The sequence below is a fragment of the Melopsittacus undulatus genome, chromosome 1 (genome assembly GCF_012275295.1).
Source record: "Melopsittacus undulatus isolate bMelUnd1 chromosome 1, bMelUnd1.mat.Z, whole genome shotgun sequence".
Lineage (NCBI taxonomy): Eukaryota > Metazoa > Chordata > Aves > Psittaciformes > Psittaculidae > Melopsittacus > Melopsittacus undulatus.
In genome coordinates, this window is record NC_047527.1 from 90,981,222 (window position 1) to 91,053,310 (window position 72,089).

Here is a 72,089-nt window from a genome sequence, read left to right on the forward strand (position 1 = left end):
TTGCTATTCCTCTTCCTGCAGATCACTCTTTTGCTTTTCAAAGGAAGCCTGCCTCTTCCCACAGATGTCATAGGAGGGGAAAGTAAGATTCTGCAGTACTGAAGTAACATTAGCTCTATTATGATCTCAGCAACACTTTAAAGTAAGTGGCCAAGCATTATTAATTCATTGGTGCTCACTTTCACATCATTTATCATAACGAGCTTCTACAGTACTCATGTGGATGCAATGTGTATTTCCAAAGAAATTTCATTGTGATTTATCTATTAATTAGTGGGCCATTACACTTTATTAAAGTGTTACCCAGAGCCTTAAGCATTCATTACTGCCTTCAGAGCAAATGCTTTAACTTCAGCTCAGCCTATCAGTGTCAGGCTATTCTGCCAAAAGCTCTTTTGCTTTTCATGGTGTCAAGCACTGCAAAGAACTGGTACCAAATAACCAAAGTGAATCTGATCCCTCTGGCCTCATTCACCTGCCCACACACAATGCACAGCACAGCGTTTACATATCTTTGCTAAATGGATATGAATAGGCAATGGAACAGAGAGGGCTACAGAGCAAACCCCCCCTTGGTGGGGTTGATGTTGCTGAGTTTCAACGTCTTAAAAATCTGTTCACAGAGAGCAGATAAAAGCAAGAACCCAGGTAATTCAATAGCTGCATGCACAAAAAAAGCAGGCAGGCTCTGAGAGGTTTTCTCCTGAACCATCTCCACAGATGGGGACAGAAAAGACAGCACAGGTTTGCTGCATTCACTGCCAGCTTCTCTGGAGAGGCAAGTCCATTGAATAGGGAGATTTAGGTAAAAGTGACAGTACCAGCCCTGTGAACTGGCAGTGACAGATCTGGCATGTTTATCATCACAGTAAGAAGTCACCAGCAGTCAGGCCTGATCCACCTCTGACATTCTGCAGGTTAGCAGCCATGCCACAAACAGCCCTTCTTTCACCAGAACAAAGATTAAGAAAACTGGATTTTTGGTTTCTCCACTCAATTCCTTGTGTCTTTTTCTCTCACAGCCTGTAATTTCTGGAGGGTGCACTGCCACAAGTGGTGGTAGGAGACAGGTCAGTCTTAAAAAAGGGAATGTATGTATGGATGCAGGTCTACTAGCCATGTCTGTACAAGCCAGTTCCTTGTTAGCTAAGGTTTCAGCAGCCATTTTATCAAAGGGGGGGGGGGGGAACAGGTGAAGAAATGCTGACTAAAAAATAAAATAGGCACAACAACAAAAGATGAGGCTACTGCATTTAGAACCAATGGCACTGTCTTAACAGCATAACTTTCCCCTTCTAAATCCCAGCCATAGCCCCTCCAATGGCTATGACACTGCCATTCTGAGAGAGAGTTTGCCACTAACACAACAAGGAAGAGAAAGCAAACCAAATCAACAGCCCTTCCTGCTCCTCCCCACCACCACTCTCTCTTCAGCTCCCCAGTCCTGGGCTAAGAGAAGACCTGGCTGTGCTGCTGGGTGACTCGGATAAACGTCGTTCTCCTGCTCAGTTCCTTCAGTTTGGCAGCTCCCACGTAGGTGCAGGTGGAGCGCAGGCCCCCAAGGATGTCCAGGATGGTGAGTTCCACATCCCCTCTGTACGGTACTTCCACAGTTCTGCCCTCAGAAGCTCTGGAGAAGAAACAGGTTACTGCATTTATGTCTAGATGTGAAATGTAACAGTGTGTTTACTGCAGCAATGTGGAGCTTAATATTGCAGTTTACAGGTGTTCCCCCAGCTTTATTGCTTGCTTGCCTGTTGCTGTCTGGTGCTCTCAAGCACTGAAATGCCTCAACTCGTTACCACCAATACTGTGAACTAGAAGCAGACAAATCTTATAGATGCTCTGATACCCGATATGTATATTGACAAATCTGCCCCTTCGTCCCCTCCACAAACTGCCTACAAGCAAGTGAAGCTTCCAAGTTTACTGAAAGGTAAACCTGACCTTGAGAGCTGCAAGCTTTAAAGTATAAGGAACAGTCAAGCTCAGGCAACTTACAGAAATGTTGGAGCTTGCCTCAATCAGCAGAGCTCTACAAAGACTTCAAAATCCCTGGGCTCTCTTATGTCACTGACCTGACACAGATGGAACTGTTCTGGCTGACTCTTACCAGCCCACAGAGCCCACACAGATGAAGTGGGAAACCTGCTACCAAAACCTGCTGCAGAACTGTCCCCTAAAGCTAAAAGGTGAGCTAGCAGAGTTCAGAGTCAGGCAAAAAGCCATTAAAAATAGCACTGCTGTGAATACTGTCAGGTATGGGCACATGCCAGCACAGACTGCACTGTTCCCAAAAACACATCTGAAGAGCACATGATGGAAGAATCCAGGCAAGTAACTCCTTCCCCTTCAGCTTCTTCCAGCCTCATGCTCAGCAATCCCTCCTGCAGTAGAGTTCACTTGTCACCAGCTGATCTCACTAGGCTTTAGAGCAAGCTCGTTCTGCATGGCACACCTTGGAGAGGTAGGCCTTGGAAAGGGGCTGTCAAACAGAAATGCAGAGAAGATGGGATTGCTCCCCTGCTTTCCTATAAAATGGAGGCAGAAAGTGCAGCAGGGTTCTGTCATTGTTGGAAATGTGGCTTTATTTAATTCTCCCTCAAACAAGTTGTCTAGGACAATGCAAGAAAGAAAAGGCATCCTTGTTTGGAGGCTCCATTTGCAAATCATTAACAATAGCAACAGCAGCTATGTGCAGGTACTTCAGTGTGAGCCTGGCTATATTTCATTCTGTTAGTTTAAATGTAAGGTCAAAGCCTTAGGGAGACAATAAAGAAGTGTTAATATGCCATGGGAATAAGGAACCATGATTAATCTCCCTACCTCTGATGAGTAATGGCTCTTTCTTAAATAAACACTGTAATAAGTGGCCAATAGAAAATGTATGTACCACTGCCATGTACCAGACTGCAAAGGGCACAGTGGTGCGTTGTATAGCCTGTGCTTCAGGGAGTTCACAGGCTTTTATTTGCAGCTCCAGTGCCAGCAGGAAGAGAAGACCTGGCCCATAGAATAACACAAACATAGTCATGTTACCATTCTGCAGCCTGGGTTTTGGCCACATCCACCTGGTCCAGTCAAAGTCAGGAGGTTCAGCTTGGGTTCCTGGGTGCTTGCTGAAAGACCACAATGCAAGAGACAGTGCATGTCTGGGATCTGGGGAAACCAGTGTGAATTTAACTACCAGATCCTGACATCTGAGGAGCTTTGCATGCTGCATTAGGCAAGAAATGCTGGGTTTAATGCATTCACTCATGACTGTCCATTCAATTCATGCATGAAACTCCAATTAATTTATGCATGAATGTCTCAGCAGTTCAAACATGCATGCCCTGTTAATTCATGCTTGAACACCAGGTGGGGCATAAATTGCAGGGTTTTGAGCAGAGAGCTGACTGCAAACAAAGGCAGCCCCAGTTAGAGTGGTCCAACAGACCTGCAGGGATGAGAATACTGCTCTCAAGAGTCTGACCACCTGGTGGTCCTTTTATCTGAGCAGAATTACAGCAATGTGGGGTGCTTCCAGCCACTGCCCCTGGGAGATGTCCCTGCAATGATTACGGTGCTGTTAGAAAGCTGGAGCTTGTGGGATGCCACTTTTGGCCTTGGATACTAAAATCTACAGAAGTGGTGAACATCTAACATCACAGCCACAAATCTCTAATAGCTAGACAGGTGCTGCTGCTCCTCCAGTATCAGCTGGTGGGATGTCCTGCTGAACAAGGAGTGACCTGCAGATACTGTACTGGGAGAAGCATGCTGGAAGAGAGAGGTGAGATTAGCTGCACAGAAGTTGTCAAGTGTCCAGTTTTACATTCATCCTTGAAAGTAAGTGTAAAGAAGTGTTGAAAATTCTCCATGCTCCTACCCTACATGCTAGGAGTAATGGATGTTCCAAAAGGAAAAGGAAGTGTATAGGATGTAAGTGGGACAGAAATCTAGAGCTGTGAGTTAAGCAACTGCAAGCACAGCATAAAAGGTCAGAGCTTAGTTAATGCTGTTTGACTGTGGAGCAAGCCCCAAGAGACCAAAGCTTTTTGGTGTGTCATCTCACTCCCAAGATGGGGAAATGCCCTACTGCTGCATATGGATACTCTTCACCCTAACCCATCCCCCATTTTGGATATAAATGAAGCTCTGCAGATACTGAACTCATGACTCTGTGGTACCTTGTGGTGGTTTAACCCCAGCCAGCGCATATAACACTCAGCTGCTTGCTCACTCCCCTGGTGGGATGGGAGAGAGAACTGGAAAGGTAAAAGTGAGAAAACTTGTGGGTTGAGATAAAGACAGTTTAATAGGTAAAGCAGAAACTGCTTGCAGAAGGACTTAGGATGAGAATCATGTTGATAACACATTGATGTTTTAGTTGTTACTAAGTAGTACTTATATTAAGTCAAGGCCTTTTCTGCTCCTCACACCACCCTACCAGTGAGGAGGCTGGGGGTGCACAAGAAGCTGGGAGGAGACACAGCAGCACAGCTGAACCCAACTAACCCAAGGGGTATTGCACAGCATATGGTGTCACGCTCAACATATAAAGCTGGGGCAAAACTGGCTGGGGACCACTGCTCAGGAACTGGCTGGGCATTGCTCAGCAGGTAATAAGCAATTGTACAGTTGTTTTGTATCCCTTACAACAACAACAATTAAATACTACTAATAATAACAATATTATTAATAGTGATTATTAACAATATTGGTTTATGTTAACAATATTAATTAAAATGTTAGTATTATTTAAAAAAATTTTTTCCCTGTCACATTGAACTGTCTTTATCTCAACCCACAAATTTTACTTCTTTTTTCCCAACTCTTTCCTCCATCCCACTGTGCTGGGGAGGGATGAGTGACTGGCTGTGTGATGTTTAGCTCCCTGCCAGGTTAAACCACAACAGAGGATTACAAGGGATGTCACAAAAGCTGGTACACTTGGCAGAGAGCTGCATAAGCAAGTCAACAGGAGCAGCTGAGGGATTTGCATCTCTGACATCTCTTCCAGAGTTATGACCCCAAGCTAACCTTTTCTCAGAAAAGAAATGTGAAGATGGAGCAACCGGGACTCCAAACAGCTGGAAAAGTGTGTTCTGATGTTCTCAGCAGAGCCTCTGTGTCCCTCACTAGCCCCTGAATGGTGAGTAGAAAGGGAGAACTATTTGCTTGAGATTTTTTACACAGGGTCCAGTGGTGCGTCTGTAACTCCTGCCCAGCTCAAGCCTGCTGCTGGCACAGTGGCTGGGAATCCTGGCAGGGTGAACGAGAGGAAGCACATGTGATGGTGCTCTGTCAGCCTAGCTAAATGCTGCCCTGGCATGAGGCAACATTATGAGTGGACGATTTGAGAAATGGCAGAAACTGGGGGCAGGTCTTCCAGGCTATCATTTGGGACACAGCAAAAGACAGCCAGCTGCTGGTGCTATTCTGTCTCTGTGGCCCAAATTCCACTCTACAGTTAGTATAAAATGCCAAAACCCAGCTTAATAGCAGCTGTGAATTGCTGAGTGACCACAGTAGAACTGCAGCATTCACACAAAACCTGTAAAATCTCAAAAGAGTTAACAAAAGTAAATTGGCTCTAAGTGAACAATACTGCATGTGGTCTCTGTTCCTGCTTGCCTTATTTCTTTTCTCCCATAAAAAAACCTTAATCATTGCCTTTCAGAAATTCACAGCTCTGATCCATGTTCCTCATGGAAGGACATAAAAATGTACAAATAAACCAATATCTAAATAACATACAAGTAATGAAACTGGGTACACAGATTTCATACAAAATCAAATGGATCAACCTGACGTATTCATTACAAAAACAATTACTCTTACAACTTTATTCCCTGCTAATGCCATCTCACACTACCTGTCAATTTTAATTTAACTATTTGCTGGAGGCTCAGGTTCTCCAGCCAAAACATGTAATTTTGAGAAGATGAAGTTTGTGACAAGTAGTCTTATTCAGCAGGGGGCTGAGCACACTGAGTGCCCCACTGCTTGAATAAAACATGGTGAGCACACAGGCTCTTTTAAAGACAAAACAGCTTATTGGGGTCACTGATACAGACTTACCACTAGGCTTTTGAAATGCATATGAAAAAGCCTCACTGACCTGACCTGTTTGGGGTATCCAGCATTCAAAATGCTGACTTAGAACCCTTTTGGTTCAAGTTTGCTGTAAGCTAAACTAGTAAGTGACTAAATTCCCTGTAACTTTTCCTATAAGAGTAATTCAAAGCAGAGCCTTGCTCTGTTTCTTGTCATCCCTTCAATGCCCAGTACATTTACACTGCTGGATAACTAACGGTTGCTATTTTTAAACCAAAGTGACACTCATGTTGGGATAGGTCAAGCAAGACCAAAACCAAGGCTGGTATGGGTAGCCAGCTCTGTGTTGTGACTGCCATGTGAAGGAGAATCATCTCCTTCACAGCTGACAACCAAAACTTACAGATTTAATGTCCATACCCGTTCTAGTTAGCAGTAATGTCATGGTTTAAACCCAGCTGGTAACTCAGGACCACACAGCCACTTGCTCATCCCCTCTTCCCCTTCCTTAGGTGGAGTGGGGAAGAGAATCAAAAGAATATAAAACCCGTGGGTTGAGATAAGAATGGTTTAATACCTAAAGTACAATATACTACTAATAATAATAATGATTAGAGAAATAATAAGGGGACAAAATATAAAACTAAAACAGGAAAGGAAAAAGAAAATAAACACAAGTGATGCACAATACAATATGCTCACCACCCGCTGACTGATACCCAGCCTGACCCGAGCAGCAACTGGTCCCTTCTGGGTGACTTCCCCCAGTTTATATACTGGACATAATGTGCTGTGGTATTGAATACCCCTTTGGCTAGTTTGGGTCAGGTGTCCTGTCTCTGCTTCCTCCCAGCTTCTTGTGCCCCTCCTCACCGGCAGAGCATGAGAGACTGAAAAATCCTTGATCAGGGTTAAGTCCTACTTAGCAACAACTAAAACATCGATGTGTTACCAGCATTGTGCTCAGACTAAAGCCAGAATACAGCACCAAACCAGCTACTAGGAACAAGATTAACTCTATCCGAGCCAAAGCAGGACAAGCAGACCAGGGGACTCCTTCTACATTACCTATTACTGGCACAAAAAGCCAGTATCTCAACAAGGACTAAAAATTTCAGATTATGCTTTTGCTCCCTTGTTGCCAAGAAGATTTTAGAACTTGATCCCCAGGGTCTCTAAAATCAAGATGCAAGTCAAAATAGAGCTATGGATCAAGCAGAATTTGTGTAATATTGTCCATAAGGAATGAAAGGGTCTATCTAGACTGAGCCTAATACAGGGCCATTCTGTACATCTTTTACTCCTACAAGACATACTACTTGCACTTTATCCAATTTTTAAGGGAGTCCAATGTCAATTAATTCTCATGCTGGCAACAAAAATATCAAATGCACACTTAAGGAGGTGGAACAGGATTTAACAGATGCCTTAGTCCTTTGGCCCATTGGTAAAGTAAGCTCTCTCAAAATCTTCCTGCAACTTTCACCAGCTCTGTGTTGGCCAGGCCCTAAATTACTAAGGTGCACTGAGATCCATGGTGTGCTTGGGCTGCTCTGTGATGTCTCAGGGAGCCGCCATTAACTACATGCCTGACTAGCATCAAGCCTTTCCTACACTCCAGCTGACACAAGCACATGGTAGCAAAGGACAGTAAGTTATCATAGTTCAGATAAAATGTTGCCAGCACTGCTGTGTACCTGGCAGTTGCCACTTTTAAATTATGAGATAATTACTAGTGCTGTCCACTCAGACCATTTGTTCAGTGGCTTTGATGACAAGCAGACTTGCTGGGGGACAAAAAAAAAGCCCCCAGACTGTACACTGCTTCTGGAAACTGCATATGCACCCAGAGTGAATTAAAGCTCAAAGATATGGAGCGCATCTTTCTGGTAAATCATTTCAGCTTATCTTGGATGCAGATGGGTAATTGTGCAGCTCTTTCTTCTGCAAATAAATAGTTGTGCTTTAAAGCAAAATCACACAGTGCCAAAAAAGCCCTGCAGGTCAACGATGTGGAAAACCAGTCACATGGTTTGCTCCCCTAAGCAATTCGCTGGTTGTCCTCAGTATAGCCAGATATCCTGCATACAGCAGTGCTTTTAACTGGTACAGCTTCATATGAGATTTAATAAAATAAAAAATAAAATCCCTTGCACATTACACACTAGCTTCTGATCTGAGCCCCAGAAAGAGGTACATGGGCTGAGGTAAAGTAGGAAGCATACACTCCACTCAACAAAGACATGTACATCCTCCTCAGGCAGAAAGTGAAGGCATCCCTGTCCCCTTCTTATCCTATTAGATGCAGAAAAATCTGTCTTTAAAAATCTGCCAACCGTATCCTGGGCTGCACCAAAAGGAGTGTGACCAGCAGGACAAGGGAGGCAATTCTGCCCCTCTACTCTGCTCTCGTGAGACCCCACCTGGAGTACTGTGTTCAGCTCTGAGGCTCTTGCACAGGAAAGACATGGACCTATTAGAGCAAGTCTAGATGAGGACACAAAGATGATTAGAGGGCTGGAGCACGTCTCCTGTGAAGAAAGGCTGAGAAAGTTGGGGTTGTTCAGCCTGGAAATGAGAAGTCTCTGAGAGACCTTATTATGGCCTTTCAATATTCAATATTTAAATATTTAAGTATTATCTTATTATAAGAAAGATGGGGACAAACTTTTTAGCAGGGCCTGTTGCAAAAGGACAAGCAGCTATGGTTTTACCCTAAAAGAGAGTAGATGCAGACTAGATATAAGGAGTAAAGTTTTTACAGTGCATTGCTTTTACAACTGGAACAGGTTGCCTAGGGAGGTGGTAGATGTCTCATCCCTGGAAACGTTCAAGGTCAGGTGGATGGGGCTCTGAGCAACCTGATCTAGTTGAAGACGTCCCCGGTCACTGCAAGAAGACTGGACTAGATAACCTTTAAATATTGCTTCCAACCCAAACTATTGTATGATTCTACTATTTCAGTAGCCCAAAGGAGACAGGTGTAAATGCTCTAAAATAGGCTGAGTCTTACCACTTTGTGAAGTGTTAAGTGAACTACTGCACATTTTTTATGGTGCATTTTAGCTTTTCAGAAGTGGCAGACCAAAAAAACAATGTCAGGGATGAGGACAGGAGGTTTGATCAAAGATAATTTCTATCTAGCATGATGTCTGAGATTGTCATGGTCCTATAAGCACGTCTCTGTGCCAAAGTGTGAATTCCATTTTAGTTTGTGGATCGCATTCTGCTTCACATTCTACACTGTCACCTTCACAGTGCTGCAACTCTTGCCTGTAGTAGCAGCTGGACACACTGGGGAAAGCCCACATGCTGGAGCAGTTGTAGTAGACAAGGCCAACAAAACCCATCAATCCTGAATGTCTGGAACACTAGATAAGGTCACTGCCTCTGAGACTCTTACAAATAGCAGTTTACCAGATGGGACCAGAGGCTGAATCTATCCCAAAAGAGAAGAATCAAAAGGAATCCTTCAGTAAATCAGTAAGACATGAAACATTCTCTAATGAAGTACGCAAGAACCGTGTTGTCTGAGGGCAGTAACTATACCTGCCACTCATAAGAGGTTTTCTAGAGTATCTTTGTCACTGACATGGACAATGGAATTGAGTGTGCCCTCAGCAAGTTTGCCGATGACACTAAGCTGTGTGGTTCTGTTGATATGCTAGAGGGAAGGAATGCCATTCAGAGGGACCTTGACACGCTTGTGAGGTGAGCTGATGCCAACCTCATGAAGTTTAACCATGCCAAGTGCAAGGTCCTGCACCTGGGTTGGAGCAATCCCAGGAACAGCTACAGGTTGGGCAAAAAGGAAATTCATGGTAGTCCTGTGGAGAAGGACTTGGGGGTGTTAGTCAATGAGAAAATGAACATGAGCCAGCAGTGTGCACTCACAGCCCAGAAAGCCAACTGTATCCTGGGCTGCATCAAGAGGATCGTGACCAGCAGGTCGAAGGAGGTGATCCTGCCCCTCTACTCTGCTCTCATGAGACCTCACTTGCAGTATTGTGTGCAGTTCTGGTGTCCTCAACATAAAAAGGACATGGAACTGTTGGAACAAGTCCAGAGGAGGGCCATGAGGATGATCAGGGGACTGGAGCACCTCCTGTATGAAGACAGGCTGAGAAAGTTGGGGCTGTTCAGCCTGGAGAAGAGAAGGCTGTGTGGAGACCTCATAGCAGCCTTCTAGTATCTGAAGGGAGCCTACAGGGATGCTGGGGAGGGACTATTCATTAGGGACTGTAGTGATAGGACAAGGGGTAACGGGTTGAAACTTAAACAGCAGGGGTTTAGACTGGATATAAGGAAGAAATTGTTTACTGTGAGGGTGGTGAGGTACTGGAATGGGTTGCCCAGGGAGGTAGTGAATGCTCCATCCCTGGCAGTGTTCAAGACCAGGTTGGATGAAGCCTTGGGTGATACAGTTTAGTGTGGGCTGTCCCTGCCCATGGCAGGGGGTTTGGAACTAGATGATCTTGATGTCCTTTCCAATCCTAACTATTCTATGATTCTATGAATCTGCTTTTTCAAAGTCAAAATTCTCAGCACTTTCCAGAGTAAAATAGCAATGGACAAAAGATTCCTTTGCAAAGCCTGTCTTCTTTTCCTTTCCCCAAAGGATTTTAGCTCAAAACCCAGGTTCCTGAATGCTGCCTGATTTGGGGCTATTCTGGTGCTCTGTGGACCAAAAAAGGGTGGGAAAACTATACAGCAGGATTTTGCTGCCTAAGAAAACTGCCACTACTGCCTGTCACTGAGAGTGCTTTGGATGTCCTGGGCCCTCATTAGTGTTACAGCTGTAACTCAACCCTATACTGGGGAAACCACAGCTGATTCACCAGGCACACACTTTTTGCAAACAGAAAAGAGCATGTGGGCCAGCCAGGAACCCTTACATCAACAGGACAACCCACCTGAACAAGCAGAGAGACAGAAACTGCAGCCTGGTATGCCATGTTCCATATACATATCCTGAGAGACACATAAGTCAGAACACTGCTTAATGACTTCCTAGACCACGCAGCTACTGCTGCAGTGACAGCACACTGCACTGACTACAGCTGAATGAACGTGGCTGCTCTCAAGATAACCACCCCAAGCTTCTTCTCCCTGTCTCTCCCCTGATGTCATACCTCTTTCAGATCTGCTGCTGTGTTAGTAACATCTTCCTAAAGAGGAAGAGGCATGTGCCTGTTTCCAACAGATGCCCTTTGCACAATTCTGCACCAGAAGTGACAGGACAGTGGTTCAGTGCAATTGCTCTTGTGTGGAATTCATACCTGTATTCAGCAACCCCTCCTGAATGCTTCTTCATGGCTGTGTCAGAGCTCATTCCATAGAATAGTTTCACCTTCTTGCCATTCTTTTCTATAATCTCCCCAGCACACTGGTCATGGCCTGCAAACATTCCTCCAAGCATGACAAAATCAGCACCGGCTCCTGTGATCAGCAAAACGACACATAAGAAAGCAGGGAAGGGAGAAGAGGATGAAAGATAAAGCAAGCACACAGCGGCCTCCAAAAACAAGAGCCCTGAATAGTTTGGTACAGAGAGTCCCCTCCGGTAATATACACAGAGAACTTGGAAGAAATGCTTTACTGAAGAACTGACACATGCTGAATTGTATTTCTTTGGTATTTTAAATGGAAAGAATCCTTTTCTGTTGTGATGACAAAGATACAGATTGTTCTACTCCACCCCACACTCTTTATTTTCAAACTCAGTTTTAACCCTTTACTTCATCAGTATCTGAGTACAGCTCCTTATTAACTATAACTGTGACTGAGGTACCCAGAAGCTCTAATCAGAGAGGTGTGACCTGTTGAGCTCAGTGCTGTACAGAGAGACAACAGCTCCTACTTCAAGAGCTTTCTAGGGTGCAAGCTATGAGTGGGAATGTACCCTGAAAGAAGGCGTACTCATGAATATAATGTACTCCTTCCAACGTAAACCAAGCAGATTTTCAAATTAAATGATGGCGTTTTCAAGTCCATCAGTCATGTTCAGTGTAGGTCTGGGTGATCCCTTATGAAAGAGATCAGGATGGGTCTGCATTTGGTTCCTGTTCTTTAAAAAATCTGGGCCAAGGACTACCACCCCTGGGTTCTGTGGTTTTCAGCACACACCACAGAGGAGTTCTAACCCATAGCTACAACTCCTAAATATGTTCCAGATACAGAATAACAAACTGAATATTCAGTTGTGCCTGTTCAGTCTTGTCCATCTCCCCAGCTTTGCAAATCATGAAATCAGTTCCACTGGGAATAAGATCAGGAAGAAGGTTTTTGGAATCACTCTTGATTTTCTACTGTGATTTCCAATATTTCCAGCTGGGCTGGAACTACTCCACCAGCAGCTCCTTCTGTGATAATCTGGCATATCTAGTCTTGCTTGGAAAAGTTTGGCTTTTGCTCTTTTATGAGCTTGTGGTGACCCATCCCTAAAACAAAGCATTTTCCTGTTCAGACTCTCTGCTTCTTCAATGTCTTTGTGTCAGAACAGGCCTCCCCTCTGCTAAGCTTCTTCCCAGAACTGGCAAAAAGAACATGGGTATGAACCTCCCTTCATAGAAAGCAGATGAGCCTGAACTAACCCCTCATTATGAGCATAGCTGAACTCTGGGGAGATCCCAGGCTAGGCAAGTCTAGCATTAGGTTCTGATCTCTCTCACTATCCAAACAATAGCACTGGGCCTTGAAATCTGAAGAGTGAGATCATTATTGACTGCTCTCCTTCTGCCATCTGTTTAAAAGCTCTGTAGACAAACCTGAATTTGGGAAAATTTTGATCTTAGAGTACATGACAACCATGGAGTGTGCCAGTTCCCTCCCTCCACCTCTTTGCCGAAGAGCAGACCTAGCAGCAATGCCTGGGGGCAGAGCACCCAGCTGCTCTGCTGACTTCACCTCCCTTTGCCTGGTCGTTGTTTGAAAGGAACAGTATGTTCATGGTAAAGTGATATTAAAAATGAGGCTGGTGCAAAACTGCTGAGCACATCACAAGCAATATTTATAGCCAGGCACCCATTCAGGTGTCCAATCATGCCAACTACCTGGCAGATTTTTCCCGAGCTCTCTTGTTTCAGATGGCTGAGTTTTACAGCCTCAGTTTGACTCACAACTGATACTACTATTAACCTGCCAAAAACGAAGGGAATGCTCATCGTTTAAGACATTCTCAATTACTGGTAGGGAGCTCCTGTTGTTACCTGGCACAATTTTACTTTACCTTTGCAAAAAAAAAAAAAAGTACCCTGGGAAATCTAGTTGATGTCTTCTTCAGGGGTAGAAGAAAACAACGTGAGGAAAAAGGGATGGATCTGGGGCCAAGTTTTCAAAGAGGGCATTTAGAACAAGTCAAAGGCCTGCCAAAGGACACTCTGGACTCTTTGCCTTGTTCATACTTCCCCTGAGCTCCAGTCCTAATCCTGTCTCTGGCTGTGGGTCTCACAGCCTCCAAATTATTAATGCAAAGCAGTCACATGAAATCTACACTTCAGAATCACAGAATTGTTGTTCCTGTGCACTTCAGTATCTACTATTTTCCTTCTGACTGCGTATTTTGGGAGAAAAGCAAGTAAGCTTGAATTACAGGACTGAAACTCATTCGACTTGAGTAACTTGCAAACTACAATGTAATTCATCAAGCTCTTCCAGATGAGAGGAGCTATGTCACAGCAGACACAGCACATGTAAACATTGGAATGACACATGCTTATTGCCATGCAGCTCCAGGAATAATAACCCCATATTAAGTATGCCCTCCAGAACCTTCCACCCTGCTTCAGTATTACGAAGATGTCTGAAAGTTTCAAGTCTGTTTCACTACTTTTCTATCAGTTAACGTCCAACCAGGAAGCTGGTTTCTGTAGCGTGTTCTTTCTTCTGCATAGTTTTTTGTGCAACCAGAAGCTCTAGTCAAGTTTGAGACACCCAGCTGCAGTCTTTCAAGTACAGACAGACAGCATTCCTTTATTTTAGGCTGTGGGGACTGGGAACACCTGGCAACAAATCCCTAGATAATACAGGACATGATGGGGTACACTGCATACAAGCATCAGCAGCTTGCCCAGAGTTTGCTAGACTTGTCCTCTTTCTACACAATGCCACTTCAATGCACTGTCTTCCCCTTTGATGCCTACACTGTATCTAGGCTGATTTTGCTCATTCACATTTCACAGTGCCTTCTCTTTCAAGCCATTACAGAATCTGTGTGCTGACGCCAGCACTCACACAGTTCTGCTGGATCTGGATGGAGTCCCTGAGATGTCTTTTGTACGCCTGATAATAGAAGTTAGTGATAACCAGCTTGGCTCTGCACAAATTCAGCTGGAGTCAGCCTCGATTTGTGTCCTGGGCAGCCCTCCAGACAGATGCAGTGTAGGTTTCCCTGGACCATAGATGACCCTGGAATCAACATTCACCTGTGCTCCAGCTGAGCCAGCAAGCCTTTGCAACAGTAGGTATACACACACAGCTAATGAAAACACTGACAAAAAAAAGACAGTATGATGTCAGGTATATTTCAGAACCAGTATATGTCCCCAGTTGACTTTTCTACATGCTTTTTCATTCCTTTCCCTTCCCTGTGCCCGTATCTCTTCTCACCACTGCTGTAAGGAACAGCAGTATTGTGTTAAAGATGCTGGCGTAGGATTCAAAAGGCACATTCTGTTCCTGGCTGTATCACAAAAATATATGTGACCTCAGGCAATTGAACTTAGTATTTCTATGCTTCAACTTCTCATCTTTAAAAAGGAAGACAGTAGTGCCTCCCTGGGGCATTCTGAGAGATGTGTTATCAGTCTTTCCAAGGGTGTAGTTATGTGAGCCAAGAGCCCCAAGCAAAGGTGTTCCATGCTTTCTCTTGTTCCTGCATCAGAACACCTTTTTTCTCCCTGACCAACCTACCTCTTTTCCATTATCATCTCCAATACCCAGATAGCAGTGACATCTTCGGTTTGCCAAATCCATACCAGGTTCCCACCAGCAGTTCCAGAATTCCAGCAGTCCCTTTAAAAATATCTGTCACTCCTGGCGTTTTTGTTTCCCACCTTCAGTGCTTCTCTGTTCCTTGCCTTTTAAAATAGGCTTCTACCTTGTTTTCCTCTGTCAAAATGCCCTATCTGCCTCTGACTCCTGAGACCAGTCAACCTTCTACTTGTAAAGCTTCTCAGCAACTTCTTCATGGTTCATCACAGTTCTTCACTTGCACTCCACCCTACTACCCTACTTCTCCTTTTCCCATGAACATGCCTCCTCCAGTCACATCTTTAGCCATCTTCCAATGCTAATCTTCACATCTGGGACTCCCTTATGCTTTTTATGATTCGAATGGCTGCTTTGTCACTCTTTTATGATAATCTCAACATCTCTTTCATGAAGACTTTACAATGATCCACTAAAAAGATAGTATAATCACTTTAAACAAAAGTCCTCTTTGGGTCTCTTGTCCGTGCTTTGTCCAGGCCTCCATCCCGAAGTGAAACTGTACATCTGTGTGTTCTATCACCTGAACTCTGCTATCCAATGTATTTATGTAACTCCTCCAGCAAGAGGCTCCCAGCAAGCACAGAGGTCTGTGCTAGACAATTCAGTATCAGTGTTAAAGCTCTGCCCTGTAAATGCTGGGCAATAAGGCTATCTTCTACATGGCTCACATAACCAATAAACACAGTAGTAACATTATGTAGAAGATTATTTTGCCACCCACCTTTGACAAATGTACACCTATCTCCAGCAGTCAGATGTCCACAGTGTGTCTACCTCAATTATATATAACCAGATTAGTAAGTTTATTGCCTCAGGGTAATCTTTATCAGTTCAAGCCTTGTACCTGTGACACACAAGTCAGACTGATTTGCCTGCCCTACTGTCAGAACAGAACTACTGCCTATATAATCTCAGCTTTCTCATGTTCCTCTGTCCAGGGACAACCTGCGGTAGCCTTCAAACATATGCCACTGTGAATCCCAGCACCCCCTGATAACCAACAGGGCCCAGAATCTACTCTTTCACAGGTTTCAAGCAAGTTTCTATTCAGTTAGCCAAAAAAGACTACAGGGACCCTTCAGACTTGCTATAAACATCACAAAGGAAAAAAAAATAAACAATCTGAAGTTGCTTCCTGTTGTTCTGGAAATGCTCTTGTTGAAGACAGGAACATGGGCCATGTTCCTGTGCAGACAGCTGGGAATGCAGCAAGGTCAAAATCTCAGTTCACAAGCTTCTAGCAACACCACCACCAGCAAGAACCAGGCAAGCTGCAGAGCCAGAGAAAGTCAGGCAGAATAAAAGCCTCATTGCAGGTGGCATGATGGCACGAGTGAGCTGGGCTAAGGAGAGGATGAGTGTTTTTTTTAATGCAATCTTGTTGTCAGAAAGGGTGGATACTGCTGTTCAGCTATGTCAGAAATCACTCAACTATAAGAATCTATTCCCTATATCACATCACCCACTGGGTAACATGAAGGTGACGTGAAATCCTGCAACTGAGCAGATCCATCACTGGCAGCAATCACTCCATGGCTGTGCTTAAAATTTTCTAATTAAGACTTCCTTGTCATCTGACCTGTCTAAAAACAGGAGCTGTCTGCAAACTTAGATTTTGGTTTCCACCTTTCCAGAAGGCCCAGCATTTTTGTTGGCAGGTCTGTAACCTGAGTTTAGGCTTGCCCTGTTTCCCCTATTTGCAAAGCTTCTTGCAAGCAGACATGCTGTATCATAATGTACTCTCTCTTGTATCATATCCAATTATTTCAATGATCTGAAATCCCAATGAGAGACTGTGCTGTCCTGCTGTGTTCCAGGTATTACCCCACTGTAACATCCCCAAAGGGTCTGGCATTTTAGGGACTGGAGACTGTCTTTAAATATCCTGTCAGCCCAGGATGCATGCAGCACCTGTTTCATATATGCTACTTCAACAAGGTTATGGCTAAGCGACAATCCTGACCTTGACTCCCCCCACTCACATAACTTGCATGCCCAAAAGAAACCACATACAAATTAAATTCTCTATTCTATTAGCAAGAGCTGGTGCAATTCACTGAAGCTATTGGCATGACAGCAAAATCTGTTAATTATTAACTTAGATATTTTAGACATCTCAACTCTAGGGGATACAGCATAAATAAAATTTCATCTTTTTAACTGGACAACTGATCCCAAGAACATCTCCAGGGATCTGGCCTGCCTTTTTGTTTTGTTCTTCTGTCCAACACACATTCCACCAGCTTTCTGCCCATTCAAGGACCAAGTCAGTCCAACCTGGCAATGTTACAGGCATCTCTGAACCCTACTCAGAAGAAGCCCTTATCAGTTTTCTTTGCATTACTGTCCTAGTGCTGTATCTTGTGCACACCTGGCAGATAGATTCTAAATAGGACTTCCACCACTGTAAGTTTTGTGCTGCAGAATTTGGACTGTCTGGCCCAAAGAGCAAATTCACGTCTGGTGTACCAACTTCACTGGAGTCACCCACAGGGACAAATGTAACCTACTACTGGTTACACATTTAGGGTGGAATGGACTCCTGCTTCACTGCTGAAGCTGCTGGAGACACGCGGGGTGTAACGGGTGGCACTATGTGCTGTCCTTACCAAACGCTTTGGCGACATCTCCTGGGCAGCTGCATCCTCCATCCTGCGAGAGAACACACGACAGTGAGTGGCAGGGAGCTCACCCGGGGACTCAGGTGAGCACTGGCACCCTGCAACCTGCAGCAGAACGGTTGCTGCTGAGGAACAGCGTGTCAAGAGCTGACTGTGCACCACTGCTATACATCCATCATCTTGGCTGAGCTTTCAGAGTATCCATATGATCCTTTCCATTGCTTTTCTTGTTTAGGCTCATTTACCATATAGTCTACCACTAGTAACAGCAGCAATTCAAATTCCTGACTGCCATTTCCTAAATCATTCCCTGCCATTTTAATGAAAGGTTGTGTGATACAGAGTTGCTAAAAACCCCTACCTTAAACCACCCAATACATTTAAAACACCTTTCTCAGCAGTTTACCATACATTAAAAGGTCACATTGGGAGGGGTGAGGAAACAGACCACCAGCTATGTTGGATTTTGATCTGATAATCTCTAAGCAAATTGGGCAATCTAATCTTTGGTAAGTGAAAATGAATCTCTCATCAGACGCCTCAGGTTTTGCTACAGGCTTGGTAAAGAAACGACAGCACTTGGAGATCTTTAGCATTTTAGACCTACATGTTTCTGTTTCAGTGCGGAGCAAAGTAGCTGATGAGGGGGTTTCAGTTGCAGGGAGGGAAGTTACGTATGTGTGACAGGCCTGTAAAAAAGAGGAATGGCACACAGCACAGCTCATCATGTACTACAGTTCTTTAGGGTTTGTGAAGGTCTGAGCATCAGATGAAAGATCCTTCTACCCTATACCGCCATTATACCAAGAGAGCTCCCCATTCCTTTAATGAACAGCGCCTGTTGCAGACTGCCAACAGATTTCCTGCTTTTGAAGCTACTCCCCAGACTCTACAGTTACCTCATTTTGTTTCACCTCCCTGTTGGCAGAAACACACGCCTGTGTATGACCTGTGGCTGAGCACAGCCATACACCTCCACCATCAGCCATTTTAGAGCTTTCTTGGGTAGCTGGCAGTAGGGCTAAGCATCAGAACCTCCCTGGGTGCAGAGAAGGATTCAGACACAAACTGAGCAGGTGGATCCAAATCTGAATGACTTTTCAAAGGGCATCCCACTGCAAACAGCACGCGGTAGAACTTTAAAGACTTCTATTCCATTTGTTGATAACCTCTAGCACATTATGCCTTTTGTTGAGCTAGAAATTCTTGCTGTCAGCTCCAGAAAGAAGTGCTGGGCTGACAGCTGAATCTCTCTCCTGTCAAGGGCTCGGCTTGTGCAATTCTTTCCCTCTGACAAGTTTGTCAGAGCCTGGAGGAGGGTGTTAGTGTGTGTGCATGTGTCAGGGAAGGAAGAGCTGAGATAGAAGGAGAGGTCTAATAATTTTCAAAGGATAGTGTCAGGTGTTTGTGTGACTCTTACTGTCTGACTGAGACAGGGTAGCTATGAATGCTCTCTGGTAGAGGGGTTTCAGTCTGTTCTTGCTGAGTGGCTCAATGTCTGACTTTTATAATTAACCCAGTGGTGACACTGATGGAGGCTTTATGCTTTTAGAAGTACCATGGGGATAGGGGCCTTTGTGTGTAATCATTAATCATCGGCTTCAAAAAATAGCACTTTGAATGTCACCAAATTACAAATGCTGAGCAGGTTAAGAGACTTTCCCAAAAGCTCATCAGTTATCATTTAAGATAAAAGCAGCCAGTGATGATGATGATTCACATCATTTCTTTATCTGTAGACATCCCTACTTACTTCACATAAGCAGGTAAATTTAATGATTCCCAGAAAGGGAAACAAAAAGGGGACAAACTAAGCAGTTATGCCAGAAGAAGCTATCTGCATTAAACCACTTATTTCCATGTGAAAAATCAAACACTCTGTTTAGACAATAAGACTGTGCTTCTGCTGCATTGTCTGGGAAGCTTCCCCTTGCAGCTCAGCTTGCCTCAATAGGGGCCTGGCTCTGGGTTCAAAATGACTTGTACAACTGCTGGGCTTCAGTCACAGAGTTTGTTGCAGGCTCAGCCTCTATCTCAGAGCCCCGCGGAAATGTAGTTGCAACAATTCCCCTGTGAATTCAGGAGCACTGGCATTATTCTGAAGTAAGCCTTCTGGAAAGGCTGGCCAGGGGGCCTGTAGAGGGCATGATTCTGAGACAAGGGTGTGCTAAGCTGAAGGAGAGGGAAAAACAGGTTTCCAGTCAAAAGAATTATTTTAATATGGCTAAAATAATGTTACTTTCCCCAGTCTTGTTCTTTGAACATACAAACCATTTTACAACAACAAAATTTCACCTGAGGAAAAGAAATACTCTATGGAAAACCAGTATGAACTGGTTTGAATATTTAATATTATATGCAACTTATAATAAGCTTATAACTATGATTTGTATGTTTCAAGCAACCTTTATAATAAACTATATAACCTGGCCTCCCTACAGTATCAGCAAACAGATAGCTATTTATTATGCAGAAGATATGTAAAGTATGTGGCATATACAACAGTAGAAACAATACATAATGGTGCTTTATTCTGAACTACATATACTGGACATATTTCTGTGTTGATAGTGTTCTGTGTGGAGGAAGAGATGGCATGGCAGTAGCAGGGTGAAGAACCCCTTAGTCATCCTTTTCACTGAATGCTGGTAGCCTATCACCCAGGCAGGGTGAAGGGGAAACACAGATCCCTATCAAATGATAGACAAATGAAATAGGACAGATGCAACACTGTTTTCCATTCCCCACATTGCTAGCTTACTAGAATACGTGACTGCCTCTCTATCCAGCAGAGTAGTTCTCTGACCTACAAGAAAAAGAAACTTTATCTCATGTAGGGTGCTTCTGAAGGAGCACTCCTGCTAAATGGCCCCTCCACTGTAACTCACTGCTGCACTTTCTCAAGGCCAATGGATTAGCGAGAATGAAAATTGAGACTACTGGCTCCCAGACAAATAGCACAGGACAGAAACAGTGCCTGTATCTCAGACAGGGTTTCCTCTCTTCTTTCAGTGAGTCATGAAAGATTCATTTCTGAGGTGAACTTTGAGTCTTGCAGATAATTTAGCATGAGGAAAGCATTTGGTGCAATTTCACCTCCCCCTTCTCTCTGTGACTCTAGAGAGACACCAGGCGTTCGCTTGGACTATCATGTTTGCCTAAATATTGTCACCTTCTTTGCAACATATCAGCCCCCAGACTCATACATGATTACTTTAGTAATACAAACATTTGAAATCCCAATTTGTGCTGCCATGCTAGCAGAGCTACTGCAGAATGCGTTTCTAGTGTGCTGTGTTCCTCACAGTACTGTGCTCAGTACCATCACCTCATTCTGTGAGTGAGGCTTCTTTCCCTTCTCAGGTAAACTGAGCCAACAAGACAAGAAAAAGGAGGAATTTGATGAATGCACAGGACAAAAGTGGGTGCAAGAAAGTGCCCCAAGGGACTAACCCATACCACACCATCAGCTACAATCTACATGAAAACAAGCTGGTAGGCTTTGAATCTTTCCACATCCTTCCTTCTACTTCCATATCAAGGTAACAAAAAAACTGCTGGACGTATTTTCTCCTGCCAAACTAATGTAGATAGGGGTGGTAACAGTCTGCCTGCAGTGGTTTCCTTTGGCTGAGGCAGAATGTGCCCTTCCCAAACCTCTGTAATTACAGTAATGAGACATTCTGAGGGATGCAATGTATACTTGTTGCCACTATACCCAATTATATACATAGACTTGCTCCCATATGGTATTTTTCCCACAGGAGGATACCTTTCTTTTGTGATATTCTTGCCATAACTCTTGCTTGACCGTGCAGTTCAGCCTTCTTTCCCCAATAAACACACCAATATCTACCTGAATGCTGCAGAACTCAGGCATAATATCCTTGCCCTTGCTTTCGTGTCCTCAGCTTGGGTGATGGTTGAGCCGCAGTGGTGCTAGCGACCTCAGTTACAACTGAAGGTAATTCTCTTGGCCCAGATGTTGTAGCAGATACAAAATTGCCCTCCTGTACTCACCCTGTAAGGGTTAGGGGGTTGATAGGTCTGGGGTCACTGAAGCCAACGTGACCCAAGCAGGTCAGGAGTTGATCCATCCCCAAGACAGGAGAGGAGGAATAGTACATAACTGTCTCATTTTCCAGACTAAGTACATACTCCCCATTTTACTGTAAAATCAGGATAATAACATTCTTCTGAGGGTTGTTAGCAGAAAATGATTATTGCAAAACTAGCATGGGTCTCTAAGCACTACTGCTAGGATGACACCTATAGTTATCCAGCCTTCACAGTAATGAGTCTTTTATGCTTTATTGCACACATGTTCTACACACACATTTGTAATACTGACCAAGCCACAGAATCACAGGCTGCTTTTTTTTCCTGCAAAATTCATATAGGGGAGCCACGGAAAGGAGGGAATGAATATGCATTAACAATAAAGAGTAAGAGAGATCCATCTGTAACACATACTTATTTTTCTGCTTCATTATACCCACAGATCCAAGCAATACAGTGAAGCCCTTTGCCCATCCCCAGTCAATTTGCTCTCCTCTCCCCTCCTTCCTCAACAACACAACACACCCCCTTCCTCACATGGATACTAGTCACAACTGGGTTAAACAAATAAGGGCCTTCCAATGATTTCACTTGGCAGTACATCTAAAATTCAGTGTGTGGTCTTTTCCAAGGCCACAGAGGGAGACAGTTGGCTGTGAGTGTACCTGTGAGCACAGAATGCTGGTTAGGCCCTATGCCTTCCTTGCTACCTGTTGGGATGCTGTAGGTTGCAGTCTAGCCAGGTCTGAGATCATGTTTAAAGATTTACTTTTTCTGTGCGAGGTGAATCTGGTCTTGCTGGTAGAACAGAAGCTGCCATTAGCAGGCAATAAAGACATGCTCTTCTTTCTCCACAGGCTCATTATTTCCCCAGAGCTTTGCGAGAACATAAGTTACTCAAATGCCAGCCATGCTCAAAAGAGCCACCCCTGAAACCCTCCTACCCCTGCACAGAGAGCTCTGTGAGGATGCTATCTGAATTAATCCAGCTACTAGGGTACAGATGAACTCATATTGTTTTACCTTGTACTCCCCTCTACTGCCTGCCTATCTCTCAATTCCACTCCCTGGGGAAAGCCATGTTTATACTGCACTCATTTTTCAGAAATATTTTGTAGGAATGACTGCTTCCATCTGAAAACACTACCAAGCTTCCCATTCTATTCACATACCAGCTTATTCCATTCAGGGAGCAAGATTGATTGACTGATTGATGGCTTGGCTTCGCGAGCAAAGATTTGGGAAGGGCTTTAACCACGCTTACTACAAGTACGATGACCAAGGGCAAGTGGGATATGCAAATCTGGTTGGAAGAAGGGTGCTTAGGCAATCAGGGAGTGTCCGACCAGGACTGTCATCTCCTGAGTAATCTCAAGCTACCCATGCGCTGGTCCGCCCACATACAAGGCTGGATCTGCAGCTTCCCATGCACCTTGTCACCTACTGTTTCAACCCTCACCTGTCCATACAGACAAGCAAGAGTAAGCCTTTCTAGCCTGTGCAGTGGATTTTCTAGGTGAGGCGCAGCTTGCGCAGAACTGGCCCCAGGGAGCAAGAAGCAGCTTTCCAAAGGCACACACAGGAGTCAGGAGCTCAAGTCTTTTTAAAAATTAAAGGGAGTTGGTTTCTTTACATTTAAATCTCCACTGACTATCCAAAGAGCTAGTATAGAGGTCAGCCAGAGATGACAGGATAGACTTTAATATGCAGAGTATTGGACTGTTTGATTCTTCTGCTCCACAACAGTTTGCACAGTAGGAATCTGAGAGTAGATGGTATTTACTTACAGAGATGATATGTCCCTTCAAGCCATGTGCCGAGTCAGCACACTCAATAACAGCACTTAGCTGTGGATAGCCCACCCCTGTCTTAATCCGAGTGGTACACACGGAACCTAGACAAGAAAATGAGAGTTAAAACATTGCCCATTAGGCTGACTGAAAAGATACATCTTATTTTTCTTGTGGAAAAAATGTGTTTGTAGTATTTTCCCCCTCAAGAAGTCTCTACTGCCACTGTTGGCTTCTCATGGATAAAAGGAACACACAGGAACTTGAGGTCTGAAATGTTATTACACTGTTTCATGGGAGCTGTAATTAACGTCACTTAATATACCCCCTTTCTTCCCCAGGGACACGGTTCCCAGTTTAGGTCTCATGAGTAATGCTTCTCACTGAGGGGATCATGCATCACAAGAAATTAAATCTGAATGAGGTCCATGAACAGAAGGGGGACAAAAGGACCAGAGTCACATGCCTGAGACTAAGCAGCAGCATTTAATACCTGAATATTTCTTCCAATGAACATTTATACCTCCTCTCTACATATGTTTAAAAAAAAATTCTCAGGGAAAACCTGTGGTTTTATTTTCTCTTTTGTGATGATTTTGCACAAGGGAGAGGAACCCATCTTTTTTGCCTAATACTTAAGCAGAAATATTTGATTGATCACAGTAGTTATGAATATGAAAAAAAAAACATATAGCATTTAAAAAGTGAGATCAGTAATCATCCAAAAGCTATATAGTGTAATATTACAGGAAATATACTAATTACAACTGATTAAATTATATTTTTATATACATACATGATGCAGATATATATAAAAATAAAACTATATACATATATATATATATATAAGAAACCCACTTCAATTATGGTTCAACACATTAACATGGCTATATGTCTTTTGGAATACCTTCTCTATTTCTCCTCAAATTAGGAGTCAAAATGAGAACTGCTTTTTGCCTGTCTGGGTCTTACAATTTAGGACACAGACCACAGAGGTCTGAATGAAAACAAGAATTTCAGAACAGATTCTAAACCAAATGCAGTGAAATCTGGATCCCTTCACCCAGCTCCGTGTATACCTGAGCTACCAGTAAAGTAAATTTCCGAAGATTTTTCAAAAAACTGACAACATGAAAACACTGAAAAGTATTGCTGCAAAGAAGGATGAAAATTAGCTTTAAAATAATCTCCACGGGGTTATGTACTTATATGTGCAATGCTTTAGAATAAATCACTGACACTTTCCACAGGATGGACCATTATCTGGCAAAGAGGTCAAGATCTGATCTTCTGTGAGGAACATTTGTTACTTATTTTGGGTGGTCAACCTGTACAGATCTGTTCAAGAAGATCTCCAGGGAGGGCTACACAGCACTTACTTCTACCTGTTTCCACTTTGAGGCTACAAGCTATGGTAATTCTTCTTTCACATCTGAACTTGCCTATGACAATTGTACCATGACAACTCTGCTGTTCATTCTTCATGGATTTTGCAGTATATATTGTCTGCTGTCTTCCTGGGCACAACTGCAACCTTTATTACATTTGCTCTGCTCAAATTATCCATTCATCAACCATAACTATTTAGCACTGTAAAGTAAGCAATCTGCCTGCACTGCACTGGCTGATCATAGCTATTCTGTAAGTGGCACTTGTGTTAGCCAGTTTAAAATCTAGCCCACATAGGGCGACTTCAGCTGCAGTCTAAGAAGAAAATTGCAAGAGGAAGAAGCACATGAAGAAATGCACAAGGGAGGGAAATTAAAAAGGGAAGACAATATGGCAGTATATGCCACACAACAATATTAGGGAAGAGAAGGTAGAAAAACCAAGAAGGTTAGGGTCCTCCCATTTACCCATGGGAATGATGCAGTGATAGGTACATTAACGTAAGCTTTAGCTCCCAGGCAATAGTAATAGGTAGAGGCAATGTCATCCACACTTCATAATTAATACCATTTCATGTTTTGAATTGATGAAGGCATTGACAAGATGGGCAACCTCAGCTTAACAGAACACAAATCATAGGGCTATTCAGAAACTCTTTTCTTTTTATCTTTTCTTGATGGAAGTGGATACCTGAACAGTATCCTTTGAGCTTTTGCTGGGATGACTCAGCCTGTTTTCAACAGGCTAGAAAAAGAGTTCCTAAACACAACACATTATGAATTATAATGTCAGCATCCCAGGCAATTCAGTGCTTCCAATAGCAGGCATCTACACTGCCAGAAGATGCAATATGTAACACTTTGCAGTACACATCACCAATATGCTATCCATGTATATTTTAAACATGCTATGTGCAAAAGCACTGTTACTTACTGACCTAACTGGGTCTAGGCATCCTAATGGACAAGCAAAGAGCATTATACACTGGTTCCATCTGGACAACTCATTGTAATAGTGGTAACAGAGGGTCATGAGGATGATACGGTGGCTAGAGCACCTCCCATACAAGGACAGGCTGAGAAAATGGGGGCTGTTCAGCCTGGAGAAAAGAAGCTGAATGGTGACCTCATAGCAGCCTCCCAGTATCCCAAAGGGGCCTAAAAGGATGCCAGAGAAGGACTCTTCATCAGGGACTGTAGTGATAGGAAAAGGAGTAATGGGTTTAAACTCAAACAAGGGAATTTCTCATTAGATATAAGGAAGAAGTTCTTTACTGTGAGGGTGGTGAGGCATTGGAACAGGTTGCCCAAAGAAGTGGTAAATGCTCCATCTCTGGCAGTTTTCAAGGCCAGGCTGGAGAGGACCTTGGACAACTTAATCTAGTGTGAGAAATCCTTGCTTATGGCAGAGTGGCTGGAACTAGATGTTCCTAAGGTCCCTTCCAACCCTAACTATTCTATGATTCTATGACTGGATTTGACTTACCTGGTCCGATACCCACTTTAATAATATCTGCTCCAGAAAGAATAAGTTCTTCTACCATCTCTCCTGTCACCACATTGCCTGCCTAGACAGAAGGAACAGTATCACATACATGGCAGATTTCAAGACTGCTGCAGAACAGACTAATGACAATAATGTAGAGAACTATGTAGAGTCAGAAAGAATATAGTTCACCATACTGTTTGTTCACTGCACATGCCAGAGAGATTACACAAATCATACAGGCACATTTTCAAGTCAAACAGATTTCATGATTGGTCCAGTTAACCCTGATTCTTAAGATCCCATCAGTATATCTGCTTTATCTTCCACCTCCCTAACCCTCACAGAGAGACTCTCAACCACATCATTCCTAACTGTAAGGGCTATACAGCCAAACTTCTCCCTTACACAGTACAACTCCTCTACCTCTCCTGTCCTGCCTATCCCTCCTGAACAGCCTATAGCCTCCATCCCATTTCCCTACCTTACTTAGTGAAAAAAATGTTCCGATCTTATTTTAAACCCTGCCAAATCTCTATTTTCTTCAGGATTTAGTATTTTGATTACTGAAAGAGTAATAAGGTACTATTCCTGCCATTTTGTACACTGGTGGCAAAACTGGTATGTATATTCAGACTATGCCACCCTGCCCTGACAAGTGGTCATGTTCAGTGCTGCAGAGGAAGGCTGTCCTGACAAGAAGATGCCCCTTTATCCTGTCTCAGAGCATCGTGTCTGCTGCACTGCCAGGTGGTGACACTCTGACATGGGGGTGACATGGCCCCCCATGTGCAGCCCCATCTGCTGTGGAGATTTGAATTTAGTATCTAGAGGTGTTTAGAAAACCTCTTACATAAGGATATTCCAGGACTGAGCAAGTGTTTGTATCAGTACTATTGACATGGGAAGAGCAGGAGGCAGATCCTAAAATCCTTACTTTGTATTTTCTAAGTTTTTATTGAAACAAAACTGCTGAAGTCAACAGGAGCTACTCAGGGAATATGAGTAAGACCTATTCTCCACTCACTGATTTTTGGCTCTTATTTCACCATTTATTTGTTTTTACTGAATTTTACTCCCCCCTTTTATTAGCCTGAAACAGCTGACAATCCACCATCTGAAGCACTTATAAAAACAATGATACTGTTAGGCAGCAATTTGTAGTCTATGACACAGGACCACTTAACTTTGCTCAAAACTGCACAATATTGATTAAAAATAAAATGAAAGAAAATAGGACAGGAAATAAAGAATATATAATAGGTACATTGTTTCCAGCTAAGTGCTGCTTTCTTTCTGCTCAGTGGCAATTTGTTATACTAAGTGTTGTGCGCTCCAAGGTGGGGTGACAGACAGCACCCTGCTTACAACACTAAAGAAGCGATTTACATCTGGAAGACAGATGACTACCAATGCAGTATAACATGCAGCACATTAGAACTTGGTGAAATACTGGAGTACATGCAACAAATTCATGATGAGAAATGGATGGGTATTATAGTCAGTGGCTCCATGAGATTTGGGATCAAATACATATCTGACTTAAAACAGCAGTGTTTCTTATTAGCAGAGCACAGTGGGTTGTTATCTCTTCAGAAATGCTAACTAGACATTTAATGCTAAGTGACTGCTAGAGAGGTTGGAACTCCATATTGTTGATTTAAATTGATCATCCTAGCAGGAAAAAGCACTTATGAACCCAGCATACATTTTTCTTGGAATGCATGTACACACATAGGTGGTTTCTGTCTTTCTGAATTTGCAGATCCTTAACAAACTTTCAGGGAAGACATGGAGCTCTACATAGCAGACTTCAACCTGCCAACAACAGGCATGCTTCTTTCCGGTATCTTTTGCAGACCTCAGACAGCACAAAAAAGCACCACTACATGAGTGACAGCTACCTGTATGTGAAGAGACCCTAGTATCACAGCTGAAGAGCAGGGAAAGACATTTTCTCACATTCAGCTGAACTCTACTTCCACTGAAAACAACGCTTGCTTTACCATAATGACAATAGGACAGCTGAATAGAGGCAAAAGGGCTTTTGAAAGCCCCACCTGTAGGGTAAAGTCAGAATACTTAAAAAAATGCGAAAAGGTGACTATTGAAAGATTGAGACTACAGAGTTGAAAACCCCTTAAAACTAAGAATATAAAGCAAGTAAAGCAATTGCAACTTGTATAAAGAAGCCACTACACACAATACATTTTGTGGTGTATTTGCGCAAGTAGTCAGGAAACACAGTAATTGGCAGGAGTACTGTATTAGTGAAAACCAAGCTCATCTTACTGATGAGCTCATGTATCAATGTATTTCTAATCTGCTGCAAAACTGACTTTTTGATACAACCCAGTAATTACCTTACTGTTAACCTAACTTTGGTATCCCTGGCAGTAAATTTAACATTATCAGTAACAACTGATCAGGTAAAGTCAGGTAAAATACCATGCTTTCAATGTGGTAAGTTATCAGGGGCTGCAACAAATTACCCTGTCTGTGGGCTTAGCCTTACACACTCAGGGCAACATTCCACTGTACCATCACTCAGTGTGAGGTTTCAGGTGAGTGACACCCTGGCTCATTCTAGGATGACTGCACTGTGGGTCAGTCCTGAGGGAATCCTGGCCTCAGGAAAGTCAACGGAGTTTCTCTACTGACTTTAATGGGATCAAGATTTCACCTAACAGGATTATAAAGGCTACAGGTTCTCTAAACAGAGATACAAAATTAGTGAACACAGTAGGGCAAGTGCCTCTGAATTTCAGTCAGGCATTTGATACAGTGCCTCGTAAAGCCCTGCTATAAATATCAACTCACACTGACTTAAGACAGCAACACTGCTGCACTGATTGAAATCTGCTGGCAAATGGCAATGGATCAAGCCGAGGAGAAGTATCTGTGACAGCAGTTCTCAAACTTTCTTCTTGTATCCTAGAGGAAAGCACAGTCTGTGCCTCCACACTATCAGAAACACTGCCAAAGGACACTTCCCACCCACCAAAGCAAGGGGTGATTTACCATAAGATGGAGAGATGATGCCCTTTGTGACACTGAGGTGGGTGTTTGCACTCAATATTGTGACTGACCCTAAAGACCCTCAGTATCTTAACTGTCTCTCACCCTGGGATCCCAGCTGGCCCCTGCTCCGAGACCCCAGCCCTGGTGGACACACCATGACTGCACTGACTCTGCTGCTTGCTTCAGAGATAAACAGGGAGCAGTATGCATAGGCTTCTCTGACTGAATTCTGCCTCTACTAAGGCCCTGAAAAGCTCTGCTACTGACTTCAAGAAGAGCAACAGTTTCTGGCTCATGCTGTTTCCCTCTGCTCCTGCTTTGTGATTCCACTTGCCTCCCTCTCTGGCTCACATCTGCAGGTGCTACTGCACCTGCAAGTGCGCTGCTGCCCCAGACTTTTCCTTCCTGCCATGCTCCATGTTCCTCTCCTTGGGTTTTGTCTGGATCATGAACAGAGAACGCTACAAAAACAGAAATTCAGGATAAAAACTTGGCAAAGCTTACTGGCAAGGCTGTCTTAGCTTGCTAAACAGACTTCCAGTGAAATGGAAGAACCCTAGTGTCTACAACTACACTAATAAGGACTATGCTTACTGTAATATAAAATCTCTGACCTTCATGATGAATGTCAACTGAAGTTTTGCTTTAGACTTTAGTAAGTATGCACAACACAAGCACATGATGCTGTGCTACAACAGAACGCTCCACTGGACCATTACTTGTGATTCTGCACGGCAGTGCTGCATTTGTGATACTCTCAGGAGACTTCAATACTGCTTCTTCCTCCATCCTCAATCTAACAAGTGATTTAGGGCAAGTCATGTTGTACTTTTGTGCCCCTGTTTGTCTTCCTTATCTTTTGTGTTCCCTGGAGAAACTGATCTTCTTTGTAAATTAATATGAAAGGCAGGAGTGTAAAGAGCTTGTGTCAAAGCCAGAAGGAGAAAAATGAGGTAATGTGATAATAAAAGCAAGTATTTAAAAAGGCAAAACTGTTCCTTTGAGAGGCTGTTACCCTAGAGACATCCTCCATTTGCCCTAGAGTACCAGCCACAGAGAGTACTACGTTAACCACAGTTGCTTTGCACATCACCTTTCAGTCTCTGAGATGAACCCATTACGTGGCCCCTGGGAACACACATTCCCTGAAACCAAGGGTTGGGTTACTCTTATGTACTGCACTGCAGCTGACTGTGGAATGAATGGTCATGCTGAGGAAAGCAAACAAGACAGCCCGCAAGGTCCTGGAGATCACTTTCCGCTATGAGAAAGCTTCTTTATTTATATATCTATTTAACTGCTAATCCTTTTGTTTGAAAGCCACAACAGCAGAGAACACACTGCAGGCATAGCACAGAAACATCAAAGCAGACAGAACAGGAAGCAGCAGGACATGTCTTCCACAGTACCATAAAAAGAAGCCTAGAGAAGCTCTTGCATTTCAGCCAGGAATAGCCTCCAAAGACCATTTCAGCACAGAGCGTAAACTCAGCTCATTTGGAAGTGCGGTTAAGATGTCTGTCCCTACTTGAATTAGAGACTTTCAGGGACTGCACAGACTCTGGAGGCTTTGGAACACAGAAGGCTTTTTAACACCCCAAGTTTGTTAGCATGCTCTTAGGAATAGAAATTATCCCTGTTCAGGACGTGAAAAACATAAGCCATATTGAACCACATTGAGAGGAAGGAGGAACTTCCTCCACGAAGGAGGAGCTACAATTAAAGAAGGCAACTGAAAAGGTGAGGGCTGCAGATGCACCCAAGGAGGTGGTGTCATCAGAACAATGAAACTTGAAGTAGCAATAAACTTTGTCACGGAAACTGAGAAACTAAGCAGGTAGCTTAGCAGATGTGGGAGGTGGATGAAACTGGGTTAAGGACCTTGGACTAAAACTTGGGCTTGATAAAACTTTGACATTGGCCTCTGGGCAATTCATCTTGGTTGAGTTCCCTCCTCAGTCAGCAGTCTGTGTGCAGATGGGGAAGAAGGTGACATACTGTTTTCTTTCCACTTCTGATTGGAAGATCTATTATCTATGTGGTTTAAGCTCCCTCCCACAACTCTTCAAGTCAAAGACACGGAGACATGTCACCAAGGACAGTAATTCAGATCCAAGGCAAAGGAACAGCTCCTTCCTGTTCCTTAGCAGTGAACATCAAGTTGGAAGCTCAGAAAGCCTATCTCTATCATTTCATGCTTCCAAAAGCTCTCCCCAAAGCCATGGGAAATATGGTCATACCAAAAAGGTTCCTATGTCTGCTGGTAACTGTTGAAGGGTGACTATTCATTAGCTTATGGTAATCCAGAACCTCACAGGCATTCCAGCCCACTTCCATTCTCCAATGCCACCATCATTCAGAGGCAAGAACACTTCCTCTGACATGTGAGGAAGGAATGCAGTCTCCCCTGAGCTGTCTGAACATGCAGTTCCCTATTGAACTAAGTCAGAGTACGCATATATGACCGTTTTTACTTCACATTTACTTTAGATGTGTGAAGCTGTGCGTCTGGCATGAAAAAGTGAGAAAGTGTTGCCTAAACACATGATGGTGGGTTGGTTTTTTTCTTGAATAAAGGCTGGTAATCTCATGAAGAGTCTACTGCTTGTTTGAGAATTTCTGTGATCCTCATGGAACAAATTCAGACCCATTTCTTTAAGGGCCCTAGGAAACAAGCAGAAGTAGGGTTCTCCTGTAAGGAGTCCAGTGTCAATGCAAACATCCTACACTTTTAGTACAAAAAAGGGGTGAAGGAAATATGGCATTAGCACTCTAAAAAAAGGATAGTAACATCACAGTAGGTACATGAAAAGCCCTAACATTGATTCTTTTGCTCCCTGATGACCCTGTTTACAATTGCCCTGTTCACAACACCTCTATAAATCTTATCATAGGCAAAGATTAGTCTACATTCAGCTGCCTTCATAGTGATCTTATAGATGAAAACAGCCACTGGCTTCTGTTGGCCAGAAATGTTGATACATTCCCACAGCACACCTCTGATCTGGATCACCAAAATAAATGTATATACTTTGTAAGTCATGTTTGGTGTGAGAAGGAGGATGCAAGTAGTAAAAAAAAAAAAAACAACTAGATCCACCCAGCCTGCCATGCCACATCAAACTGCTGTATCAGAGCACACACTGAACACTCCCACAGAAATTATCAACAATGGAAGACTGACTATGGCAACATGTTATTAAACAGCCATCATTTGGCTCAGAGTCAACATCTTGCTGAATTTAAAGGATACTGAATAGATCTGTCTGCACTCATTTGTCTGGAAGGGTTTTGAGTCAGACCTTTTTTCCTTCTCTCTTTCCTTCTCTCTTCCATTCCCTTTCACTAAATGAGCACTCAGAGACTGATGGAGGTGCTGGTTCCTAACAACCAAACTCTGGACCCTGTTCCTGGACAGAATTCCCACACACCCTCTCAACCCTCACTACACACTTACCATAATGGTGTGATGTGGGAACAGGGCACGGACAGACTTCACAAACTCCACAAAATGCTCGGAGTAGCCATTTGCCACATCCAGGCAAATGTACCTGATAGGTGGAATGGCCTTCAGAATACTTGTTAACTTGTCCAAATCAGCTTTTCCGCTACCTGAGCTTGCTGCTACATGCTAGAAAGACAGGGAGAACAAAAGGGAGTAGTAGCTTGTCAAACTGGCATAAACACACACTTCATGTATCTTTACCTGCATAGTCTTGGGATGACTTGTGCTGGAAACTAGTGAAAATCACATTACATACTACAAAATAAATACCCTTCTGCAAATATTAGTATGTCGCTTCTGTTTTAAGGCTCCAAAATAAAGCAAAATTAGCATTTTCATCAGCTCTTAATTCACAACAGTGTTCTCACAGGTAAATATGATCACCTGAGATGGATGAAGGCTCAGCTGTACTCATATTAACACAAACACAGAAGAAGTCCTTACTTGGCGTATTTCCAGGAAAGCAAAATGGCAAAATTTGTGGCACTGACAAGAGTGGAATCTGGGTCTTTTAAGTTCACCAAACACACCCCTGAAATCCAGAATCACAATACAGTTGAGCTTGGAAGGGACCTCTGGGGATTGCGTAGTTCAACCCCTTGCTCAAGCAGGGTCAGCTACCATTTAAAACAGATTTCTTCCTCCTTTGTCTTCCTGTAAGTTCTTTCCAATAGAAAAATAGTTTCCACAGCTACTAGCCCATAAATCCTCTGCAGAGATCCAAGGTCACAGAGCAAGTCACTATTTAATCACTAGGAGATCCTACTCCAGTAATTATGAACAACAAATAAGCTAATTGCCAAAGTGTTCAGACACAGGATACTCCTGAGATCACTATCTATCCTACAGTGGCACATAAACTACCCTGATGAACCTAAGTTATTGGCTGTTTCTCAGACAGTCCTGTAAACAACAGTCTTTATAATACAGTTCTAATGTATGCGATAGGTGAAGATACAATGCAGCTGTGTATTCTTTTCTACATAGAAAAAGTTTCAAAACTGCACTGAACTCTGAGGAGGGGAGACAGCAAGGCACACTCTTATACTGCCTCTCCTGCTGTAGGGGCCTGCCAGAAGAACACAGAAGAAATCCAGGTATGAAGAAGTTGAAACTTGTATCAGTGTTTTAATTTACTAAATTGTGTTTCTCTGTAATGGTTCAGGCTAGGACTCTGTGGACAAGCTGGGCAGCACAGCTAGTAGCAGCACAGCATGAGCTCTAGTACAAGGAGGTCAATGGAGAACACATATGCTCTGACAACTTTCAATGCCCAGCCCTGCTTGGGCCCAGCACCAGGGCCCTGACAGGCTCAGGCTCTGGGTCTGCTTGCCTACCTGGTAGCAAAGACCCTGCCTATCACAAGAGTTTGCAGGGTTAGTTTGTTGTTGCATTGCTCAGGGCTACTTGCATTTGTGGTCTTGGGCTTCTCCATCACCAGCACTAACACAACTCCCAACAGCAACAGAAGCACAACAGTTAAACCTATTCCCAAGTATTTCCTTCTTCTTTGCTCAGGACACTTCTCTATTTTCATTCCAGGCATATATAAACTTTGCCTTTTTTGCATCTTAATATAAGTACCTTCATAATGGACTCACATAGCTATTCTTTTTAAACTGGGACAAGCCACTTCCCTTTATGCATCTAAGAACATCAAATATCTTCATTCCTCAAAACCTCATTTGACAACAATATTCCCAAGAGACTCCAGTGTATGTGAGTTCAGAACAAAGAAATAAACCATAATAAATTACAGTATGAAAATGTACCTCAAGGCATTCTGGGTGATTGGCAGCAAACAGTTTCCATTCTTCCAGAGAATAATGCTTGTGAATTGCGGTGAACATTGCATGCTAGCAAAAATAAGAAAACTGATATTAATGTCCAAGTCACACATCTTTCCCTCTGCTGTGGAATAACAAGATACCAGAAATTCCCATTTTAACTATAGGCTCCTCCTGCTTGAAAAAAGCAGTAACAGTGAGTAACAGACAAAGCAACTCCAAACAACTTTTTAAAGGTAACTTAGCGTACTTAGCTGACCTTTCGGGATCATGTTTCTGATGTGTTTCATGAAGTTATCATCAATATTTTGAATGTGCTTAAGCACTGCAAGAAAGTAATCTGAGTCTTGAGGACAGAGGCTAGTTAACTCATGTTTCCTGACTGCTGCAGCTCTATCTAGTAACATCCACTTTCAAAAATGTTGTCAGCTAATAGTTTTTCTCTGGAAGGTCTGTATTTTCACAATACAAACCTCAAAAACTAAGCTCTAGAAGCTCCACATGAAGCTGAGTTGCACCCAAGATGGAAGCTTCCTGGTAAGCACCTCCACTGAAACTATCTTGTATCTGGAGCTGTAAAAGCACAGTTGCTTTGCAGTGAAACACCACCTTCTTGTTCTGGATTTTTTAACTCATGCCCTGCTGCTAACAAACAAACATAGGTAAAAACTAACAAGGGCTGCTCGCAGTCATCCAGTGGCTTCCCAACTGTTGCAAAAATAGAATCAAGACTTACTTTTGCCATAACCACGGCCATTTCAAATGTCCCCACAGTGTCCATGTTTGCCACTATAATGGGAATTCCTGTGTATGTCTGCTTGGAGTTGCGGAAGGTGAAGGTCCGTGTAAGGTCAACCTGCAATGAACAGGTACACATTCTTTTAAGAAACTGGCTGCAATCTAACATGAGTTTTGCTACTGACTTCAGATACAGCAGGTATAAAACTTAATTTTCCTCCCATTTCCTGTTCTTCCTCCTTTCATTCTGCTATTACATCATTTATTTTGCTACAACTTCTGCCTTCTAAGCAAGAAAATACAGAAGTAAAATAATGTTTTCTGTGTTAAAGAGTTCTCACTGGAGAAAAAGAGAATCAAAATTAAAACAAACAAACAAACAAAAAAAGAACACAAACAAAGTCAGAAGGGCTTGAGAAGAAAGGACACTGAGGACTGTGGATTATTTTATACAGAAGTAACCTCAGCTGTTTGGCTGCCTGAAAAGCCCAAGTTGTATTCCCAGCTCCACAGAAGTTAGAACCAAAACTCCCCCTGTATCCAGAAAGCACAGAGGGCTTTGTTCCAATCTCTAATATAAATGACAATGTAATAAAGTAAGTGAGGTTGATTACGATTATCAGCACTCTTGCCATACAACATCACCAATCATACCCTGGCTTATTAAACCATGAAGCTACTAATTTCTAAATTTCTTACAACTACATCATCCTTTAAAGTTATTTCTTCTCCAGCAGCCTGAAACAATCAGGCATTTTGTTCCTTACATTTGCAAGAGGTAATACCAAAATTAGGTAAGTTCCCACTGGTCTACTTAGCATCTTGCAAAGGAGGGTAAAAACTCTCTAAGAAACACACACTGTTAAGACATGAGGTTACCCTCTTTAGTTAAGAGTGAAAATTCTCTTCATAGAACTCTTTCATAGTTTTATTACTTCTCTCTTCAGCTTTAATCCAGGAACATTAGGAGATCTGAACTGAACTGCATCACCAGAAAGGAAGCAATATGAAGAATATAAGACTTTGATTATTTATTTACAACATATGTTGAACACTGTCATACTGCAGGCTAGATTATGATTGATTAATGTGCTGGGAGATTTGTAAGAGAAAGAAATTGGTGCCTCAGTGATACACTGTGAAATGGGTTCTCATTTTATATAAGTTCATAATGGAAGGGTCACTTCAGTGAACAAGCTAAGATACATCTTAATGGAGACTCATCCTTCTTTCCATTTACTATCAGAGAAGCTCAATTCTGTACCCATCACTGTGACATATTTATGAGACGTTTTGCTGCAGCAAGCATGCGAAAATAGTGTGAAGAACATAAGTATGAAACAGGTATGAAAATTTAATGCATTTTGCTTCACTTTAATCCTATTTATTAACTAAAACCAAGGGGGAAAAAAGAGAGTATCACATAACCAGTTTTAAAACAGCACCAGAACCACTGCTTTACATTTTTACAGGGGAAAAACATCTCTTTCAAATGAACTTAAGAAAGTAGAGAGAAAAGAGTACACTGAAGAAACGAGTGAGGCAAAATGAAAAGCTATGGAAGGCCATTACTCTTTCAGTGACTCTTACCTCCACTTACTCTCACCTTTTATATGATTTCTTTTAGCCAGATGTCCAGATGAATTTCTTGCAATTTTTAACATAACTGATAATACTGCAAGAGCAGGCAGTTATGAGGGATAACTGTGGAATATCCCCTAATGAGGCTTTTGCTCTGTAAGAGCAGGAGAAATGGCACCCTCAGTTGGAGGTATTTATGGGGTGCCCTTGTTCTCCAAAGAGCCAATACCAGATGTCTGGGAAGGGAACCTAAGAATGAGTCAAGTTTTGAAAGATACTTTCCATAGTCTACCTTCCCAGGTCCCAGGAAGCTGATGTTTAGAGACCTTCAAAGACACAGGTCTCCCCCAATCCACTGTAATAAATAGCCACTCATAGACAAAGAACTTGCATTGTGAATTTTCCATTCCTTCACACCTTTAGCATCTCCAATATCCCACAGCAATAAATTTAAAATATGAATTATATGTTAAACAAAAACAACCTTTGCACGATAATTTTACATTCAGTACTTCCTGATTCTTGTTTTGTGACAGTCAATAGCCACTTCTCAGTTTCACCTATTTCATTCCACTCCTCACTTCACAGACTTCTAGCATATCCTCCACTGCTCCTTCTCCTTCTACTGAACAGTCCTAGTATGTTCTGTTTTTATCTCCTGTGGAAACCAGTCAATACTGCTGATCATCCTGGCTGCCATTTTCTGCACCTGTTTTAACATATTATGCTATTCTTGTTTAGGGATTACCAGAACTGTGTATTCAAGATGAACATACTGGGGAACATCACAAAGCTAACCGGTTTTCCTTAGTTCCTCTAAGAAGCACTTTTGCCCATCTCTTCATCTCTTTCCTGAGCAGCAACAGCTCATTTATGGCTTGCTGTTCTATGCATCATGAGAAAATATCTTCTGACTCTAGGATTTCTCACCATCACTCAACAACAGCAGAAGTTTCTTCAGAAAGAAAAAAAAAATGAGATTTATTTCCTAATTCCTACCTAGATCCTCAACATAAGAAAGCACTAGGATACTGGCTGCTCTGTTAAAGCCCCCTGGACTTATTTGAATTTACAAATTTAGATTAATGACTAAACTTTCTACAGGACACTTGTCTGGTGAATGGACAGCCTGCAGCAGCAAGTCCAGCAAAGAGAAGCATATCAGATGAGTACCAAGATCCCACTGACAGATAATGCTGCTCAAACTTCAATCATTGCTTTAGCCAATTTTGACACTTGAATTTAAGCTTCAAATTTTCTGGTATTTTTCAAAAAGAGAAAGCAATCATGGAAAATATAGACAGCACAAAGAATCAAAACCAAGTACCAACATAGCAGACCTTCAAGAAAAACTGCAAACACCCCAAACCGCCTCTCTGAAGCTGACTTAATCCTAGTTACTGCATAAAAAGCTATCCTTGCACAAAACAAGGCATTCACACTAGAGAAACAGACGCTTGCTGATATAAGGTTCAAAGCAGCAGCTTGCTGGGTAACAGGCACGGTAGTGTACTGCCTCTGTTCCTCTGCCAGAACTATTTATTTATATTCTTGTTTTGAAGCAGACTGGGGCTGTCCGTTTTAGATCTGGCTTTCACAGACACTGTTTATTCCTGTTGCTACAGCCTCTGTGATGGTGTCCAATTTCTTAACCTTCATCGGTTTTCACTGACCCGCCTCATGACATGCACTTTTTCTCATGTGAAAAGGTTTTAACAGTTCATCATACCCACCCGTTACAACCCTGCCATATCGGCTCGTGTTCCTCCTATCGTTTTCCCTTCACAGCAGCCCTTCCTTCCACTGCCTGCAAGCAGCTAAATATACAAGCCCCTGCACTTGAAGGAGCCATGTGTCACTCGGTGGAGCACAGCTCCACCTGTTTGCCAGGCCAGCACACTGAATTTTGAAGAGGGACCAAGCAAATTGCCAGAAATGGCCCGAAGGCCTTATGTGCAGTTAATTGCACCAAACAAGGAGTTACTCAGCTGGGACACCGTTCTTGGTAAATTAAAAACAACTAGGAGATTACCTTTCTACCAAGAATGGCTCTCCAATGGCAAACACTTTCATAATTGCAGAAAGTGTTGCTTAGTTGCTGTGCTCCAAGTCCTTTGCAATAGGCCTGTAATAAACATGGCTATCCTGCCTCCTTTTCTAGTCTTGTCTTTCTTACCTCATTTGTCTCGGTCTCTCTCACAATTCTGCTTCCCCTGGAAAGAAGTTTAATCCTCTTTCCATCCCCCAACACAACGTAATTCCTTCATTAGTCAAGCTAAATCCTTTGCTAACCTTGGGGTTATGTGAGGTAAATGAGAAGGCACCTTCAATCCCGAGGCAGCCATCTTTTTTTGTAGAGGCAATCCTCAGGGGATTTCCTGGGGTCTTTCCTGATCCCTGCTCACAACTACAACAATATCCCAGCTAACAGTGGCCCTGGGCCCCCAGGGACTCAGAGCCCCAGGCAGCCTTGGTGACAGGGGGATAGCTGGGATATCCCTACACAGCAGGAGGAGGCAAGGTCATGGGGGTTAACTGAAGTGCGGGTGAAACGCACCCCACGTTTTTTCCTGATGGGATCCCAGCCCAGCGTACGCTGTGCTGTGGGAAACACTCCCCAGCATCTTTGCTGGTTGGTTTTTAGTAGTATTTTTCATAAAAAGGACATCAGCTCCTCTGTAACAGCACTATCTGCGACCCCCGGGGGTGAAAGGGAAGGTGCCCGTCACTCCGCACCCCCCCTTTTTGCCGGCCCAAGCTGCGAGGCGCATAACCGGACACCCCCCCCAGCCCGGAGGGGGACTGGCACAGCTGCCGGTTCCCCGCTGCCCCCATGGCAGGCGGCCCCTTAGAAACCAGAGATCACCCCCCGCTCAGCGCCGCAGAGATCCGCAGAGGCACCTGTCAGGAGCAAACAACCCTCCCTTCTCCTCTTCCCCCCAGCCCCCTCTTTATTTCTGCTGAGAAGCGGGGGAAGGACAGCACGGCACCGGCTCCAGCGCCCGCCGCCTCCTGCTCCGCCGGGGCAGGGACTCCCCTCGCCAAAGGGCGGGGTGGGGGACACACACACCGCGGTCCCCGTAACCCCGGCCTCCTCCTCCCAGCAGCGGCGGCATCCCCCCCAGCCACGTAGAGGGCGTTTCGCTCGGGGAGGGCATAGCTACGTTAGAATGGAGAATGAAAATAAAGCAGGGGGGAGGGGGTTAAGGAAGTTAGGCTCTGAGACCGGGGAAAAGCATGCTGGCTTTGAGTGCCCCCACCTCTGATCTGCTTTTGAGGCTGCTTCTTTTAGGTCTGAGCAGGACATCTTTAAAGTCCAGTTTGAGATCTGCGTCTACCCGGGGCATCTTGCTGGGGTGGCGGGGTGCGGGGATCGAGGCTGTCCTGGCGGCGGTGGCGGCGGTCCCGCTGCGCTCTCTCCGCTCCGCTGCACCGCGCCGCCTGCAGAGCCGCACCGGCCAAAGCCCGCGGGCAGCGCAAACAGCCTATTTATAGGGCTCGGGGAGCGCGGCGGCGCGGCCCGGGGCCCATCGCTTTATGAGGAGAGGGTTGTTTTTAGCTGGGTAGCCGGCCACCCCTTGCCCTTTATGCCGCCGCAGACACCCCTGCCTCTCAGCCGGGCTGGCAGCTCTGTGTGTAGCGATGGAGAGTGGGGGGGGAAGACAGGGCCGCGGCGCCCGTCCGCAACCGCCTGTGCGGGGCGAGGCGCGGGCACCACCGGCAGCACAACGGCCTTAAGGGCAAAGCAAGGGCAGAGGAAATGGCAACTCCATGTGACCCAGCGGGCGGCCGCCGTGTGTGGGAGCCCGGCGGTCCCGGCGGTCGCTAAGGGCTGAGCTTACATCTTGCCCCCCCACCCCTTTCACCGCCCCGGGCGACGGTTGCGGACCGACGGTTCGAACCAGCCGCCGCCCGGAGCAGGGGCGGCCCTGAGGCGGCCTCACCGACGGAGGCTGGAGGTGCTCCACAGCGGTTTTAGGGCGGCTGCTGCACGGCCCCAGACTCTGCCTCCAACGATGTAACGGGGCAGCCTTTGGTCTCTGTGGGCTCTGGTGGAAACCTGACTCAGCCAAAGCCTGGCCCACTCCCTGACCAGCATCATCTGGTAGAACTGAGCATTGCCCAGCTGCTGGGACTGTTAGAACTTGTTCCCACCCGTCCGCAGAGCAAAGGGCTGGTGCCTGTTTTTGGCATTATAAACGGTGAGAAATGTGCAGCTGGTTGGTCATAGGAGAGCAGCCACAGCACCAGCCACCTGGAACTGCTTCTACACAACAATCTCCTATTTTAGTACGGCTAGAGAAGCAACAGGAAGAGTTTTTTTTTCTTGCCCTCCATAGCATGGAGGAGCCTGACTTGTGACTTTATATCATCTGTTTTCAAGGGCTAGCCACTGTTCAACACGCAGCTGCAAAACCACCATAGCAACAGGATTACACATGCTGGGTCCATGTACATCTGTTAGCACAGGGATCAATACGATCAATATCATATGACACCAGATATCATATGAGGTGACTTCCATGGGAGTTCTGAGCCATAAAGTCTAATTAATTATGAAGTCAGTGGGCTGTAAGATTTGGACTTCTTTGGAATTCACATGAGCTAGGCCTTGTCAGTGACTGGAAACTGGAGCACGGGAGGGTCATGGCTGGCTTCACTTCCTCAGCCTCATTGCAGGATGAGGCAGTGCTCTCTTCATTATCTGGAAGTTGCACACGTCTGGTCAACACCCTGCTTCCAGAATAGCTCTTTTACACCTCTTTGTCCAAGTGTCCCAGATAATTAAATGTGCCAAAGCATGAGGCCCAGGCTTTACACATAAGGCATTTGAGTGCTTGCAGTTTTGAATGTGGTTTCCAGGAATCCTCAAGGCTTCAAAACTCCAGGTGACGTTGCAGGAGTGCCTTGCCACTGTGGGTATTTCCCATAGCAATATTACAGTGGAACACACCTTAGAGTTAGTCTAATTTGCATAACAGAAGCCATTCACTTGGTGGTTTTTTCATTGGCTTCAAGAACATACCAGAGCTGCTAAAATTTATCCTTCAGACAGATAGCCACATGTCCCACCACTTACTGTTCAGTAATAAATTAACATTTTGTTCAGGAGCAGAGGGTACTGATGAGAATGGGTCTGTGAAAGTGTCATGCCTGTAGCAGAGTATTGAGAATGGAGAAAAAACAAATGCCTTCTGTCTCTGCCTGGCACCATGTCTTCTCTTTGCCCTCATGGCAGGCATGTGATGCTGAGAAGAAAGAAAGAAGCCACTGCGCTGCACTGTGAATTCAAAAGGTCAGCACTGTCATGGGGAGTAGGAGATGGAAGCTAGCAGTGATACTTGTAAGCCCCAGAAAATCCATGCCTCATGCTGTTTCGCATTTGTGGTATTTTTAGCCTTTACTCACAGAACTCATGGTGCTATTTTTCTGTATCTGCTAATATCCAATCTTTTCCTCACATACACATACTGACAGACTAGTTGAGTCTCTTAGATCAGCTCTTGTGTTCTGGAAAATTTACAGAGTTTGAAGTCCTCCATTTTCTTACTTCAAGATATATTTTCTGTAATTAAAACTATAGTTTCTTGCTGAATAAACTCTGCCTTTTAAGTATCCTTTCTGAAGAATCACATTGGTATCACAACCAGAAATGAAGATCACCTTGTTATGCATTTTTGCTATTCCTCTTTACACCTGCAGTGATCCCATATTACCTATTTGGGTTATGGAATAGTTACTCAGCCAAGCTGTATGCAGTTTTAGTAACTACAGGCCAGTCAGCCTCACTTCAGTGCCTGGGAAGGGGATGGAACAAATAATCCTGGAAAGCATTTCCAAGCATATGAAGGAAGAGAATGTGACTGAAAGTAGTTGGCATGAATTTACGAAGATAAGAATCATGCTCAGCTAACCTGATTATCTTCTATGTAGAAATAACTAGTTCAGTGGATGAGAAGAGAGCAGTGGATGTTGTTTTTTTTTCACTTTGGCAAGCCTTTTGCCAGAATCACAATAAAATTTTCATAGGCAAACTGATGAAGTGTAGACTAGCTAAAAATGAAGTGGACTGAAAACTGACTGAACTTCTGGGCTGTAAGGGTTGTTATCAGTGACAGGAAGTCCAGCTGGAGGTTAGTCATTTGTGGTGTACCAGGTTACTTGCACATGGCACTAAAAATACCCATATTTTTACCCATGCTTAGTTTTCTTCTAATTTAAATAAGAGCACTTTCCTCACTAACTCCTTGGTATTGAAAAACACTTTCAGTGATAACCTCAAAGTATGAGCACTTCTGAGCACCAGGAACATCTCTAGGAAGAATGCTTAATAAGGTTGACATTATTTATCAACAGAAACTGTGGTTACAGCAGATGCACAGCTGACACAACTGATGGCACATGCTGACTTCCTTGCTGTGGTTCCTAGGAAAATACTATAGCATCATATAACTCCATACAGACATCCTGTAGGATAAATTAACATGCATGTTTAAGGAGTGTGGTGAGCAGTAGTGAATGCATTGCTCAGCTGGCAAGCATTCCCACGAACTGTGTCAACTTCCCAGCAAAAATCCCGTATCTGGAAAGAACAACATACTGCAGGACATGTGTGATGAAGGCCAGGCTGGACAGGGCCTTGAGAAACCTGGTCTTGTGGAAGGTGTCCCTGCCCATGGCAGGAGGTTGGAACTAGATGATCTTTACGGTCCCTCCCAACCCAAACTATTCTGTGATTCTGTGATCATAAAGATCTTTCACTGTTAAGGAGAAGTCGTATGTTTGATGTAATAAAGATGTAAATTGCTTTTATTATTCTGGTTGAATTTGGGCCTCGTTTATGCTGAATAACATTTCCCAGTGGATGGATCAAGAGACTCAGCAAACCCTGCAAATGAAAATGGAGGATTTCTTTTGGCTGTAGAGATAAGGGTTTTTTTTTTCTGAACTATCACTAGTATTACAGTATCTACACTAAGGCTTTTGCTGGTTTTGATAGCCACCAGAAATGGGAGGAGTGGAGCTGACACCCCTAACCTAACATAGCTGTGACAAGCAGACTTCAGCTACATGCATGAAGATCCTTTGTTTTGAAATGAAGAGACTCATATGCCATAAGTAATTTCATTAAATTCAAAGATCTTAGGGTAGACCACTGATCATAAACTGAATCACAGGCCCCCACTGTTCAGTAGGACAGTCTCATTCAAAGTACAGTTTACTTAGGAGTAAGTGACAGTATCCATTTCCATTTGATTTCAGCAGGTTTCAAGTGCTAATTAGATGTAATCACAGCAATTAATAATTAATGAGACTCTGACCTTCCTTGGCTTATGATACACATCTAGAATCTGTCTGTGCTGATAAATAAAATGGACAACACCCAGTATCTGTCCCTGCAAGGCAGGGGACAGAGTGTGGCTCACATACAGCCATTTAGATGCCATATGTGAGTTTCAAGGGGTTTCACTCATACTGCATATTGGAAACAGTCTGGTGCTATTCCCTGAGCTGTTCTCAGACTACCTGGAGGAGTGCTGCCTGTCTAAGTTGTCCAACAGAGCATGATATTAAATAAAGAGTATGGGCTGTTGTGTGGTAGAGCTTATGGCTATGCACTAGGCTTGCTTGGTTTATTGTAGAGCTTCACTGTTACGAAGAAGGTCTGTAGATTTTATTTAAATGGGGCAAAGCCTGTTGTGTACTATCCACTGTGAAGTGCTATTTCTGTAAATTACATCCAAGTTCCACATACTGTAAAAGAAAGTGAGATTCTCTCTATGGAAATTTTAAGCCATCTCACAGGTATTCTGCTGCTGCTACAGAGCTTTATATACAGAGCCAGTATCTTCTCAGTGATGCTCACTGAGAAGCAGAATGAGGAGCAATAGGCACAAACTGAAACAGATAAAATTCTATCTTGAACATAAGAAAACACTTTTTGTCCTGTGATGGTGGTGGAACACTGGTACAGGTTGCCCAGAGAGGTCATAGTGTCTTTGTCCTTGGAGACATTCAAACTCTGACTGGACACAGGCCTGGACAGCCAGCCTTGGCTGACCCTGCTTGAGCAGGGGTTGGACTACATGATGTTAAGAGGTCCCTACCAACCTCAGCGAGTCTGTGATTCAGTGGTTCCATACATTAGTTTGTCAGTACAGGGTACCTTCCCTTGCAAAATCTCAAGGGCCTTTAAAAATACTGCTAATGGAGAAGGGTCAGGATATTACCTCTTTTAACGCTGGTAATTGTGGGAGTTTTGGTTTGGTGCCCAAAGCCTCTTGGAATAGGCTACTGCTATATGAAAGAAATTAAAAACACATCATTAATAAAAAAAAATGAATATAGTTATTATATAACCAAAGGCATTTTCTTTATTTTCTGGGCTTTCCTTGCTATTTTTATGTTGGGTGGAAATCTTGCTACAAATCTTAGACTGGAAAAATGTTTCTAAACTATGAGCATCTGGTAATGACTAGCTTTCAAACCCAATTTAATCTTAAGGAAAAACTTAGTACCTTTGCTGCCCTACTGCGCCATCTACAGGCAAAAAGAAACCCCGTGTTGTTGATACTACAAAATGTTAGCGCTGTCTTAAGCATTTTCTTTAGTCGCCGCAATTAATAAAGAAAAATGGAATTTTACAGTTTTAATCTCAGTATGAGGGGTTTGTACCTTTTGTGTTTAAAATTACTTTTTCCACAACTTTAAATACCTTGTATGCTTTGGCCAGGAAGTTTTGCTTCTCCAGAACTTTGGATCTTATCATGGGGAAAACAGAAAACAAGATTGGACCTTTATTGCATTTTAGGAGTTTAATGGGATGTAGATGAAAGCTGCTGCATTTATCAGCTGTCACACACTCTTTCATAAAGACACCTGCATATGGATTATGATTAACATCAACTCGATTGTCACCACTATGTGTTTTTTACCTGTAATTCCTCACTGTCTAAAGTTAAAGATATTCTTAAAATGACCTAGAAAATGTTGCCTCTTTTTCCCACAGCAAATAAAACCTTGCTAAATATTCTCATCTATCATTATGATAAATTGGGAAGGCAAAATTTAATGGCTAAACTTGTAAAATATGCACTAGTTTCTGCAGGGCTGTTTAAAAAGTATTATTAGCATGTGAGGCCACACTAGCTATAAGCTTATATCTAACATGTGGTTTGAGTGTCCAGGATATTTCAGTAACCAAACAGGACAAATACACATGAAATTGATGGATCAAATCTAGTTCAATGCCCTTCTCCTTTATATGAAGAAAGCAGGTCCTCTTCAGCTGCACTCTCCTTCCTGTGAACATATGTGTTTACAAAAAATATATCCAGGGTAAACTAAAATAGAATACAGTCCTCAAAAGTGGTAGATAGATACATGCATCCTTTGTCAAGAAAATTGAAAGGAATTTAAGTGATTTTATTCTCATAGGAGAACAACGGACTAAATTCAAGATAATTTCTTTGACTGGATTTTAGTCTTCTATCTAGTGCCTTTCCTGGGAAATTCTGTGAGCAAGAATGTTATTTTTCACAGTGTGCGTGCAGCACCCAGAGTCAGTAAGGCATGAGTCCTCATTACTGCCTTTTTGCATTAGTATAATGAAGACTTCCAAAAATATTGATTTTTTTTTCTTCTGGTCTGTTATTCCAAATCCTTGCCTAGAAAATTATTATTTTAAATTTTTATTCATGCCTACCTGTCTCTTCCCTTTTCCCAAGCTGCTCTCCAGCGGTGCTGATTTCTGATGTTAAAAGACTTGGCATGTTTCATCCCTGTTATCCTTATCTCAGCAAAGGCAGAAGTCACTTCCATACCTGGTTTGCAGAGTGCTTTGGGATCCTTCAGGATGAAAGGTGTGATATAAATATAAGATACCATTAATTCCCTTTTTTTCCGCAGCACACACAGTGCTAATAGGTTTTGCTTTCATCTTGAGCTCCCCTGACTAAATTGTCAAACATCTCAGTAATACCATGAACGTTTGCTTCAGGAACTCACTGTTCTGTTAGCTCCATCCTTACAAAAGGATGGCTATTCTCCAGGCACACAATTGGCTCTCCTACTACCAACTGCCTCTTTCTTCTTATCGTCAATAGCTTCTCTTGCAATTTCCCTTGAGTTTCCTTGCTTCAGTCTAATCCTCTGGATCTCATTCAGGTCCCATTTCCCATTTGCCATGTCATTTCACCTGCAGTACATTGTAAAGTCTGTACTGATCCTGTATCCTGAGCAAAAAGAACCAGTGTAGGGGTGTTTCTTTGGACTTCTGGGTCCTGTGACTTTCTTTCTTCCTTCCACTGTGTTTAGATGACAAAGGCTCTTCCTCTTTAGGGGGTGCACTGAGAGGAAAGCAATAATCAGCTTCCTCAGGCTATCTAAGCATCACCTCATTCTCAGAAAGAAAGAGGCAAAACACAATTGCTTTTCTAAGCCCTTCTGCCCAGCTCTGTGGGAAAGGGAATAACTAGCCTCATTAGCTACAGGGCCAGCAGCCCCTTGCCTTCACTGCAATTCCCTTACTTGACCCTACTGTACTGGGGCTGCAGCCAGTCCCACAGTAAATACAGCTGAGGAGGCAAGCTGCTCCCAGCTGTGGCCACATTGCTACTCCCTGCTCTTTCTCATGTGCTGCTGTGGCACCCACCCAAGGCCACACAATTGGCCCTTGGAGAGCTCAGATGGTAAATGTGGAGCACAGTGGGCATTTCCTCACATTCCCCCCTTTTCATTCCTCATTATTTTAGCTCAATTGGTTTTGCCTCCATGCTTCTGGACCCTCTTGCATTCATCTGCAGGGTACTTCTTTTCACCCTGACACACTGCCATCAGGTGGTAATGTATCACTCACCAGATCAAGAACTTGTTGAATAAATTGATGAGCTACAGTGTCCCTGTGGGGCCAAACAAACAAGTCTTGTGGAATTTGTTAAATGAGCTATTTGGGGCTACACTGTCACTTGGGGAAAAAGACAGGAATAAATAAATAAATGGCTATAAATATTTGATTTCCTGATCCACTTGAATCACTGTGTCTGGTGCCCAACTTGGCAAAAAGACACCTTTCTTTACTTCTGATTATTTTCCTAAACCTACAGTTGAGCTGTGGTATAGTACATTGGTATCTTCCATGACATAGAGTCTGGCTTCCCTCGCTTGCTGAAGTGTAAACTGGGGTTACATCTGTAGAAGCCAGTGATATAGTCATCATGTAAAACTCATGTGTGCATGATCAGGAGTCCATGTTTTTCTTCTCCCACAACTCAGAACAGAGCTCAGAAATGCAGAACCATTTTGATATTTAAAACAATTTGATATTTTATCAGAACAGAAATGTGGCATGTGAAGAATACGGCATATATCTGAGCTGAGCTTTAAGAAGACGTTAATAATGAATTACATCAGAAATCATGGGGACAAATAATTAATTTGCCTTTATTAATTTCCCAACTCTTTCCTGGCAAAAAGTCCAGAAATGCTTCAACTATAAATCTAATTGCCATGACAAGAGTGTATGCATTAAGAGATTGTATCAATTATTGGGCCATCAGGCATCATTATGAAACCTGGTTTCTGCTTATGCAATGTTAAGACCCCCTTTACCTCTCCCTGCCCCTAGTCTCTTTTTCATTGGCTTCTAACAGGAAGTCTGGAGAAAAGAATTTGATAAAATGTTGATAATTTTCTTACTTAATAGAGTGGAGCCTGTTTCTGAATCTGAGCTGAGCAGGGCTGCACACAGCTGTGAGGTAAAGGGGGAAACAAGGTACAATGTTAATTGCCTCCTGAATGAAACAGTCTGGAAGCCACAGCTTCCATACATTACATTCAAGCCTTTGTCTAGTTTTTTTCATGCTACAGATGGAACCATTTCCCTTATACACTTTTGACGCTGGAGCATAGTGTGGGTTTAAATTTGTGTTCTAGAGCACAATAGGGAAATAGACATGCACAGAATACATACATAAAAAACCCTATCACAAACATTCATGTTGCAGCAAGGCTATAGAGTAAGGAAATTACTAGGAAGTGGTAGGACAGAGTGTGACTCCAGTTCCTGGTAAATAGCAGCTACACCTCAGCTGATACAGCTCTCCAGAAGGATGTATACCTTATAATTGATCAAGTATCTTTGAATGAGTCAAATTTTATTTCAGTGGTGGGCAGATCAGAAGTTTTGGCATTGTTTTTTGTTGTGAAGCAATCTTGACAAGTATATATGGCTGGTACTTAAAAATGCCTACTGTGTCATTGAAACACTTCCAGGCATCACTTACTCAGGTAAAGGAGAGCTTAGCTCACTCCTTATTCTCTTTCAGGTTTGCCAATTATGGCTTGGCTAGAATTTTGTCTCCTCTTACTTGCAAACATCTCCTCAGTTCTTGCCAATTTCTGTGGCTAGACTGAATGATCAAAATCAACATTTCTGGTATGTACAGTATGTGCTCCCTGCCTGTGCACCATGCTGGCCACACTGGTAAGCATTGTGAGCCCTCCAGCATGGCTGGATATAGGTCTGGTTTAACATGGGTTGGGAGGGCTTGGGAACTAGGAGTGCATGGCTGCATGTCATATTTTCATTACTGAAACAAGGGGAACACAGAATCACAAAATGGAATATATAAACCTTTATAATTAGTTTTAAGCAATGTTAAGTTTGATTGCTTTGTGACAGTAGCAATGGAAAATTACTGAGGTGCATGGTACATAGAAAAAAATAGAGTACAGATAGAGAACATACTGGCACAAGAGAAATCATTATAGTTGATGTAGTCTTAAGAAAAATAGTCTAGAAAAACAGGATGCAGGGATAAGGAATATCTGGGAATAGCAGGTGTCCAGGATAGGCTACAGTTAAACTAACTGATAAATAGGAGGATAGGAGGGTTATTATGTCTCTGGTGCTAACAAACCAATTAAACTGGTATAAGCATCTACTGCGCATGCTTCAGAGGCTACCAGGAGTGATGAAGATTATTGGAAGAAGTAAACGACCCTCAGAGACCACCACCACAATTCTGTACGCATGCGGGGAGCTTTCTGGAAAATGATGTAATCCATATGTAGCCTCATGAATATGTATGTATGCCCAGGGACTATATAAGGATAGCTTGTGTAGCAATAAAGAGACACACGTTAGGAGGAGTTATCCCCCGTGTCTCCCGGCACCTCAGTAAAGAATACCTGCTTGTGAGCTTGAAAACTTTGTTGGCAAGTTTGTTCCTGGAGTTTTCTCGGAATCATTACATAGCATCAGTACCAGGAGTGTCAGCTATGCAACCTTCCTACAAAATCTGTGCACATGGAACAATTTGGGGAAGCTATTTATGTATAGTTTATAGTTTATTTTCTTTTCCCTGGGGGCTCTTTATGCATAACCAATGGTTGACCTGGATTCTGTTTGGATATCTGCTGCTGTTTTTCTCCCATGTTGGACTGTAATCTCTTGTACTGGAGACACTAGGCTGCCCTGACAGTGGAGCTACCTGAAGTCCCATCTTCCAGGCAACAAGCTGGTTCCTACCCTAGAACAGATTTATCAGAGAGTGCTTGTTGAACATGAGAATCATCTGGTAGAAGCCCTTGTACTTAATATAGCAGGCACTATTCTATTTTGGTCACCAAGTTTTACAGCCTCAAGAGACCCCACTGACTCTGACAAACTGATGGAGTCGTGAGGGAATATGTGAGACATCGTGACACACTCCACTACTACATGTTCCTGAAGAGGTGAATTGAGAACTTGAGGGAGAATTGGCAACTCGAGGGAGAGACATCACTGCTCCTAGTGTCTAAGTAGCTGGGTGGGAGCATCTAAAAGAAGGCTTAGATACTCAAAAGCCATCAGAACATGTACCTGGGCAACTGGCTTTAGCTGATGGTGCTTGAGTAGGAGGGTTGGACCACATGACCTCCAGAGGTCCCTGCAAACATCAACTGTTCTCTTGTTCTGTATTGTAAGCATGCACATGGACTACATTTCTTGACATACAAGGCCTGGAAGAGATCTTTAAACATTGTCAAGACCTGCAGACCCAAGAGCATATAGGAATGAACATCTGATACTTTTACAGCTTGTCTATTAAGCACCCAGAAGGGAAAGCTCACCAAGAGCTGAAACAAGAGTCACATAATGTAGAGACATCGAATGGACAACTGACAGCAGTCATTTCCACTTCTACAACAGCACAGATTGTAACAAGCCTGTGATGTGACAGCTGTGGCTTCAGGGGTTTTAGCAGGTGGATGTCGCTACTGGTGACATTGATTTTGTAGGCTTTCTTGGTAAAGAACAGGCCTACATGCAATGTGGCCAAAACAGTTCTTACTTGTCCACACCTCTACAGCAGTCTCTGTTTCACATTTAGCTACAGGACTGATCCAACTGGTTTAAATAGCTCCCAACTTTGTTCTTTCTTCCCTCTTCCTCCATGCTTCCCCACACTGCTTTTATTTCGAGAGTCCCTCTGCCCATGCCTGTACACAATAACTACATTAGAAGTACTGCTCAACTTGAAAGATAGTGCAGCAAAATAAGTTCTGTTTATCCTCTGACCTGCTTTCATGTGTGGTGACATGAATGGCTGGGCCAGAGTTTCAGTGTGAAACACACAGGCACTGGAGGAAGTTAGAGACATAAGTACCTTGGAGAAACACATGGCAGCATCTCTGGAAGCTATGTGTGTGCTGGAGGGCTTGCAGAAGGGTTCAGAAGTGGTTGCAAATAGGTGGTTAGGTGGTATTAGACAGGTTGGGAGTCAGTGACAGGGTAGGGTGTCAGTGAATGGAGAGGGATTAGTGACTATCAGGGGACTCTGCACTGCATTTCCCTCAGACAGGGAAGTATGAAGTGCTCTTAGTCATTAGCAGTAACTCAGTCTCCTCTGAGGTGAAGGAAATTTAGCATCAGCTCTGCAGCCAGGAGCAACTGGACCACTGCCATTCTGGGGGATGCACAAGCCAGAAATGGGGAAGAGCCACTTCTAAACTATTTGAGAAATGCCCTGGGTGTCAGAAGCTCCTCACTCTGTTATGCAGGACCTTGTATGGGGGTGCAAAGGGAATGAGCACCTGCAGCAAAGCTCCCTGTAGCTCTGTCTGCCCGCTGCCACCTGCCCGCAGAGCTCATGCACACAGGGTTCATGTGGCTCAGAGTGGTCCAAGCCAGCACCAAGGCAGGCCAGGCTGAGAGCCAGCCCCTTGAATTGGCCTTGTCTCCAGGGTCAGTGCTTGGATGTATGGAGAACGGTGATGGCACGTCTTCCAGATTGTTATGATGGTTTATTTTCTTTTTTTTTAATTCATGTTAAGATAATCTGTAACAACATAGTAGGAAGCCGTTTATTCCCCGTATTTCCAGACCACTTCATTACACACTGTAGGTGCTGTGAGTTGATTTATTGTGCGTGAGTAACCTGCAGAGGGCAGCTTTACTCTTGCGTCGCAGCCCTCGCCGCCCGGTTTGTGCCATCCCTCTGCTCAGAGCTGTGCTGATTCCTTTCTTTTTCCGCAAGAGAAAACAACAATTTACATCGTGTAATTTTTCTCTGTTTCTTTTTCTGTAGCTTGCTTGTGACAGAGGAAGTCACTCAGTCTACTATAATCTATTTGGCTAAATAGCATACGGTTCATTTGCATGGCATGTGATTACAAGCTTCTAGAGGACACTAATTAGAAAGAAAATCTAGGGAGAGAATAGGGATTAGAAAGTATCTGTCAGTCAGATGCCTGTCAGCCAGCAGAATAATAATAATTAATCATAATTAACAATACATTCTATGTCAGTAGTGCATCTTATCTGAGGACTCTGCAAGCATTTTGTATTTAATCTGCACAGCTCCTTCTGAGGGGAATAGACATGATAAAATATTTAGAACTAAAATTGCAAATGGCATTTCTGAAATGAGACCCCTAAGGCAGTTGTATACAAGCACCAAAATAAAGTGCTTGTTTTTCAGACGTGCTGAGCATCTGCAAACACCACAGTTTGTGTGCTAGTTTTAACTTAGCACAGACAACATGAGAACTGTCTTGTTTCTTGCTGTAGGACAACATTTCAAGTGATACACAGGCTGTGCTGGGAAGTGCAGGTCTGACCCTGTGGTCATTATTGGATTTGCCTCTCATCTATGCTATTTGCACACAAGCATGCACTATGCAGGGAAAGAACCTGATCATACATGAGGAATCAAGTTCTTCTGCATAAGCTGTGCACGGGTTGGGGATGTGCAAGGCCGAGCACGCCACAGGTCAGTTCACCTGTAAATACTGCAGCTCCAGCCCTTCTTATCCATGGTGTGAATGCTTTGAATAGCACTGGGACACTGACAGCAATGATGGAAAATTTACTGCTTGCAGGACTCAGTGTACTTATTCCTGTTAAATCTGCTCTCAGATCATTGCGCAGTCATTGTCCAAAACACTACAAAGTGTTTTGGTGAACAAAATACCAACTTGCCTTACAAGTCAAACTTCTGAATCATAGCCAAAACAGTAGCAATGAGAAAAAATTTCCAGCAGTTTTGTGCAATATCTTGCAGTTTTTACAGTTTTTTCAGTGTTTTTTTCCTCACCTAGGATCTCAGGGTACATAATGCTATTTTTTGTAGCATTGGGAAAGGAAAAGAAACACCAAAAAATCCAGATTTTGAGCTTACATGTACAATACTTTGCTGCCACTTTTCCCACACACAGATGATTTCTGTCATTTTCCAACAGAAAATGGGCAGTACTCAGCTACCCTGAAATGAGAGGTGTTAGACTCTTAAAGCTCAGGCTCACTGGATAGATAATAATATGGTTAGTCACTTAATGGGACACTACTCTGCCTCCTTCAGACCTGGCAGGTTTTTTGCCAACAGAGGTTAACTGAACAAAGGCAAATAAACCTGTGCCACAAATTACTCTGCAGCCTCAGAGTATATAGCCCTTCCTGGCTTGTGTTCAGCCTTTTTTGTCCTTTTTTCTATCACCATCAAAACAAAGAACTGGTATAGTCTGTGGGGAGAGAAGTCTAAATTCTGCCATGTGATCTCCTAGGTCTGTAGCACAATGGCAGAAATCCTCCAAGTTCTGTAACAAGTGCAGATTAGTTAGAAAATCCCTCTTTAGAATTAAGTAGGAGGAAAAAAAATACTATGTATTACAGCTTTAGTGCTACTGACTTGAGATCAAAAATTCTTCCCTCTTTTTTTGCTAGTTCTCAAATTTTCAATTTCTGCTTTGCTGCAGTGCTCTTGAACCAGATTAACACAAAACCCTAGAAAATATTGTCTATGGGACTAAAGGTTAGGAGCTCTGGCAGCAGACCAAGCAGCAAATTATAGATTTGTAGTGTGCCTTTTGAGTCTTAAAGTTATCGACATTTTGTAAGCAAATGGACAAGCTTCACAATCCTCCTATTTATTGTTTAAAGTTGCCTGGGTATACAGGCAAAGCATTCTACACTGGTGACAATTTGATACTAAAGTCAGTAATAATCACTACTGCGGGGCCCAACACATTTCATCTGTCTTTAAAGATAAAAGTCTCTTATTCTGTTCAACACAACACATAATCTTGTTTGTGGATGTGGCAATGTGACTGCAGAGGTTCTGGGGGTGTTGAGAACCTACTGTGACTTATCTCCAATGCTCAGCTGGAGAGATGCAGTCTGAGGTCCTGTGGAAACCTTTCTTAGAATTTTATGCAAAAGAGTCTTTTTTATTTCCACAGATGTTACTGTCATTTCCACCCTATGGGAAGTCTCAACTGTGCTGTGACTAAATCCACTTGAACTACAGTTACCCCTCTGTGCTTCAGAGCACAGCATCACTTGAGGCAGGGAGTGAAAGTTCATCCCTCAGGAAAGAGCTTGTTGTGATTTTGCAAGGCACAGCAGTAACCTGGTAACCAACATACCCATTCCTGTTACATTTTCTAGGTCAGCATGAATCATTCTTAACAGAGCAAAATTAACAAGGAGGTTGAGAGGATAGTAATTACCCTGTGCTCCCCCTTCCCCAGCTACTACTAGAGGTTTGCGCTTTCCTGGCACAGGGTGTAGTCAGGGCAATGAAATCCCCATCCTCTCGGGGTGCTGTACAACCTTGTTTGCTATTGGCAGAGAGGCTACAATGATATCTGGTTCCAAGGATCCCATCCCTGGGATCCCACTAAATAAATGCAGGATAAAATGAGAGAATAAAGCAATTTCAGTCTGAGACAGGAGGTGCACATGTAAGGGCACTAAGAACCAGATTGCAAAGCAAGGTGCCAGCCAGAGAGGCAGTTCTGGTATACACCCCAGTCTAGTCCTATATTGGACATGAGAAGGAATCCATGAGCTTGGAAATATTTGGGGATCCCCCATCACATACATTCAGGGATAGCGAAGTACATCTGAAAACTATACTCTTCACTTTCCATATGCTGTGAACAACAGCATCAGCAGTTAATACACGACTCCCTTTTATCCAGCTGAATACTACTTTTCTGCAAGACAACACTGTATGGCATGTAAATTTAACCATGCTGCTATATTTCTTTGGTATTATCTCTGAAGATACTTTAGGCCAGAGTCTTAGCAATTTTAAAGCCTAAAGCTCTTCCACCATAAAGCTGAAACATGTGCTGTCAGGACTTACAGACTGCAGTGATTTAGGCTGAGGACCAACAGAGTATGACATACTGATTAACACTGAGTCTTGCTGCAGCAGTCTGTGGGCAAAGAGCATCTTTCAGCAGGAATAAACCAAGAAAAACACAGAACACATCTTCATCAATTATGTGGAGTATTTCATAGCCCACAGTTATCACCAGTTAGGCAAATTATTTTCTCTAGTGATGAACTTATTTTTTGACCTTTCATAAGATACTCTGTTTCCTTGTGCCTCAGTTTCCACACAGGGGATAAAAATATTCCTTTAACTTGCAGAGATGTTGTGCTTGATTAATTAACTTCCAGCTGCACTTTTTAGGCTCTTGAGATGAAAAGTGCAATGTATGCGTTTACTTTTAAAACTGTATTTGACTATCTTGCTGAAAAAGACAGAATTTGGACCACTACCAGCATGGGGAGGGAAGAGTTCTCGGCAGACACAGGAAATCAGAGCTAAGCATATCTTGTTCACCCTTGAAACCTTACTCTTGCAGGACTTGCTCAACAGTCATTGCAAAAGCAGAATATCTGCAAAATACCTGCTGTCTCAACCCAGGTTTAATTTTGGATAATATTATTCAGGGAACAAATTTTGACAGCTGCTGTTCAAACACAGTGGGCCTTCTGTTGATGTCAGTAGTTGTATGAGTGATGAATTTGGCTTGCTGTCCCATTTTAACGAGCACACAGAGTGTATTTCCTCTGTGTAACACTGAGTGTTAAAGCAGGTCAGGATTTGGTTTAAATTCCTTACCCTCTGGGGCTCTCATTTCCTGCTGAAGAAATGAGCTCTTCAGCAGAATGTATGTCACAGTAGCAGAATCAGAGATGCCATCTGCAGTTAGAAAGATGGAGTCCACAAAATGATGCCTTGTGCTTTCAGTGATTGCATTGCATCTCCTCAAGGAGCCTCTCGAATGTGGGTCTTCATTTTGAAAGAGGTCCTGGTTTGTTCTGTAGGAGCAGCATTCACTGTTTCTCAGGCTGCTGCACAGGGTAAGGTGAGTACAGTTTTTCTTTTAATCCACCTGTGCAACAGCCGCCAGTGGTTCATGACAGCGAGAAACAATTCATCCATGCAGAGGACAGCAGGCTTTACAGTGAATTTTTAGGTACATAGAGCATGTGGGTTGAATGAGTAGCTGAGCAACAGCTGAGAAGCTATGGAAATCAGAATTTTCCTAGATCTAAGAGGTTTAATTTTTTTCAATGGAGAATAGCTGTGCCCTGTTGTAACAAAACTGAACGGGGTTTGGTTTTTTTTGACTGTGTATAAACCCTTAGTTTTGGCAAATAACGGCTGACTGGAAAGCTGGAAGCCGTGTGCTGTGCATGCAGTCTGTAAGCCTTTTGTCATTCTGAATGTTGGTTCAAGTAATCTTTCTTTGACAGCTCATTTGCATCTAAGCTATCCCCAAAGAGTCTGAGAGTTTGGAAATAATAGAGATGACATTTGGGTAAGTGTTTAAAAATGCACAGCAGCAGCATGCTCAGAGGCTTGCATTAACAAGCAGAAATGAATCCTGAAAGTGAGCTATAAAAAAAGGAGAGAATCTGTCTGAATGAAGTAAGCTTCACTGGGCTTCCGATGACTAAGTAGGAAACGTCTGGTGCCAAAACCTGGGAAGGTAAGCGTTACTCATGAGATGACAGTGCCAGAAAATAAACCAACACCAATGAGGCTTATGGCTAGAATACAGTATTGAACACAGCGCACTCCAACCTCTGTGAAGTGCTCCATTGAGAAAATTGCTTGCAAATCAGGCTGAATGGCAATGGAAAAACAGGGCAACAGAATGGTTTCAATGAGCCAAAAAATTATGTGATTTTAAATGTTCCTGTCCTCTAGCACAGGCACAGTGCCAGCAAATCTGTTTGAGCAAGCTTTGAGGATTAGGGAGATGCAATTCTGCTAGTTCGCAGGCAGTCGATGTCATGTGCAACTCTGGAGATGTTGCTCAGTACCAGTAGGGTGTATCCTGACAGGAAAAGAGGTGGTAGCTGGTGAGTTTGGAAGAAAACTGCTCATGCCAGGATGGGTACGTTAAAGCTGTCTAGGTGTAGGTAGCTCCACGCAACTGAAGCAACACAGAATTGTAGATATCAGGAGTATTAAGTTCATGAATTGAATTTACCACTGGCGTTTCCATGGTGTGCAAATATCCTAATTGTTACTGTTACTGCTATTGTAATAGGTTGTAAGGGCAGCAGTTCAGCTGAGGGCCTGATTTTACAAACATAATAAGAAACAGCATTTGCCTGAAAGCTTTTTAGTCCAAATGGTGTGAAACAAATAGAGAATTGAAGAAGAAGGAAAAAAGCAAGATGAGGGGAGGGAAAACTTTGAAGTAAAAAGACAAATTAGAGCAAAGCCAAAACTTCCAAGGTCAGCATCATGCCTGTAATGACTGTACAGAGCTGCTCAGTAGATATAAACCACAACTGTATCAGGACCAGCATATTCTATTCATTTTGCAAAGCATAATCACCTTCATAAGGGAAGGCAATGTGACATGTCAGGCCCTCTGAAGAAAGAGGACAGAAACACTCAGAAATTTAACTCTAAAATGGGCCTTTTGGCTCTGGAATGTTGCAAAAGTATATTAATTTGCTGTGGAAAAATGGACATCAAATTCATAGTCTCTACAGATCCATGGCCTGGCTATGAGTGCCAGGGCCTGATCCTGCTAGGGGAGGCAAAGTGATACAGGATTCACTACAGCCTTGTGTTCACCCCTGCCCAAACTGCTGCCTACCACTGTCTGTTCTTAACAAAACACAGCAGAAACTGCTGAGCATTGGAAATAAGTTTTAAAGGTCATTGATTTCAGCCATTTACCCTTCCCTGTTTTGCACAAATAATGGATTATGTGTTTTTACCTGGAGCTTTTATGGAGCTTTCTTCTGTAGCAGAAAAAGTCAGCCTGCAGTCAGAGTGCCTTGCTCACCAGTGTCGTGAAGAGCCCACAAAAGCCAGGAACACTCATATAAATTGCCTGCAAAGAAAGATCAAAGGTGATGAGCAAGTGTTGACTGTTCCCATTTGTTTCAGTAAGTAGCCAAAGTGAAGCAGAACTCCTGCTGAGTGTCAGTTGTAGCCTGCCCTATTTACCACAGACCTCTCACCCAAAATAGTGCCTGTTCATCTTTATTGCTGCCTTCTTTTAGATCCAGGGGAAACCCTTGAAGTATAAGGAGGCAATAGTGTCCTGAAGTAATATATGAGCAAGTCTTTTATAGCTATATTCCTGTCTGGGAAGCCGATTGGCTCACTCAGATCTAGATGCAGGCAGCAAGCTGGCAGGTAAGCAACATGGGCAACAGGGAGTTTCAGCTTAGCAGGACTGAGACCCCAGGCTATCACAACAGCATGGACAAAATGCCTCTGCAAAATCAATTGCTTTTTCCACAGAGGTCAATTAGCCATTAGGGGGCATTTTTTTCAGAGAATCTCTAATACGTAACTCTATCTCTAACACGTAACAGGATTTTCTGTGATGAGAAAGATGGAGATCTTAAAAACTCTGCTTCTTCTTATTCTGGAACAAAATCTCAACATTTTTTTGTGCAAAACTTGCCCTCTTTTTCTGTTTCCTGGACAGACACTTTCCCCTTTGTGAAAGTGGGAGAAATGGGTAGATGAGGAACCATATCCTTAGACACTTGAGTGAGGAGCAGGCTCACAAAACACCTTGGTTTCGAAACTTATGTTTCAAAAAAAGCAAACCTTTTATTTCTGAACAAAAAAGAAGAATTTCTGGATTCCCATGAGGAGTAAAATAATAAGATCCCAATTCAGAAACAGAATCTAAGTATTTTGCAACAACCAACTGCTGATCTGGGATGGGATACAAGTAAAAATGTGATGGAAGAGTCAGATGGCATTGCTGTTCATAAGAAGGTTTCTTGTTAAGCAAATAAACATTTAAAACACCAGAAAGGTCAGCTACAGAAGGAAGCATCTGATTATTGACTACTTCTGTACAGAGGCTGAATAAAGTCTGAATTGACAAATGATTTGTCAAGTGGAAATACTGTATTAATCTACTTTTATCCAGCTTTTCTCCAAAGATTTGAGAAATTCTTGGGAAAAAAAAACCCTGCGTGGAAGTCTTTAGAATTGAATTTATTATTTTTTTTTAAAGATTTCTGCTGAACCCAACCCATTTCAGAGTATGGCCAGTTGTAGTGAGAACACAGAAAAAAAGTAAACAGCAGAGGACAACAGAGCTGCTCCTACCCACAGAAACCACTCCCCATATCAGAGATATATGGATAGAAGTAGCTGGAAAGTTCTGGGACACTTCTCGCTTTTGACTTGGAGTGGCAAGCTGGAGAAATGTTTATTTGCAAACCTTGGTCAGGGAGTAAGGAGCCAGAGAAATGAGGCACGGGATCTGCTGAGTAAAACCTGTTTGAACTGACAGCCCACTCAAAAACACAATATTTCTTGAATCAGTTTAGAGCCCCAATGTACAACTACTGTGATCACAAAAATACCTTAAAGGCGTTTTAATTTCTTTAGAGCATGAACTCCTATAGGTTCTAGACACTCCCCTACAGAGGAAAGCAGGTGACTTGCCTGTTCTTCCGGATTAATGTGAGAATCGGGCTATATCTTCATCTTAAGAAAGCGGAGAAAGTAGCCTTCCTGTCCACATCCTATCTAAGAAAGTCCCTGTGCTGTCTGGGAACAGGCAGTTGTGACATGTCTTGACAAGGGTTTTGCAAAGGAAGGCAATATCCCATTTACTTTCCTCTTCCTAACCATAACTCTCGCTAGAGCAAGAACTTCTCACAAACAGGTCACAGCCTGTAAAATACAATAAAATTCATGAGGTTCATTAATATTCATAAGCTAAAAGAGGCTCTGGAGAGATTCCTGAATGCTTTATTACTAGCATTATTTCCATGCTTTTTTTTTAGATTTTATTCTTTCAGGCTTCTCCACAGTATTTCCAAATCACCCATGTCACAGGTATTGTCTGGGGAAAATAAAGCCATCTCCAAAAAGCACAGTCCTTAAACTGAGTCCTTTTTTTTGTTATTTGCTTACGGTTTCAGATAGATAAAGTTTAACAATGTGATTGCATACATGGTAAGTGTGCATGGTTAGTAACATGAAATGCCTTATCTGTGGCTGCATCCACAGTTGCATTTTGATTTGGCATTATAATATAGTGTTGAAATGAACTCTCTGGTAATTCCCATTTCTGGGAAAATTGCTTGGCACATGGGAACTAGGCTTCCTTTGAAAGAAACTGCACCAAAAGCTGTACTCCAGATATGCACCAAAAGCTGTACTCCAGATATGCACCAAACGTGATCCAGCTCCCAGTGAGAATATAAAGCTCCAGACCTATGACTCTTGCATCAGAGAGCTTCAAACCACATGCCTGGGGATGATTAAATGGCACCCTGCTTGAAAACAGATGAATTCAAACTCTAGATGCTCTTTGCACAAAAGGCAGAAGGGAAAAAACAGCCTAGACTATCAAATCAATTCAGACAAATTAAGTCAATAGCCATGGTGCAGATCACTGTCTTCCCTGGAGATATTTAGTGTTTGTCAGTCTTGCTGACTGACTGATTGACCCTTTCTCTATGACATTTGAAAACCAAAAATAAATTAGGAATTTATTGTAAATAAATTTGCAGTTAGCACTGTTACTGCTGTGCAGGGAGGCCTGCAAAATGTGGGATGGAAGCCCTAGAGATTACAGTACTGGAGAGCAAGGCTGGGTCAGCCATACCCTAATGCCAGCCTTGCTTGGACTGAATGCAGGTGATGAAGAGTTTAGTGTGGCTTGAACTCTGATACCAGCAGAAGCAATGGTGCATAACTACAGCCCTGCCTTCTCATATCGCTCCATAAACCCTAACATTGCCACTTCTTCATCCAAATGTTTTGCAGTTTCAACTATTTGGTAAAGATAGATCCAGTTCAGGGGAGTAGGCTGAGTGTAAACAGCTCTTACTTGCTGTTTTCCTGTTTGTCTTTATCTCAGCCCACAGGTTTTCTTGGTTTTACCCTTTTGATTCTCTCCCTCATCCCACTGAGGGGAAGTGAGTAAGTGGCTGCGTGGTGCTTAGTTGCCAGCTGGGGTTAAACCAGGCCAGTTAAGCATTGAATTTCTCTTGGAAAAGCAGTGATGCCTCTTACACATGCTCTATTCCCTAAATATTTTATGAGGTTAGACCACTCCTCATGAGCTGAGCACTGTGCTGAATAAGCTTCAGATCCTCAGTGTTTCCCTAACTGCAGTAGGATATCAGTTGATCTTTTTGCTGCATGAATTGCATTCATATGCTTAATGATTGATCTGTGCTTCATGCATCGGAGCTTCTCCACAAGCTGACTTCTTGTCATTATCCTGAATACAACACTGGGAAGGCACATCCTGCACAGTGGTGATATATCAGACCAAGAGGTCAAGGTGAGATATTTTCTGCAGCTGACAGCTAGAGGTCTGATAGCACCATGTTGAACTGCTGGAGCACCTCCTGTATGAAGACAGGCTGAGAAAGTTGGGGCTGTTCAGCCTGGAGAAGAGAAGGCTGCGTGGAGATCTCATAGCAGCCTTCCAGTATCTGAAGGGGGCCTACAGGGATGCTGGGGAGGGACTATTCATTAGGGACTGTAGTGATAGGACAAGGGATAATGGGTTGAAATTTAAACAGCAGAGGTTTAGATTGGATATAAGGAAGAAATTCTTTACTGTTAGGGTGGTGAGGTACTGGAATGGGTTGCCCAGGGAGGTTGTGAATGCTCCATCCCTGGCAGTGTTCACAGCCAGGTTGGATGAAGCCTTGGGTGATATGGTTTAGTGTGAGATGTCCCTGGCCATGGCAGGGGGGTTGGAACTAGATGATGTTAAGGTCCTTTCCAACCCTAACTATTCTATGATTCACCGCCTAAGGAAAATTATTATAAAGGTATTCAAGGCATCCTATTGTTTTGCAGTTTGTATCAACCTCGTAAATTAATCATTTGACATGGATAAATTCTTTATACATTGATATACTATTTTTATAAATCAATTGGGAATCAAAATAACAAAACAGGAAAACATACACTGTTTGTATGTGAGCGGATTGTCAGACAAGGCAAGCCGCCAGGCTGTTACTAACAAGGGTTATTGATATATTTATGAAAATAATCCTCCATTTCCATCTCAATGTACACTTGATTTGAATGTCATTAAGAAATTCATTGCTTAGTGTTGGGAAAAAATCACCATTGATTATAAATAAACAATCAGTTCTTGATTTTTGCAATGCTTAGCATAAAATTAAAGCACAGCTAACCCAGCACACAAAAGCCTCTGGGTTTTTGCTGAGCTTAGGTGTGTCTGAGATGCTGTTTACAAGCAGAGATCTGCAAGTGTTGCATTCAGACCTGTTTCAGGCAATCAGCTTGTATGGTGGATCTCATCTCCTTAAGAGAAGAAAATGGTGCTATTACTAACTGCTTTCTGACTGACAAACAAAACTCAGCTCTGGGGTTAGGCTTTTCCCACAAACTTCTTTACATATACATGTTTCTTCTCATGAGCTCTGTCTGTCACATACAGGCAGGAGCACAACAAAACCAACAGAAAAAAACATGTAGTGTTTTTTTCCTGCAGACTTTCCTGCAGGAAAGAAGGTATTATGGCATTGGCATATCCAGGTAAATTTATCACATAGGAAACTAAAAGCCTTAATTTTGATACTTAAGTACCTCTGAACTCCATGGTCAGCCATCTAATAAGTACGCCCTCTGTTCAGCCAAAGACCGGCAGATTCTCCCTCAGTGCATGTGGAAATGACTTGCATCTTCATTATCAGCAGCCCATGGGTTGTCTCCAGATACCTGTGGCTGGTGGTGCAGTTGTGTCTGCAGAGATACTGCAGCCATGTGATAATTCTGAATACATTTCACAGTGGAGAGGTAACAAAGAGGCATCATGACAGGTTTCCATATGGCACTGCCTCTCCACGTGTATGTTGGCTATGCATGACTGTTGGCTTTTACAAAAAATACAGCTGGTCATTAAAGTGACTCTGTTCTTTTCTGTGTGATGTTACTAAACTGAGAGATAAATCAAGTGTTTGTGAGTATGTAGGAAGGAAGGCAAGTAGGACAAAACAAAAAGACATAAAAAGGCGAATCCATACAACACAGAGCATGAAAGCACTCACAGATTGTTGTGTCCCTGCAGTCTTTTTATTTGTCTTCCACCCCACCACAATATGTGGGAAAATAGGCCTCATATTTCACATGCTGTAATACTGGTGGAACACAGTGGGCTCCTGTTAATGTTCCTTGAGGGACTTCAGCTTCCTGAGATTGTTAATTGTTGGGATTGAAATGATAATCATAGAAGGACTTGAATAGGTGTGTTAGTACTTTTCCTTGTGTCCACAGAAGTGAGAAAAAATATGTCAGGCGAAGGTTGCTTCCCCAGAGCTCTGTTTGCTCAGTTATCTAACATCTTGCAATTGGCAACACCTATATTTAATTACAACTTCAGCATCATGGTAATGGAAAATTGTTGTTCCTCTGCCCTCAGACTCTCAGATGTCAGGCTCATCTGCTGCTCTTTTCCAACTCCCTGACAGAGCTGTGGTGAATAACAAACCAGTGCTTCCCTGTGCACTGTGCTTAAATACTCCTGGAAGCTACCCAGAAAATACCCTCCAGGAAAATTCCAGAGATGCTCTTGATGATTCACTCAGCGCTAGTGAACCACCTAACTGGATGTGAGTACTCACCCTGTTGGAAAGGGCTTAATCTAATCAGCAAAACAGGAGACAGACTCACAGACCTTTTTATTTCTTTTCTTCTGTCAAAGCCATCTGCTTCTCTGACCTATTTCAGAACACGCAAATTCACAAGCAAGGTGAAATTTCCCATCTACCAGTAGCCTGTGAAATATAATTACTGGGCTAATTCTGAATTCCAAGTGGTCAGCACAGGCTAGGAATGCTCGCTCAGCAAACACATTAACACAATTACAAGAAGTATTAAAACAGACACACTGACTTTTGGCAACGACTCTGAAAAATGACAGGTAGCTTTTTGGGGGTGAGAAAACAGACAGCAAGATCTCTGATAAACGTTTTTTATGTTGCACAGATGCATTCTCAATAGAAATGGTTGAAGGCAAAAGGAAATGATAGCGAGGGAGTACTGCATCCAGGCTGCTTACTCACCAACGCTCAGAAAATGAGAAGCTGTTATAAAACCTGTGCTCTCTTGTGAGGTCTTTGCTACCTTGTATGACCTCTGTCAAGTTATGTGTTCATTCAGCATTGCAGCCTGTCTGTAACAGAGGCTAATGACACTAAGCCTGCTGGATAAATCCATGGGGGGTTTATGGCTGTGCACAGCATTTCAAGGTATACAGTATGCCAGTTTGACAGTCTCAGTGACAGGGGTAAGGCTGTGAAGCTGTTTCAAAAAATCTCAAAAAAATCCTGCTTATGAGATAATTTTCCCATTGCTTCACAGTGGAATTGAAGAGTGAGATTTAATACTGTATTTTAATGGAAATCATTTTGCTGCTGCCTGTAAGGACAGTACAGGGCTTTTTTTGTTCTTTAGAGACACCTTTGGGATTAACCTATTATTAAAGAATGCATTTTAATGGTGACAGCAGATGGTACTCAAGCCAAACTCTGGAGTAAATAGTACTAGCATAGCCTTACCAAAGTAACTGGGAACACCAGTTTTGCACCTCTAACACCAGCGGTGGGTTCCAGGCTGTGATGCTTGGCAGAGGAAGCCCAGCTCAACAAAGCAAAGCCTCAGCTCTCTTCTGGGGAAGCAATACTCTTTGACTTGCTGTGCTGTTTACCTTGGAAGAGGAGCCACAGGCACTGCTGGTGTGCTCACAGCAGGACTTGAGGGAACCAAAATAGCAACCATTTTACATGTTAACTCCATTTCTTGGGAGGGCCTATGCACATGGTGTGCATGAAGTAGAAGGGGGAACACGAGTCTCTGCATCTGAGAGCAATTTCAGTCTATTGTAGCATAGACAGAAGAATCAGAGATCTCAGCAGAAAATATACAGGAGAAATTCCTGAAGATAAGGCAAAATATACTGACGATGGGGTGTGGGGGGAATCCATTTTGACATACATGCATAAATCAAACAGCCTGGTGATCAGAGCACTGCTCAGATGTAATCTGACTTCAGTCAGATCTGACTGAAAATCCAGTCACAAAAAGCAATTCCTCTCTCCCCTTGGTGCTGCATGTCTACAGAGTAGGATCTGTGGGCAGAAGAAGACTGAGGGGTGCTGCTGGATGGATGTGCCAGGTAGCACTGCTCTGGACTGCTGCAGGTACTCATGGAAGAGTATAGGAGCTACCCTGCAGGTTCACGACAGCAATCTGCAGTGCAAATGTGTTTTAACAACCAGCTGGGAAAAGCATCCTACATCACATGGCTGGCATCATGTGGGAACTCCACATAAAAGCAGAATTCAAATCCAGCTCTCCAGTGCTGAGAACTGCTTTAAGCATAGAATCATTTTTCTCCCCTCTCCGCAATGCTAACATGCTCTCCAAGTCAGAGCCATTTGAATGAGGCAGGGTAGGAAGAAAAATAACCACAGCTGAATAAAATATATGTATCTATATGCACAGATACATAGATATATGTGAATGCATATAGCTAAACGATCTGGCTGGTACACATGCAAGGGTTTTGCACAGGCAAGATTTCAGGATGGCAAAACAGCATATTTTTCCTCAGCATCATTCTTAGGAAATTTTAGTTGAGGTTTAAAAAAACCCCTCCATCAGCCTGAATCAGACAGGCAACACAGTAAAATAAACCTTGAGCAATGCAAATTGGCATAGTTATTTGAATAGAGCTAGAGGCAGATGTAATAATTGTTCCAGCCTGCTTATATTAAAATGTCTGTGCTACACAAAATCTTCTATGAGCTGCAGCTCTCCTTTCTTTTAAGTGATAGTCCGAGCTTGTTTACTAGTTATGGTGAAACAATACTGAACATTTCACTGTCATGTTGGGTCACAGGACAAACATAATGACAAACAAATGAAAGAGCACAGGCAAACAAAAACAAGGGGTCAGCGTATAGATGTGTGACATTATATCTGACTGGAAATGATTCCAAAAGTCAACATATGCAAGTAGTTAAATGTGGTTTATATTTTCCCTTTGGTCTAGGGCCCTGACTTTCTTGACAGCAAACACTCGCAAACACACCATCTGTTGTTGAAGAGCGAGCAGTTTAATGAGGAGAATCAGATTCTTTCCATCTCACTTATTCCTTGGTGCCCATTTCATTATCTGAGCAGTTGTCATCTGCAAGTCATACAAAATTTCCTTTGGTTTCCTTGAGCTGTTGTTCACACTCTTCACTCATTAGATTGGTGAATTGGGATGCAATCAAGAATGTCAGATACACTTAATGATTTTTAAATCATTTGCCTTTAAAAGGAAAGAGACTTTACGAAATTAGTCAAATATTATTGCCAGAGTAGCTGGACAGTGGTTTAAAACCAGAGATGTAGCACCAGCAGTCATGTATACACATACCTGTGCACAGAGTCCCTGCAGTCATTTCACTCCAACTTTCACCAGCCTGTTGATAAAACTGTGAAGGGTGGTGATACTGATGTTCCTGTGTCCTTCATCTGGACTGTTGTTTCTGAGCTTTGTGACCATGGTATGGTACATCTCCCACAGCACATTCCACACACTGAGCTGGTGCACTCACCTCCCGTGGGCTTTTTCCAAATGCCCCACTTTGCTTTCATCACCCCCTGGCAAAAAGGCTCTGGGTCCTTTCCTTACAATTTCCCTGTGCTCCTTTCCCACTGCAAACTTGCCAGGAGGAAAAGCAGGACTTTTTGCCCCGGGAGATGATTGTCACTCAAGCTTTACCCAACCAAAAGCCACATTAGCAACCAGCAAAGAGCCTGTGAGCCACCTGAGGCTTCATTTTCATAAACTGAGACATTTATTTCTTTAATCCTATTGCACAGCTAAAGAAACCTGACTGCCCAGGTGGAGCCACAGAGGCTGCCACCCTCCATCTCTGCCAGCTACTCCCTGTGGCAGCTTGGCATTACATTGTGTTTGTGCCAAGGAAAATCAGAAATGATGTCCAGACAAAGACGTAACTGGATCAGCCCTTATGTTTGAGATGAAGGTCCTGTTATGCTGCACTCACCATGAAATAAGGACTCAGAAATGTCCCTTTTACACAGTCCAGCTGGTTTAACAGCAGTTTGGAGAAACTGCGAAACTAGTTGGATATAGCAGCATTGATTGCAATGTGTGGTTTGGTGTGATAAGGAAAATGAAGCTCAGAGAATAACTGATGTCCTAATTAATGACCATGTAAAGACTTGCCCAGTAAAATAAGACTTGTCACTCGCCTCCCTTAGCCCTAAGCAGCTCTGGAGGAAACATTAATTTTACAGAGAAACAAACACAAGGCAAGCAGCAAAGGTAACTCAAGGTTGGAAACCCTGGGGTAGCAATTACCCGATCCTTCAACTTACAAACCAGAGCAAAAGAGTGAGAGTCAGGGGAAAGAGCTTGTTTCAGTATTTAGCTAAAACAAGAGACATGCCTGAACCGCACAGCTGAGATCCTGATCCAGATGGCAATCTCAGCTTTGAACTCCCAAAGTGGAGGTTTGTCTAGTTTCACTTCAGTGCCCCTTACAGAGAAAAGCCCGAACCAAGGACTAGAGTGCTTCAACGCTGACCTTGGATTTGGGCCTGTATTTGTGGCAAACTGCAATACCTTATAATATGATCACTAAGAGGAAATACATGTACCAATAAACCTGTTAGGCAGATGGCCGAGAACCAAAAATTCCAGTCTAGACTGGAGTCTGCTTCAGGCTAAGTCACAGTAGAGAGAAACAAAAGTTTTTAAGGATTAAACAATTAGCAACTTTTACGTGTTTGATTCTGCACAGGAAACATTGCTGCAAATTCTTTCTTGTCTGGGATGAGCTAGCTACAGACGCATTTCTTCTCAAACCCTTTGTGAATTCAAGAACATCACTAGCAAAATCCCACAACTACTGACAGTAGTTTAGGTCCCTATTTGGTTTTTTCCTCAGAAAGATATAGCAGCATCACCAATTTTGGGCTACACATCTGGAAGGCCAGCTGCCTTTTGCTTCTTCGATACTCAGTTCATCAGAGATCTGATTGCCTACACTGCGGCATCTCATGTTTTAAAAAATGCAGCAATGTCCTTTGGGAAAAAGGCAAAATGTCAGGAGGGCAGGCAATTTGTAGGAAGAACCAAAAGATTATAGGTAACTGTAGGGATTTGGGGATTTGGCTTAAATGAAGAGTTAGGAAAATACTGCTATGCAGCTAAGACTACAGCAGCATGCAGGCGGAAGGTGATTAAGAGATGAAGAAGCTGATGTGCTCCTACAATTTGGGTTCAAGAAATCAAGAGTGCAGAAAAGGACAATCTGAAGCATGAGAGTGAGCCAGGACAGATAAACAGGGCAGGGGGTTGTGGAGAGAGGGGGAAGGAGATTACAGGTAAAGAAATTGGTGGCTGTGGAGGGCAGAAGACTGTGGCAAATCCAGACCATAACATTTTCAGTGCAAATTAACCTTATTCAGGAGAAGTGTATTTTGATAGGATTGGATTGGACATAGAAAAAGGACTTGCAGCTGTGTGAGGGACCAGGGAAAAAGTCCTAAGAGACTGAAATACCACCTTGCACATGGATAATGCCCAGTAAGGCAGTGGTGAAGCTGCAGGGTGTTTCACACTGTATCCCTTTCACAAACAGGCTGGGCAAGAGCCAGCTCTAAGGGAAAATGTGCCAGTGCAACTGTAAAGAATCTGAGTCTTCAGAAGAGATCCAGGGAGACAATATTCAGCTGAGGGTTAGCTGAGAGGGTTCTGTCTGCACCAGCACAGCAACATTTCTTTGTGACTGAGACAGGTATTAAAAAGGTTTTGGCAGCCTGGGGTTGTTAATTTAACATTTTCAAAGCCAAGAGTGGGGAAAGAAACATATGACACAATGACATTTACTATAAAACCCACAGCAATGTATTTGATTTTTGGGGAGTTGCCCTTTATCTTCCTGTTATTTGTTCCTTACCCTTGTTGGTTCCACTTTCCACAGTCACATGTTCCCCTCTAGCTCAAGGACATGATTTTCAGGACAGGTTACAGCTATGCTGCTGATTTTACATTCATTAGACTGTGCTCTGTTTCTGGTATTATCCTGCCTCTTTCCATCGCCACAGAGCTCCCCGCCACAGAGAGAACCTATTGTTTGCAGTAATGACCTTGGCTTGCGGGACATGGCAGCTGGTTTTGAGGGAAATCCTTTTGGTAGGAACAGGATTTGAGAGGGAAATGCCAGTAGTTAGAACCTACCTAAGATCATGGTCTTTTGGGCAACAGTGTCCACTGTGGCAATATATTTGTGCCTCTCTGTTTTCTTCCCAGTCTTTTTCCACACTTATCATTCCTACCGTTTCCTCCAAGAAGGGCTGGCAATTATCCTTAAAAACAAAAACTGAGCAATCTTTTTTTCCTCTCTTCCATTTAAATGTGTGTTGTCAGCATGTGTTCCAGACTGGGTGCTCCCAGGACACTTCAGTATTGCTTCACTTTGTGGATCTCAGAGGGACAGAAGAAGAAGTCAGCTGCTCAAACCACAGCAGAACTGAAGTCTAAAACATTCCCAAGCAAACAACAACATAAGCAAACAGTTTTAAGGTCAAACACGGACACCTGGGGTGCCAGTGCATCTTGAGTGCTACTTTGCTGCTGGGCAATGGCTTTCTGCATAGTCCTTCTGGAACTTCATCTTCTGAAGCAAGAGGTGGGTTGGCTTTGGAGCAGAAGTCCAATTTTTGGCTGTGTCTCTGTGCCTGGTTTACTTCAATCATCAATACTCTTTGAATGAGAGTCCTCTATTGACTATTTATAGTTCTAAACAAGGAAAACAAATACTGTCTCTTCAGATGAGCTGCCAATGTCTCTGTAATTCCCACAGTTGTAGTGCTATGATTGGAATTCAGTGCCAGATGCATGGATTCCTCAGACAAACAGCTTTCTGGCAGGAGAGAGGAAGATCTGGCTCTAGCAAGCCTGTTTATGTCAAAAGTTGCCATGTTACTGTCTATCATTACCTGTACTGCTTTGAAGAATTAGAGAAGCTAGACACCAGCTACTGGATAAAAATAGAGATGGCAAACACCTTCACACATACTCACACCTAGTTAATCCCATTGTAACCACTAAGCCACCCTGAAAGGGTAGCTATATGCAAACATTTTTGTTTAGCTACCCCAATAGTAAAAGAAAAGGTTATTTTATACTGATTTTTTCTTGCTGCTGCAGATGGAGATGGTGACCCTCACACTCCTGACAAGGTGCAGAAAGAGATGTGTGTGTGTGTGTGTGTGTGTGTGTTTGAGATCCTCACTGGATGGTGCTGGCCAAAGTCAGATTCTTTCCTGGAGCAGAGATTTTGTGGCCAGCTGCTAGCAGAAAGGTTGGCTTCAGAGCCCAGATCCCAGAAATCACTGGTGAGAGAACAGAAGACTCCTCAGGAATTAGGAAGAGTCAGCCAATAGTGGACAGGCCAAATCAGGTCAAGGAGGAGAGGGTTAAAGTGAAGGCAGAGAAAGGCATTGTCTTTCAGGGGCATTGATTCCCCTCCCACTTGTATTTCAGCCTCCCCCAGCCTCCAAGCGGCTGGAACGGATTCTGCACTTTAGCTGGCAAGAAATAACAACAGGTCACTTGCTGAAGCTTTGGGAAAGCTGACCTTCTGTTTGTTTGCTTGACCTTTTCCTTTAAGGAACTTGATGCACACACGAAAGCTGTGAAAGCCAGCCTCTGGCCTGTCCCCACCGGTCCCCCATCCTGGCTGGAACAGAAGGACACACTGAACCCTGTTCACCATCCATGAGCACAGAGGAGCACCAGCCCCATTCAATCTACTGTATCCCCCACATTCCCATCTCACATGGAGAGGAATCACAACTCCCACTGACTTTTCAGTTGCCTCACCTGCCAGTGATTCCTGTAGAACCCTTCCTCAGTGCTACTCCTGACACCTTTTCCTAGCTGACACCACCCGTTGTAGAAAAAACCCAGAAAGTATGACAGCTTTTACCACCCCGTACAGTTGAAGGCACTGTTGAATGTAGGGGCTACAGCTGGCAGTTTACCCTGAAGGCATGCGGTGTTAAAGCAACTTGCAGGCTAAAATGTTTGGCTGCACCCTGCCTGTGGTGTGCTCTGGTGGGACTTTCCCTGAGGAGTTATTGGCCCCACAGCAGCCGGCCTGCCCAGGCAATCTTCACCTCCTGACCAGCCCTGTCCTGCCTCTCCCAGGACACTTATCACTCAGCCCCTCCTGCTAAGGACCAGCAGCACGCCCTGCACAGGCTTCCTC

At 43.1% G+C, this 72,089-nt stretch overlaps 1 protein-coding gene across 1 annotated transcript; it reads right to left on the bottom strand.

Moving 5' to 3' along the window:
• Positions 1-1,300: 1,300 nt before the first annotated feature.
• On the bottom strand, positions 1,301-40,469 carry GMPR (guanosine monophosphate reductase). Its single transcript, XM_005149884.3, has 9 exons — positions 40,270-40,469; positions 35,427-35,546; positions 34,676-34,759; positions 32,856-33,029; positions 26,378-26,459; positions 23,501-23,607; positions 17,643-17,685; positions 11,322-11,481; positions 1,301-1,630 (listed from the first exon to the last, which is right to left on the bottom strand). The coding sequence occupies exons 1-9, from the start codon at positions 40,354-40,356 to the stop codon at positions 1,450-1,452; spliced, it is 1,038 nt and encodes a 345-aa protein (XP_005149941.1). The 5' UTR covers positions 40,357-40,469; the 3' UTR covers positions 1,301-1,449.
• Positions 40,470-72,089: the final 31,620 nt, after the last annotated feature.

Excerpts from the sequence above, each read along its gene's own strand:
- GMPR (XM_005149884.3), bottom strand. The coding sequence starts at position 40,356 with ATGCCCCGGGTAGACGCAGATCTCAAACTGGACTTTAAAGATGTCCTG. Across the intron at positions 34,760-35,426 it reads TGGCCGTGGTTATGGCAAAA|CATGCAATGTTCACCGCAAT; the intron begins GTAAGTCTTGAT and ends TATTTTTGCTAG. Across the intron at positions 33,030-34,675 it reads ATCACCCAGAATGCCTTGAG|CATGTAGCAGCAAGCTCAGG; the intron begins GTACATTTTCAT and ends CTGTCTTTCTAG.